This window comes from Taudactylus pleione, unplaced genomic scaffold, assembly GCF_031769625.1.
Source record: "Taudactylus pleione unplaced genomic scaffold, aTauple2 ptg000465l, whole genome shotgun sequence".
In the NCBI taxonomy this organism is placed as follows: domain Eukaryota; kingdom Metazoa; phylum Chordata; class Amphibia; order Anura; family Myobatrachidae; genus Taudactylus; species Taudactylus pleione.
The window spans coordinates 1,893,488-1,965,576 of NW_028284867.1; the positions used below are offsets into that span (position 1 = coordinate 1,893,488).

At 45.8% G+C, this 72,089-nt stretch overlaps 2 protein-coding genes across 22 annotated transcripts; both read left to right on the forward strand.

Moving 5' to 3' along the window:
- Positions 1 to 11,085: 11,085 nt before the first annotated feature.
- Positions 11,086 to 36,930, forward strand: LOC148504612 (E3 ubiquitin/ISG15 ligase TRIM25-like). Of its 3 annotated transcripts, XM_088448824.1 has the most exons (3): positions 11,086 to 12,637; positions 35,263 to 35,272; positions 36,873 to 36,930. In XM_088448824.1, the coding sequence occupies exons 1-3, from the start codon at positions 11,086 to 11,088 to the stop codon at positions 36,928 to 36,930; spliced, it is 1,620 nt and encodes a 539-aa protein (XP_088304950.1). The 3 variants fall into 3 exon arrangements, with proteins under 3 accessions (XP_088304950.1, XP_088304949.1, XP_088304951.1); XM_088448823.1 differs by lacking the exons at positions 35,263 to 35,272; positions 36,873 to 36,930 and adding an exon at positions 14,497 to 14,576 and having other exon boundaries at positions 11,086 to 12,655; XM_088448825.1 differs by lacking the exons at positions 35,263 to 35,272; positions 36,873 to 36,930 and adding an exon at positions 14,488 to 14,538 and having other exon boundaries at positions 11,086 to 12,645.
- A 12,936-nt stretch (positions 36,931 to 49,866) lies between these two features.
- LOC148504613 (E3 ubiquitin/ISG15 ligase TRIM25-like) lies at positions 49,867 to 51,855 on the forward strand. 19 transcript variants are annotated; one of them, XM_088448820.1, is made up of 3 exons: positions 49,888 to 50,559; positions 50,638 to 50,896; positions 51,305 to 51,855. In XM_088448820.1, the coding sequence occupies exons 1-3, from the start codon at positions 49,888 to 49,890 to the stop codon at positions 51,853 to 51,855; spliced, it is 1,482 nt and encodes a 493-aa protein (XP_088304946.1). The 19 variants fall into 19 exon arrangements, with proteins under 19 accessions (XP_088304947.1, XP_088304948.1, XP_088304946.1 ...); XM_088448818.1 differs by having other exon boundaries at positions 49,888 to 50,185; positions 50,303 to 50,983; positions 51,293 to 51,855; XM_088448819.1 differs by having other exon boundaries at positions 49,888 to 50,120; positions 50,250 to 50,983; positions 51,293 to 51,855.
- Positions 51,856 to 72,089: the final 20,234 nt, after the last annotated feature.

A 72,089-nucleotide genomic window follows, 5' to 3' on the forward strand; every position in this document is an offset into this window, starting at 1 on the left:
AGCATCTCCTGGCCTCTCCTATCTCTTCCCTGGCCCTTCCCCATGAGGCCATTTCCCTTTTTTCGGTGCATTATGTCCCTTTGAAAAATGAGGGGGGCGCCAATGCTCTTTCTGGCACAGGGCACCAAAAAGTCTAGTTACTGCTCTGCACTGGGGTACGGCCTGCACTGTCACAGTGCTTATATGGATACACTGGGGTACCACCTGCAGCATCACAGTGGTTATATGAATACACTGGGGTACAGCCTGCAGCGTCACAGTGCTTATATGTATACACTGGGGACGGCCTGCAGGGTCACAGTGCTTATAAGTATATACTGTGTTACGGCCTGCAGCGTCACAGCACTTATATGGATACACTGGTGTATGGCCTGCAGCGTCACAGTGCTTATATGGATACACTGGAGTACGGCCTGCAGCGTCACAGTGCTTATATGGATACACTGGGGTACAGCCTGCAGCGTCACAGTGCTTATATGGATACACTGGGGTACAGCCTGCAGCGTCACAGTGCTTATATGGATACTCTGGGGTAGGGCCTGCAGCGTCACAGTGCTTATATGGATACACTGGGGTAGGGCCTGCAGCATCACAGTGCTTATATGTATACTCTGGGGTACGGCCTGCAGCGTCACAGTGCTTATATGGATACACTGAGGTAGGGCCTACAGCGTCACAGTACTTGTATGGATACACTGGGGTATGGCCTGCAGCATCACAGTGCTTATATGGATACACTGGGGTATGGAAGTATACACTGGGATACCACCTTCAGCATCATAGTGCTTATATGGATACACTGGGGTATGGAAGTATACACTGGGGTACCACCTGCAGCATCACAGTGCTTATATGGATACACAGGGGTACGGCCTACAGCATCATAATGCTTATATGGATACACTGGGGTACGTCCTGCAGCATCACAGTGCTTATATGGATACACTGGGGTACGGCCTGCAGCGTCACAATGCTTATATGGATACACTGGGGTACGGCCTGAAGCGTCACAGTGCTTATATGGATACACTGGGGTATGGCCTGCAGCGTCACAGTGCTTACATGGATACACTGGGGTACGGCCTGCAGCGTCACAGTGCTTATATGGATAAACTGCGGTACGGCCTGCAGCGTCACAGTGTTTATATGGATACACTGGGGTAGGGCCTGCAGCGTCACAGTGCGTATATGGATACACTGGGGTATGGCCTGTAGCGTCACAGTGCTTATATGGATACACTGGGATACGGCCTACAGCGTCACAGTGCTTATATGGATACACTGGGGTAGGGCCTGCAGCGTCACAGTGCTTATATGGATACACAGGGGTACGACCTACAGCATCATAATGCTTATATGGATGCACTGGGATACGTCCTGCAGCGTCACAGTACTTATATGGATACACTGGGGTATGGCCTGCAGCATCACAGTGCTTATATGGTACACTGGGGTACGGCTTATATGGTACGGCTTATATGGATACACTGTGGTATAATTTGCAGCGTCACAGTGCTTATATGGATACACAGGGGTACGGCCTACAGCATCATAATGCTTACATGGATACACTGGAGTACGTCCTGCAGCGTCACAGTGCTTATTTGGATACACTGGGGTACGGCCTGCAGCGTCACAGTGCTTATATGGATACACTGGGGTAGGGCCTGCAGCGTCACAGTGCTTATATGGATACACTGGGGTAGGGCCTGCAGCGTCACAGTGCTTATATGGATACACTGGGGTAGGGCCTGCAGCGTCACAGTGCTTATATGGATACACTGGGGTAGGGCCTGCAGCGTCACAGTGCTTATATGGATACACAGGGTTACGCAGAGCAGCGTAACAGTGCTTATATGGATACACTGGGGTATGGCCTGCAGGGTCACAGTGCTATTATGTATACACTGGGGTATGGCCTGCAGCGTCACAGTGCTTATATCGATACACAGGGGGTACGGCCTGCAGCGTCACAGTGCTTATATGGATACACTGTGGTATAGCCTGCAGCGTCACAGTGCTTATATGGATACACAGGGGTACGACCTACAGCATCATAATGCTTATATGGATACACTGGGATACATCCTGCAGCGTCACAGTGCTTATATGGATACACTGGGGTACGGCCTACAGCGTCACAGTGCTTATATGGACACACTGGGGTACGGCCTGCAGCGTCACAGTGCTTATATGGACACACTGGGGTACGGCCTGCAGCATCACAGTGTTTATATGGACACACTGGGGTACGGCCTGCAGCGTCACAGTGCTAAATTTCTGTTTATTATCATTCTCACTTGTAGCTTCCTCTTATTTCATCCCCAGCATCTCCTGGCCTCTCCTATCTCTACCCTGGCCATTCCCCATGAGGCCATTTCCCTTTTTTGGGTGCATTATGTCCCTTTGAAAAATGAGGGGGGCGCCAATGCTCTTTCTGGCACAGGGCACCAAAAAGTCTAGTTACGGCTCTGCACTGGGGTACGGCCTGCACTGTCACAGTGCTTATATGGATACACTGGGGTACCACCTGCAGCATCACAGTGGTTATATGAATACACTGGGGTACAGCCTGCAGCGTCACAGTGCTTATATGTATACACTGGGGTACGGCCTGCAGGGTCACAGTGCTTATAAGTATATACTGTGTTAGGGCCTGCAGCATCACAGTGCTTATATGGATACACTGGGGTACGGCCTGCAGTCACAGTGCTTATATGGATACAATGGGGTACGGCCTGCAGCGTCACAGTGCTTATATGGATACACTGGGGTATGGCCTGCAGCGTCACAGTGCTTATATGGATACACTGGGGTACGGCCTGCAGCGTCACAGTGCTTATCTGGATACACTGGGGTATGACCTGCAGCGTCACAGTGCTTATATGGATACACTGGGGTACGGCCTGCAGTGTCACAGTGCTTATCTGGATACACTGGGGTACGGCCTGCAGCGTCACAGTTCTTATATGGATACACGGGGGTACAGCCTGCAGGGTCACAGTGCTTATATGTATACACTGGGGTATGGCCTGCAGCATTACAGTACTTATATGTATACACGGGGGTATGGCCTGCAGCGTTACAGTGCTTATATGGATACACTGCGGTAGGGCCTGCAGCGTCACAGTGCTTATATGGATACACTGATGTAGGGCCTGCAAAGTCACAGTGCTTATATGGATACACTGGGGTATGGCCTGCAGCGTCACAGTGCTTATGTGGATACACTGTGGTATAGCCTGCAGCGTCACAGTGCTTACATGGATACACAAGGGTACGGCCTACTGCATCATAGTGCTTATATGGATACACTGGGGTACGTCCTGCAGCGTCACAGTGCTTATGTGGATACACTGTGGTATAGCCTGCAGCGTCACAGTGCTTACATGGATACACAAGGGTACGGCCTACAGCATCTTAGTGCTTATATGGATACACTGGGGTACGTCCTGCAGCGTCACAGTGCTTATATGGATACACTGGGGTATAGCCTGCAGCGTCACAGTGCTTATATGGATACACAGGGGTACGGCCTACAGCATCATAATGCTTATATGGATACACTGGGGTACGTCCTGCAGCATCACAGTGCTTATATGGATACACTGGGGTACGGCCTGCAGCGTCACAATGCTTATATGGATACACTGGGGTACGGCCTGAAGCGTCACAGTGCTTATATGGATACACTGGGGTATGGCCTGCAGCGTCACAGTGCTTACATGGATACACTGGGGTACGGCCTGCAGCGTCACAGTGCTTATATGGATAAACTGCGGTACGGCCTGCAGCGTCACAGTGTTTATATGGATACACTGGGGTAGGGCCTGCAGCGTCACAGTGCGTATATGGATACACTGGGGTATGGCCTGTAGCGTCACAGTGCTTATATGGATACACTGGGATACGGCCTACAGCGTCACAGTGCTTATATGGATACACTGGGGTAGGGCCTGCAGCGTCACAGTGCTTATATAGATACACAGGGGTACGACCTACAGCATCATAATGCTTATATGGATGCACTGGGATACGTCCTGCAGCGTCACAGTACTTATATGGATACACTGGGGTATGGCCTGCAGCATCACAGTGCTTATATGGTACACTGGGGTACGGCTTATATGGTACGGCTTATATGGATACACTGTGGTATAATTTGCAGCGTCACAGTGCTTATATGGATACACAGGGGTACGGCCTACAGCATCATAATGCTTATATGGATACACTGGAGTACGTCCTGCAGCGTCACAGTGCTTATTTGGATACACTGGGGTACGGCCTGCAGCGTCACAGTGCTTATATGGATACACTGGGGTAGGGCCTGCAGCGTCACAGTGCTTATATGGATACACTGGGGTAGGGCCTGCAGCGTCACAGTGCTTATATGGATACACTGGGGTAGGGCCTGCAGCGTCACAGTGCTTATATGGATACACTGGGGTAGGGCCTGCAGCGTCACAGTGCTTATATGGATACACAGGGTTACGCAGAGCAGCGTAACAGTGCTTATATGGATACACTGGGGTATGGCCTGCAGGGTCACAGTGCTATTATGTATACACTGGGGTATGGCCTGCAGCGTCACAGTGCTTATATCGATACACAGGGGGTACGGCCTGCAGCGTCACAGTGCTTATATGGATACACTGTGGTATAGCCTGCAGCATCATAATGCTTATATGGATACACTGGGATACATCCTGCAGCATCACAGTGCTTATATGGATACACTGGGGTACGGCCTACAGCGTCACAGTGCTTATATGGACACACTGTGGTACGGCCTGCAGCGTCACAGTGTTTATATGGACACACTGGGGTACGGCCTGCAGCATCACAGTGTTTATATGGACACACTGGGGTACGGCCTGCAGCGTCACAGTGCTAAATTTCTGTTTATTATCATTCTCACTTGTAGCTTCCTCTTATTTCATCCCCAGCATCTCCTGGCCTCTCCTATCTCTACCCTGGCCATTCCCCATGAGGCCATTTCCCTTTTTTGGGTGCATTATGTCCCTTTGAAAAATGAGGGGGGCGCCAATGCTCTTTCTGGCACAGGGCACCAAAAAGTCTAGTTACGGCTCTGCACTGGGGTACGGCCTGCACTGTCACAGTGCTTATATGGATACACTGGGGTACCACCTGCAGCATCACAGTGGTTATATGAATACACTGGGGTACAGCCTGCAGCGTCACAGTGCTTATATGTATACACTGGGGTACGGCCTGCAGGGTCACAGTGCTTATAAGTATATACTGTGTTACGGCCTGCAGCGTCACAGCACTTATATGGATACACAGGGGTTTGGCCTCCAGCATCACAGTGCTTATATGGATACACTGGAGTACGGCCTGCAGCGTCACAGTGCTTATGTGGATACACTGGGGTACAGCCAGAAGCGTCACAGTGCTTATATGGATACACTGGGGTACAGCCTGCAGCGTCACAGTGCTTATATGTATACTCTGGGGTAGGGCCTGCAGCGTCACAGTGCTTATATGGATACACTGGGGTAGGGCCTGCAGCGTCACAGTGCTTATATGGATACACTGGGGTACGGCCTGCAGCATCACAGTGCTTATATGGACACACTGGGGTATGGCCTGCAGCGTCACAGTGCTAAATTTCTGTTTATTATCATTCTCACTTGTAGCTTCCTCTTATTTCATCCCCAGCATCTCCTGGCCTCTCCTATCTCTTCCCTGGCCCTTCCCCATGAGGCCATTTCCCTTTTTTCGGTGCATTATGTCCCTTTGAAAAATGAGGGGGGCGCCAATGCTCTTTCTGGCACAGGGCACCAAAAAGTCTAGTTACTACTCTGCACTGGGGTACGGCCTGCACTGTCACAGTGCTTATATGGATACACTGGGGTACCACCTGCAGCATCACAGTGGTTATATGAATACACTGGGGTACAGCCTGCAGCGTCACAGTGCTTATATGTATACACTGGGGACGGCCTGCAGGGTCACAGTGCTTATAAGTATATACTGTGTTACGGCCTGCAGCGTCACAGCACTTATATGGATACACTGGGGTATGGCCTGCAGCGTCACAGTGCTTATATGGATACACTGGAGTACGGCCTGCAGCGTCACAGTGCTTATATGGATACACTGGGGTACAGCCTGCAGCGTCACAGTGCTTATATGGATACACTGGGGTACAGCCTGCAGCGTCACAGTGCTTATATGGATACTCTGGGGTAGGGCCTGCAGCGTCACAGTGCTTATATGGATACACTGGGGTAGGGCCTGCAGCGTCACAGTGCTTATATGTATACTCTGGGGTACGGCCTGCAGCGTCACAGTACTTATATGGATACACTGGGGTATGGCCTGCAGCATCACAGTGCTTATATGGTACACTGGGGTACGGCTTATATGGTACGGCTTATATGGATACACTGTGGTATAATTTGCAGCGTCACAGTGCTTATATGGATACACAGGGGTACGGCCTACAGCATCATAATGCTTATATGGATACACTGGAGTACGTCCTGCAGCGTCACAGTGCTTATTTGGATACACTGGGGTACGGCCTGCAGCGTCACAGTGCTTATATGGATACACTGGGGTAGGGCCTGCAGCGTCACAGTGCTTATATGGATACACTGGGGTAGGGCCTGCAGGTTCACAGTGCTTATATGGATACACTGGGGTAGGGCCTGCAGCGTCACAGTGCTTATATGGATACACTGGGGTAGGGCCTGCAGCGTCACAGTGCTTATATGGATACACAGGGTTACGCAGAGCAGCGTAACAGTGCTTATATGGATACACTGGGGTATGGCCTGCAGGGTCACAGTGCTATTATGTATACACTGGGGTATGGCCTGCAGCGTCACAGTGCTTATATCGATACACAGGGGGTACGGCCTGCAGCGTCACAGTGCTTATATGGATACACTGTGGTATAGCCTGCAGCGTCACAGTGCTTATATGGATACACAGGGGTACGACCTACAGCATCATAATGCTTATATGGATACACTGGGATACATCCTGCAGCGTCACAGTGCTTATATGGATACACTGGGGTACGGCCTACAGCGTCACAGTGCTTATATGGACACACTGGGGTACGGCCTGCAGCGTCACAGTGCTTATATGGACACACTGGGGTACGGCCTGCAGCATCACAGTGTTTATATGGACACACTGGGGTACGGCCTGCAGCGTCACAGTGCTAAATTTCTGTTTATTATCATTCTCACTTGTAGCTTCCTCTTATTTCATCCCCAGCATCTCCTGGCCTCTACTATCTCTACCCTGGCCATTCCCCATGAGGCCATTTCCCTTTTTTGGGTGCATTATGTCCCTTTGAAAAATGAGGGGGGCGCCAATGCTCTTTCTGGCACAGGGCACCAAAAAGTCTAGTTACGGCTCTGCACTGGGGTACGGCCTGCACTGTCACAGTGCTTATATGGATACACTGGGGTACCACCTGCAGCATCACAGTGGTTATATGAATACACTGGGGTACAGCCTGCAGCGTCACAGTGCTTATATGTATACACTGGGGTACGGCCTGCAGGGTCACAGTGCTTATAAGTATATACTGTGTTACGGCCTGCAGCGTCACAGCACTTATATGGATACACAGGGGTTTGGCCTCCAGCGTCACAGTGCTTATATGGATACACTGGAGTACGGCCTGCAGCGTCACAGTGCTTATGTGGATACACTGGGGTACAGCCTGAAGCGTCACAGTGCTTATATGGATACACTGGGGTACAGCCTGCAGCGTCACAGTGCTTATATGTATACTCTGGGGTAGGGCCTGCAGCGTCATAGTGCTTATATGGATACACTGGGGTAGGGCCTGCAGCGTCACAGTGCTTATATGGATACACTGGGGTACGGCCTGCAGCATCACAGTGCTTATATGGACACACTGGGGTATGGCCTGCAGCGTCACAGTGCTAAATTTCTGTTTATTATCATTCTCACTTGTAGCTTCCTCTTATTTCATCCCCAGCATCTCCTGGCCTCTCCTATCTCTTCCCTGGCCCTTCCCCATGAGGCCATTTCCCTTTTTTCGGTGCATTATGTCCCTTTGAAAAATGAGGGGGGCGCCAATGCTCTTTCTGGCACAGGGCACCAAAAAGTCTAGTTACTGCTCTGCACTGGGGTACGGCCTGCACTGTCACAGTGCTTATATGGATACACTGGGGTACCACCTGCAGCATCACAGTGGTTATATGAATACACTGGGGTACAGCCTGCAGCGTCACAGTGCTTATATGTATACACTGGGGACGGCCTGCAGGGTCACAGTGCTTATAAGTATATACTGTGTTACGGCCTGCAGCGTCACAGCACTTATATGGATACACTGGGGTATGGCCTGCAGCGTCACAGTGCTTATATGGATACACTGGAGTACGGCCTGCAGCGTCACAGTGCTTATATGGATACACTGGGGTACAGCCTGCAGCGTCACAGTGCTTATATGGATACACTGGGGTACAGCCTGCAGCGTCACAGTGCTTATATGGATACTCTGGGGTAGGGCCTGCAGCATCACAGTGCTTATATGGATACACTGGGGTAGGGCCTGCAGCGTCACAGTGCTTATATGTATACTCTGGGGTACGGCCTGCAGCGTCACAGTGCTTATATGGATACACTGGGGTAGGGCCTACAGCGTCACAGTACTTGTATGGATACACTGGGGTATGGCCTGCAGCATCACAGTGCTTATATGGATACACTGGGGTATGGAAGTATTCACTGGGATACCACCTGCAGCATCATGGTGCTTATATGGATACACTGGGGTATGGAAGTATACACTGGGGTACCACCTGCAGCGTCACAGTGCTTATATGGATACACAGGGGTACGACCTACAGCATCATAATGCTTATATGGATACACTGGGGTACAGGCTGCAGCATCACAATGCTTATATGGATACACTGGGGTACGGCCTGCAGCATCACAGTGGTAATATGGATACACAGGGGTACGGCCTGCGGCTTCACACTACTCCCATCCTGCTTCCCACTACTACTCCCATCCTGCCCCAACTTCTCACTACTACTACTACTCCCATCCTGCCCCAACTTCTCACTACTATTACTACTCCTATCCTGCCCCCTGCTTCCCACGATTATTACTCCCAACCTGCTTCCCACTACTACTACTCCCACCCTGCCCCCACTTCTCATTACTATTACTACTCCCATCCTGCTTCCCACTACTACTACTCCCACCCTTCCCCCACTTCTCACTTTTACTACTACTCCCATACTGCCCCCTCCATCCCACTACTATTACTACTCCCATCCTGACACCAGCAGAGGCAGAGTTTATGAAGCTCATGCAGCAGGTACTAGCTCCGATGGGGGCGATTGGCTCACCAGCCCTACCCCCTGGCCTCACAGTACAGCACCCACCCTAACTACCATCCCTGCCATTGGAACATACTGTACCTGTAACCCGCCCTACCCCTCTGCCTCCAGAACATACACTTCTCCCTGGCGCCATGGAGATACAGTATCCCCCAGGCCAGGGGACATACACTACTCACACATATACTACCATTGTGTTTTAATTCCCCTGCCGTGATTGAATGTGTTTATTTTTTTTCTGGGGGGGCCAAAGTGTACAGTATGTGTCTGCGTTGAGTTGAATGCGGATTCAGACACATGCATTAAGAAGTGTATTAGAAATGAGTTGGGTGTTCCCAGGTGGTTACAGGGGGTTTGCTACAGAGACGCAGAATTGCTCACATTGGAGCCCATTCTTACATGAATGATCTGCACCTAGCATAGGGCTGGTGAAAGTTCCAATGGTGCGACCGACGACTTAGACACTGTCAGTGGGCATCTCAGTTGTTACATATTGGGATGCATGGCTGTGCACCAGGGAAAGGCATTGTAGCGTCATTAGTCTAAAGTGACAGACACAACTGCAGCAAAAGAGGCAAGAATGGCTGCAACTGTGTCCAACTCAGAATCAGGCATTAAGGGATCCCTCCCCCCTCGACAGACCCCACCTCCTCCAATCCACCCCTGCATCTGGATATCACAAACTCTCTCTATGAGGCCTATTCATCATCAGAGGCCGTATGGCCCCCGATAATGAATAAGTATTGATCTCGCTGCAAGGGATACTTAAATATCCAACTCGCAGCAGGGTATAGATTACACCAGAGCAATAAATCATTCATCCAGTGCCGAGACAGTTGCTCTGAAAAGCAGCTGTCCCCTCGGTTAGTATTGCAACTACAGAAGCAGCTGCGTTACTTACCTCCTCCCCATCGACCCGAGGTCACGCACGTGCACAGCCGCCGGGGAGGTAGTGAGAAGGCGGCGGAGGGATCCACTTGGATCCCTCTTCGCATCACTAGAACCCCTTCCCATAGGAAGGAGCAGGGATCCGAGAACAAGCGTCGTTTGAAGAAAGCAAAGCAAAGTTTGCTGAATATCAGGTGGTCCTACCAGACCCCTAATGATGAATGGCCCGGTAACCTAAATATGCGGAAATTAGCATTTCTGCATGGTTACCGGGCCATTTCCCTATGTGATTTTTTTCTTTGATGAAGGAGATTTAGGAAAGTATTTATCCTGTATATAACAGGATTATTATTCTGGTATGGGACTATATCTGTATTATAGTATTTATAGAAAGAGTTGTGCTATAATCAGACTTGCTAAATACACACACAGACCAGATACATGAGGGAACCAAAAAAACAATGAATAAATACAATAACAGAATCAAATGGATGATGGAATCCACTAATAATCACATGACACATCCGAGCAGCATCGTACAATAATAACAGACGCTAAATCATTTATTATAAATGTTCCTAGATATTTATTGGTGGGAATGCAGCTGAGCCAGGTAATGATCTCATCTGGATATTTATGCAATTAGCCCCCACTCACACTAATTGCTCCCTGTTAGCACCAAACATCAATGTGCAAACATACAGTATGCAACACACCAGTGGGAACCTGAGTGTCAGCTCAGCCGCGCCCTGGGTGCAGAATGTGACCCCACTGGTATCTGAGTGTCAGAGACTGTCACTTTCATTTCTCTCTCCTGCTGCCAGCGATGGCGTCTGCTGATCTGAGACAGGAGCTGGACTGTTCCATCTGCCTGAGCATTTATACAGATCCTGTAACCCTGAGATGTGGCCACAACTTCTGCCGGGTCTGTATTGATCGTGTGCTGGATACACAGGAGGGGTCTGGAGTTTATAGCTGTCCTGAATGCAGAGCAGAGTGTCAGGAGCGTTCTGCACTGATTCGGAACATAACTCTGTGTAACATAGTGGGGAGTTTACTGTCTACTCAGCCAGATCAGGAGGAGACTGGGATCTTCTGCACTTACTGCATTCACTCTCCTGTACCTGCTGCTAAATCCTGTCTGCAGTGTGATGCTTCTCTGTGTGATAATCACCTGAGAGTACACAGCAAGTCAGCAGAACACGTCTTATCTGATCCCATCACTTCCCTGGGGAACAGGAAATGCTCCGTCCATAAGAAGATCCTGGAGTATTATTGCACTGAGGATGCTGCCTGTATCTGTGTGTCCTGCTGCCTGATTGGGGAACACAGAGGACATCAGATAGAGTCACTGGATGAGGCCTCTGAGAAGAATAAGGAGAAGCTGAGAAATGCTCTGCAGAAACTGACCATAAAGAGAGAGGAGGCTGAGAAAAGAGTCCAGAGTCTGCAGGAGCGCAGGAGAGAAGATCAGAGAAAAGCAGCGGATGTAACAGAGAGAGTCACTGCCCTGTTTAGATACATCAGGAGACAGCTGAGAGACCTGGAAAAGAGAGTCCTGAGTGACATCTCCAGGCAGAAACAGCGCGTTTCACTCTCAGTCACTGATCTGATCCAGCAGCTGGAAATAAAGAAGGACGAGCTGTCCAGGAAGATGCGTCACATTGAGGAGCTGTGTAACATGTGTGACCCAGTGACTGTCTTACAGGAACCAGAGACAGGTGACTTGTGTGATACTGAGGACACAGAGAGACATGATAACCAGGTCCATGGTGCAGGAGATCTGGGTGTGGGTCTCATCTCAGGGACATTACACACATTATCTGATATAATAACAGGTATAAATACAGGGATCTATGTGCAGAAAGCTACAGACCTATTACTGGATGTAACCATAGCTGGTAATAATATATATACATCAGGTGACAGGAAAACTGCATCATGGTCAGGTATAAACCAGAAACGCCCAGTAACACCAGAGAGATTCAAGTGTAATCAGGTAATAAGCACCAGGAGATTCTCCTCAGGGCGACATTACTGGGAAGTGGATGTCAGTAAATCAGTGAGCTGGAGGGTGGGGATGTGTTATCCCAGTATAGACAGGGAAGGAGTTCAGTCATACATTGGATATAATAACAAGTCCTGGTGTGTGTGTAGGTATAATAATAATCAGTACTCAGTGATACATAACAGTACAGAGATCCGGTTACCTGGCAACATCCCCTGTGACAGAGTGAGGATATACCTGGATTATGAGGCAGGACAGCTGTCCTTTTATTCTCTGTGTGACCCCATCAGACACTTACACACAGTCACTGCTGCCCTCACTGAGCCCCTTCATGCTGCATTAATGGTGCGGGAAGGTTCTATGAAGTTATGCGAAAGAGTCAGGACATGTCAACCTACCTAATCTAAAATTGTATATCCACGCTGGAGTTTTGAGATACATGTGGGGCTGGATGCATAGGATGGACTTCTATACTAATTCGAGGTTGGTTCAGTCCTCTATATCTGATCAACACTTGTTGATGTTTCTTCATTCCAACAAATAAGAACTATCTGAGGATATTATTAGGAACCCCTTGTTGATGGTAGCATGGCGAGTTTGGTACTTTACAAGAAAGCAAAAGAATTTAAATTATCACCATTCTCTTTACCTCACTAGTTTTAAATCCCAAATTTAAAATGTGGAGGGTTTTGCACTTTTCTTATCATGGCCTGACAGGGGGATTCATTATGTCCGAGCATTGGTTGACATTGAGAGCCGTCAGCCCTATTGATTGGTGGAATTAGTGGATAAGTATGGATTGCCCCAATCCAATCTCTGGTGTTACATCAGGGACAACACTAAGGGCCTGATTCAGACCCGCTTGCAAGCACTATGTGCTCGCAAGCAGGTCGATGGCCGGGCAGTGCGCAGATGCGGCGTGCGCGAGCCCCTGAGCGAGCGAGAAATCACTCGCTCCGGCGCTCACATCCAAAAGGGGCGGCTGTCGATGTTGATCGACAGCTCGCCCTGTTTGGTAGGCGAGTCGGTGGGGGTGGCTGGCCAAACGGAGGCGTTCCCGAATAGCCGGAAGCTCACTGGGGCTTGCGACAGACGAGATCCTACCACAAGGGTCTCGTCGCAAGCCCCGTTGGTTGCAACCATTGCGACCATCACCTGGCCGCTCGCTAAAGCTGTGGGTGGTCACCCACAGCTTAGTGAGCGGCCAGAAGGCCGGTCAAAAAAAAAAAAAAAACGCCCTTCAGACCTGCGAGCTGCCTGAATCAGGGCCTAAGTGAGTTCTATGATATGAGTTCTTTCATCAGAGGATTGGTCCAACTCCTTTGAGCCATTATTAGTTAGACCTATGGCATACCTCCCAACATTTTAAGTTGGGAAGAGGGACAGGTTGCGCGCCGAAGGCGCGCAAGGTCAAAAAGGGGGTGTGGCTTAAGAAAAAGGGGCATGGTCTGAAAACGGGGTGGAGCCTCGTGGCTTCTCCCGTTTTCGTTACTTTGGGGGCGGGCCCAGCACTCTCCGAGACGCTGGGCAGTCCCCAGGCTCTCCTTACACAAGAGAACAGATGCCGTGCGCATGCGCACGGCATCTTTTCTCTTCCTGCACACCCGCTGGTTTGTGATCTCCCAACTTCCCCCCCACCGCGGGACACTGCGGCCCGCGGGCGGGACAGCGGGACAGTCCCAGAAAAACGGGACTGTCCCGCTGGAAGCGGGACAGTTGGGAGGTATGTTATGGGAGAAGAGCGGCAGACTTCCTTAGATCATTCAAAGATATCTATAGGGCTATCTTCTTGGTGTACTGTACTCCCCCATATCACCATGGAAACCCTCTTATGCTCATTCCTCAATCAGTGCTCTCATCCAGCATGTATAGAGAAATGTTCTATAACATCTATCAGAATGGGTATCTTTCCCCCACCGCAGGTTCCTGACTGATGTGGACTCTATTATCAGGTCCTTTGTTGTTACCATTTTGGGATTTTTTCATTTTGTTTGAGGGGGTGTGCCTACCATGCTTAGGTTAATCTGGATGTAAAGTGCTGATTTCTGGTTTTTATGTTTGGTAGAAATGTGTTAATGGCACTGCACTGTACTATATTTTGTGCACCCACCTATAGCAGGCTTCTAATTTACATGTTGTTTATTTTATCTCGGTGCATTATATGTTGTAATGTATTATTGCTCTGATGAATAAAATTAATGTTTTTTAAAAAAATTAAAGAGTCAAAAGATGGCAGAAATTATCATTATAAATCTGCCCAGAGACTGGTGAGATCACAGGGAGGGGAATCTGATTGGTGGAGCATTTAGCCTATGGAATGAAGCAGTAGGTGGGGCTACAGCTGAGCTCCTGCTGCTTCACTTTAGGCGTTGGGTTTAGGGATGGGCAGAGTGACACATGGCTCAGCTCAGTGGAGTGTCTCGAGCCAGTGGGGTCTATTTACTAAGCCTTGGAGAGAGATGAAGTGGGTGGATATAAAGTACCAACCAACCAGCTCCTAACTGTCATTTTTCAATGACATAGCAGTTAGGAGCTGATTGGCTGTTACCTTATCTCAGTTTACTTTATCTACATCCAAGGCTTAGTAAATAGACTCCAGTGTCTCGGGACACTTTAGATTCTGCAGACTGCACTGCAGATCTGTAGCAAGCAGGGGTGCCGGCAACTCCGAGTGAGCCACTGACAGCTCAACCCCCTGCACTGCTGATCATACTTTTGCACTGACTCGGGAGAGCCAGTGCACACACACCCCGGCCTCGGTGGTAGCGGCTCCCGCCTCCCACTGTCAGAGAGACTAGAGAGGAGGTGAGTGCCTCCAATCATTCGAACATCTGAAGGATTCCAGTCATTGTGTTGAGACGCTCACTCAGTAGCCATCTCTAGTTGGGTTACCAGGTGCCCAGGTCCCCAGCACCTGGCCTCTGGCTGTGTTACATGCATGCTTGCCGACTATCTGGCTGCCCCTTCCGGGAGGGAGCAGCCAGATCGGCTTGACTGGGGGGCGTGGCCAGCAAATGGGGGCGGGGCCGGCCAGACTAGAAGAGTTTGTGGGTGGAGCGGGGGCAGAGACACGCAATCGTGTCTTTTTGGCCCCGCCCCCGCTACACGCTGCCGATATTACAGGCAGCGTGAAGCAGGGGGCGGGGCCAAAATGACGCTATTCGACGTGAATCGCGTCACAGGCCCCCCGCTGCCGAGGATTTTCCTGTCATTGCGGTGGGGGGCAGGAGGGGTCGGCAGCTGCCGGAAGACTTGCCTGCCTTCCCGGGAGGTCGGGAGCGTCACCCGATTTTCGGGAGGCTCCCGACCAAATCAGGAGGGTAGGCAAGTATGGTTACATGTGTGCCCAGCAGGTTCACATCAATTATCTGAGAGACTTCCAGCTTCCCTATTTCTGTGAACAGCTGTAATAACTGTCAGCCAGTGTCTGACCAGCCTATTATATGGCATTATACGTGTTGTAGCTCTCTGTCACCAGTGCGCCCGGTTCCACTATCTCCCCTTTTACAAACTGGTGACTCTGATCCTGTCTGCTCACACACTCTGTGGGTACAGGCTCATTAAGCTCTGTTTTGTGTCTCATTCCACCCCCCTACCCCTGGCTGCCTCATCATTGCTGCGTCTGCTAGTAGCCTTTGTGTGTCCCCCTATCCTCTACTTTCCCCTAACTCCTCATCTTGTATCATTGTATTATATTATCCTATTAATGTATTCTGTTTACCATCAATGTCCGTGCTTATGGCATATTATAAATAAAAGATGATAATAATAAAAACAATAATAATAATAATAATAATAATAATAATAATAATAAAAAATGGACCTTCGGGTCTAAGCTACAAATTAATAAATATGGAGACCATTTATGGATCACAAAACAGCCGCTCCGCAGCGCAAATACAGCTTTGAACTCGCCGTGCTCTGAGATATAGTTTTGTGGAATAATGTGGCAGAGACCCAGCAGCTCGTACAGACAGAGGGGAGGAGTTGGGCAGATTTTCCTAGCAAACGGAATTATCCTATTGTTTATTATTACAGCACCAGCATATTCCGTTTGCACTTTACAATTGAAACATTTCACTCTCCAGCACAAGATTGTATTAATGAGGTAATAAACCTGTGTAGAGATGCACGCTAACTGCACGCAATGGTCACGTAGTTCAGCGGTTATTAGCTACTGCGAGATATTCTTGAATCTTAACAAACCCTGTCCTAAGTGTAAGCACAAATGCGCCATTGCGTATGCGACCGATGGTACCAGAGATGGCCGAGGGAATACCATAGTCGCTCCTGGGTGGTGACTGTGAGGTGGGCTGAAGTGTATACAAAAAAAATCCATGGCATGTGCGTATTATTGGTGTACTGGGCGTGTCAGCGAAAGTAGCTGCATTCTCAGCTGCAGTCACAGAGGCCAGAGTCAGACAGAGAAACTGCACTCGCCATGGGGCTGATGTAAGTGTCATTGGTGCACACGATGATGGTATAAAAACAGCGTGCAGAGATGCAGAAAGTGGGTGTTTTAGTCCTTTCATACATTCAGGTACACGAGTAGAAGGCTAAAACTAGCATTTGTAAAAATAGTCACCAGCAGATGTATTTGCGTGAACCTCTGAATCAGGTCAATGTGTTGCAGGTTGCACATTTTTGCTGCCATTCTTCCCATTCCTGAGAAACCTGTACATACTGTAGTGAAAGGTGCGTTGGCTACAGATGCCGGCTGTGTCTTTTTATGTGTTGTATTTAAACAACGTTATAATTACCAATGTGTGAGAACGACGGAAGGTTTAGCACAGTTAGAACACGGGGTCTCCTGTGAGCCGTAGCTTATACCTTTTTCACACTGCCATCAAATAACCCGGGTTACTGCGCAGTGTGAAAGGGGCCAGTTGAAATAACCTGGGTTGAGTGACCCGGCATTTGAACTCAACCTGGCTCGCGGTGCAGTGTGAACGGGTAACCTGGGTCGAGGCGACCCAGGTCCCGTCCACTGCTTAGGGAGAGCCGGCACTTGGAGATAAAGATCTCCAAGCACCGGCTCACCATGTGATGGCGGTGATGTCATCGACCCGACATTAGTGCCGGGTCGGGCCACCAGTCTGAAAAGGATCTCAGGTGGGTTACACCAGGCATCATCGACGCGTGCACAAATCCTGGGTGTGACCCGCCATTAGCGATCTGAAAGGGGTATTGGTGAGGTGTGGCTGCTGTTATGCACGAATGATTTCATTTGAACCTCCTGCAAATGGTGATTCACAACATATATATAGGCTCACTTCTTAATATGTATGCCTCTTAGGGGCAAACACAGGATTTTTATGGGGGGATTTCTACACATGCATATATACACACACATACATAAGTCACACATACATTGCACACACACACTTACCTTGCACCATGTAATTAGGCTCCTCCCCCTAGCAAAATGCTGCAATTCATGGGTCATTCAGGAGGTGGGCGGAGCTAAACGACATGATTCTAATGGAATCACGTCATATTGGCTCCACCTCTCGATTAGCCCACGAATCGCGGCATGTTGCCGTGAAGTGAGCGGGGCTTAAAAACATGGTGCCTGCTCTCGAGCCTGTTGGGGGGTGGGTTTTCTGGGTACTCAGAAACCCCCCTGCGTGCGCTGCTGCCTCTAATCATAAATCTGTTATGACATAAAATTGCAACATAAGATACACAACTAATCTTTCTGGGTTACAAACTTATGCTGGGTTCACACTGAAACGACAGATCAGCCAACAGACCGATCCGCCATCCGAGTGGCCGATTTCTAAGCTATACACACTTACCAACCGGCCATTCCATATGACTGGCCTGACATTACAACTGGGCAAGAATTTCAATTTGCCCACCCAGTAGTGAGGTCAGTGTCGGCGGGTCCTGTGGCCAGTGCACGGGTTGGCCGTACACACAGATACACCGATATATCTTTCAGATATATATTGACATTGACTATGCTGCAGGACTGACCAGGGGCATAGCTATAGCAGGTGCAGGGGGTATGGCAGCCGGCCCTCCTCCTGCACCCATTTACACTGCCAGTGGGAGGGCGCTCACCTCCTGAGCCCCACAGACAGCTTTTAATTTCTTAGCTGCTGTGTCCTGTCCGGGCTGACTCGGTGTTTCCTCACTGAATCTGGGAGTAGGCGCATCGTCCCAACATCAGTGAGAAGAGTCGGAGCCAACCGTTGTTGCAGATGTGCTGCCCTGCATCAGCATACTGCTGAGCCCCCACCCTGCTCTTTTGCTATGGGGCCCCCATCAGTTTAGCTACAGTAAGCCAAGAATGTCATTCACAGACATATATGTGTACAGAGCCACCGATGCACTCACAATTTATTGTTTATCGATCGATCGAACAATATATCGACAAGTGAGTACCCAGCTTACCTATGCTTCACCCCTCAAAGAGGTAATCTCATTAACGATTGCAAGTGCCTTTGTCAGAAGAATTTTCCCTATAATGTAAATAGAATTACAACTTGTATACTGTGGGCACTACTAATGCTGTAGTAAAGAAAAAGATGTATTCCATGTGTCCCTTCTGCTTTCTCTTCTCTTTCCTGTATCATTTGTCTGTCACTCTCCTCATGTGCCAATATCTTCATCCTAAGTAACCCTCTTACTCCCCACATGCTCTCCTTTGTGTCTGCATCTCTCTCTCTCTCTCTCCTTTACTTACCTCCTGCACCTCTCACTCCCTGCTATGCTTTCAGCCCCTGCTTCCATCTCACCCCTTGCACCTCTCACTGCCTGCTTCCCTCTCTCACACCCAAACTTCTCGCTACCTGCTTCCCTCTCTCATTCCATGCACCTCTCACTGCCTGCTCCCCTCTCTCACTTCTCGCTACCTGCTTCCCTCTCTCACACCCAAACTTCTCGCTACCTGCTTCCCTCTCTCATTCCATGCACCTCTCACTGCCTGCTCCCCTCTCTCACTTCTCGCTACCTGCTTCCCTCTCTCATTCCATGCACTTCTCACTGCCTGCTCCCCTCTCTCACTTCTCGCTACCTGCTTCCCTCTCTTGTTCCCTGCACCTCTCACTGCCTGCTCCCCTCTCTCACTTCTCGCTACCTGCTTCACTCTCTCATTCCCTGCACCTCTCACTGTCTGCTGCCTTCTCTCACTTCTCGCTGCCTGCTTCCCTCTCTCATTCCCTGCACCTCTCACTGCCTGCGTCCCTCTCTCACACCCAAACTTCTCGCTACCTGCTTCCCTCTCTCATTCCCTGCACCTCTCACTGTCTGCTCCCCTCTCTCACTTCTCGCTACCTGCTTCCCTCTCTCATTCCCTGCACCTCTCACTGTCTGCTCCCCTCTCTCACTTCTTGCTACCTGCTTCACTCTCTCATTCCCTGCACCTCTCACTGTCTGCTCCCCTCTCTCACTTCTCGCTACCTGCTTCACTCTCTCATTCCCTGCACCTCTCACTGCCTGCTCCCCTCTCTCACTTCTAGCTACCTGCTTCCCTCTCTCATTCCCTGCACCTCTCACTGTCTGCTCCCCTCTCTCACTTCTCGCTACCTGCTTCCCTCTCTCATTCCCTGCACCTCCCCTCTCACACTTCTCGCTACCTGCTTCACTCTCTCATTCCCTGCACCTCTCACTGCCTACTCCCCTCTCTTACTTCTTGCTACCTGCTTCCCTCTCTCATTCCCTGCACCTCTCACTGTCTGCTCCCCTCTCTCACTTCTCGCTACCTGCTTCCCTCTCTCATTCCCTGCACCTCTCACTGTCTGCTCCCCTCTCTCACTTCTCGCTACCTGCTTCCCTCTCTCATTCCCTGCACCTCTCACTGTCTGCTCCCCTCTCTCACTTCTCGCTACCTGCTTCCCTCTCTCATTCCCTGCACCTCTCACTGTCTGCTCCCCTCTCTCACTTCTCGCTACCTGCTTCCCTCTCTCATTCCCTGCACCTCCCCTCTCACACCTCGCTACCTGCTTCACTCTCTCATTCCCTGCACCTCTCACTGCCTGCTCCCCTCTCTTACTTCTCGCTACCTGCTTCCCTCTCTCATTCCCTGCACCTCTCCCTGTCTGCTCCCCTCTCTCACTTCTCGCTACCTGCTTCCCTCTCTCATTCCCTGCACCTCTCACTGTCTGCTCCCCTCTCTCACTTCTCGCTACCTGCTTCTGTCTCTCATTCCCTGCACCTCTCACTGCCTGCTCCCCTCTCTCACTTCTCGCTACCTGCTTCCCTCTCTCATTCCCTGCACCTCTCACTGCCTGCTCCCCTCTCACACTTCTCACTACCTGCTTCACTCTCTCATTCCCTGCACCTCTCACTGCCTGCTCCCCTCTCTTACTTCTCGCTACCTGCTTCCCTCTCTCATTCCCTGCACCTCTCACTGTCTGCTCCCCTCTCTCACTTCTCGCTACCTGCTTCCCTCTCTCATTCCCTGCACCTCTCACTGCCTGCTCCCCTCTCTCACTTCTCGCTACCTGCTTCCCTCTCTCATTCCCTGCACCTCTCACTGCCTGCTCCCCTCTCACTTCTCGCTACCTGCTTCACTCTCTCATTCCCTGCACCTCTCACTGCCTGCTCCCCTCTCTCACTTCTCGCTACCTGCTTCCCTCTCTCATTCCCTGCACCTCTCACTGTCTGCTCCCCTCTCTCACTTCTTGCTACCTGCTTCCCTCTCTCATTCCCTGCACCTCTCACTGCCTGCTCCCCTCTCATACTTCTCACTACCTGCTTCACTCTCTCATTCCCTGCACCTCTCACTGCCTGCTCCCCTCTCTTACTTCTCGCTACCTGCTTCCCTCTCTCATTCCCTGCACCTCTCACTGTCTGCTCCCCTCTCTCACTTCTCGCTACCTGCTTCCCTCTCTCATTCCCTGCACCTCTCACTGTCTGCTCCCCTCTCTCACTTCTCGCTACCTGCTTCCCTCTCTCATTCCCTGCACCTCTCACTGTCTGCTCCCCTCTCTCACTTCTCGCTACCTGCTTCCCTCTCTCATTCCCTGCACCTTTCACTGTCTGCTCCCCTCTCTCACTTCTCGCTACCTGCTTCCCTCTCTCATTCCCTGCACCTCTCACTGTCTGCTCCCCTCTCTCACTTCTCGCTACCTGCTTCCCTCTCTCATTCCCTGCACCTCTCACTGCCTGCTCCCCTCTCACACTTCTCACTACCTGCTTCACTCTCTCATTCCCTGCACCTCTCACTGCCTGCTCCCCTCTCTTACTTCTCGCTACCTGCTTCCCTCTCTCATTCCCTGCACCTCTCACTGTCTGCTCCCCTCTCACTTCTCGCTACCTGCTTCCCTCTCTCATTCCCTGCACCTCTCACTGCCTGCTCCCCTCTCTCACTTCTCGCTACCTGCTTCCCTCTCTCATTCCCTGCACCTCTCACTGTCTGCTCCCCTCTCTCACTTCTCGCTACCTGCTTCCCTCTCTCATTCCCTGCACCTCTCACTGTCTGCTCCCCTCTCTCACTTCTCGCTACCTGCTTCCCTCTCTCATTCCCTGCACCTCTCACTGTCTGCTCCCCTCTCTCACTTCTCACTACCTGCTTCACTCTCTCATTCCCTGCACCTCTCACTGTCTGCTCCCCTCTCTTACTTCTCGCTACCTGCTTCCCTCTCTCATTCCCTGCACCTCTCACTGTCTGCTCCCCTCTCTCACTTCTCGCTACCTGCTTCCCTCTCTCATTCCCTGCACCTCTCACTGTCTGCTCCCCTCTCTCACTTCTCGCTACCTGCTTCCCTCTCTCATTCCCTGCACCTCTCACTGTCTGCTCCCCTCTCTCACTTCTCGCTACCTGCTTCCCTCTCTCATTCCCTGCACCTCTCACTGCCTGCTCCCCTCTCACACTTCTCACTACCTGCTTCACTCTCTCATTCCCTGCACCTCTCACTGCCTGCTCCCCTCTCTTACTTCTTGCTACCTGCTTCCCTCTCTCATTCCCTGCACCTCTCACTGTCTGCTCCCCTCTCTCACTTCTCGCTACCTGCTTCCCTCTCTCATTCCCTGCACCTTTCACTGTCTGCTCCCCTCTCTCACTTCTCGCTACCTGCTTCCCTCTCTCATTCCCTGCACCTCTCACTGTCTGCTCCCCTCTCTCACTTCTCGCTACCTGCTTCCCTCTCTCATTCCCTGCACCTCTCACTGTCTGCTCCCCTCTCTCACTTCTCGCTACCTGCTTCCCTCTCTCATTCCCTGCACCTCTCACTGCCTGCTCCCCTCTCACACTTCTCACTACCTGCTTCACTCTCTCATTCCCTGCACCTCTCACTGCCTGCTCCCCTCTCTTACTTCTCGCTACCTGCTTCCCTCTCTCATTCCCTGCACCTCTCACTGTCTGCTCCCCTCTCTTACTTCTCGCTACCTGCTTCCCTCTCTCATTCCCTGCACCCACAGGAGAAACTAGAGATCTGGCAATGGGTGGTCCCAGTTTTAGCATATTATGTATATATAATCTAGAGTTGCAGGGGGCAGGGTGACTCTTAGAGAAAAGGTAACTTTTGCGCGTGCCTAGGTTGCACTCCCCCAAAAGGGGTGTGGTCACTCAAATAGGGGGCATAGTTTTAAGACACACACTCTTCATATTCCACAGTGCTTTACAGGGAATATTTGGCCACTCACATCAGTCCTAGGGCTCAAGATGGGCACAGCTTGGCATTGCAGGGGTGATGGAAGCATCATGTTGAAACTCCTGCCCTTCCTAGAGGGGGGCACAGCTGGTACACGGTATCAGTCACCTGGGTATTGGTTCCTCCCGAGCACTGTCCTCCTGCTCAATCCCGGATGCCATGATCACATCTCTGCCGGAAGTGTCGCAGTGGCGGATACCATGATCACATCTCTGCCGGAAGTGTCGCAGCGGCGGATGCCATGATCACATCTCTGCCGGAAGTGACGCAGCGGCCCCTGGGCCAGCAAGCTGAGGTTACTGGCTGCCGCTGCACAGGGTAGGTGGTCACATGAACACACAGCCCGTGACGTTCCCGCCTCTGATTGGCTGCTCTGTTTGCGAGTGATTCAATTCAAGACCTGCCAGGGATAGGGGGGGACCGTGGAGCTCGGGTCCCAGCACTGGCAGCTCCCTCCCCTTTCTCACCTTAGCAGGCTGCAGCAGGTTCTCATTCTCCGGCATCGCCCAGCTCCCCGGCTTGCACTCTGGCACACTCCCTGCTCTCCTCTTCCCCGGCACTGCATTCTCTTTCTGCTGCTGTCAGCCTGGGGACAAGGGCCGCACCTCGGCCGACCGCTTGGTGGCATCCCCTGAAGAGAAGAGCGCCACCTTGGCTTCGCTCCAGCTCAGCCGCAGGACCTCTGAGGGGAATAGCCGGGGGGCAGCGCGGACATGACAGCGGCTGAGGATTACTGCTCCTCCCAAGGGTAACCAGCCTCCGCTCGTCAACCCCGCCCATCAGCAATAGGTGGTACTGTTGACTTCATGCAATATAGAGGAACTGGGCTAATGGGTGGTCATGTGCTACCCCGGACCACCCCCCAGTTTCGCCTATGCTTGCACCTCTCACTGCCTGCTCCTCTCTCTCACTTCTCACTGCCTGCTTTCCATTCTCACCCCCTACATCTCTCACTGCCTGTCTTCCTCTCTCACTTCTCACTACCTGCTTCCCTCTCTCATTCCCTGCACCGCTCACTGCCTGCTCCTCTCTCACTTCTCACTGCCTGCTTCTCACTCTCACACCCTACATCTCTCACTGCCTGCTCCCCTCTCTCACACCCACACTTCTCGCTACCTGCTTCCCTTTCTCATTTCCTGCACCTCTCACTGCCTGCTTCCCTCTCTTACTTCTCACTGCCTGCTTTCCACTCTCAGCCCCTACATCTCTCACTGCCTGCTTCCCGCTATCACCCCCGACACCTCCCACTGCCTGCTTCACTCTTTCATCCCATGCATCTCTCACTGGTTTTGGTTCGGTTTTTTCAAAACCACCCTCACGTGTTTTGGTTTTGGATCTGTATTTCTTTAAAAAAAACAGCTAAAATCACATCATTTGGAATTTATTTTTGTTCCTGCAGTATTATTAACCTTAATAACATTAATTTCCACTAATTTCCAGTCCAAGTCAATTTTTACCACCTCACAGCTCACAATATTGTTTTCTTCCAGTTTAAGCCAAAAGGTTGCACCAAGCTACCAGGCTAACTAAGCTAAGTGACAGCAGTGGGCGGCACAAACACGTGGCAGTTCAACTTCCAACATGGCACATCAGGAAACAAATGTTTTCATTAATCAAGAGGCCTGATGGAGATGGAGTATGTACTGTATGTATGTAGCTGAAGGCAGGGAAAGGAAGGGTTGATTTGTAGTAAATTTAATTCAAGTCTTGGATTCCGAAGCAAATTTATGAGGGAGGAGGGGAGGCATTCACAAAGAAAATTTACTCATTCACAACAGTCCTTGCCCCGGTTGAGCTCGGTGGTTCCTATTTTTTTTTTTTTTTTTAATCAAAGGAGCATGCAGGAGATGCTGTCTGTGGCCATAAAAAAATCTGGACATTTTTGGCATTCAGCAACTGCATGTAGAAGATTTCAGTGGCTGTGGCAGTTCAACTACCAACATGGCACATCTAGGAAAGAGAATGGCACTGCAATGGCAGACAGTATGGCAGCTTAATAATCTATAACAATAATGTTTGTCGTCTATACAAAAAGACAATCAGCAATGCCCCAATCAGTGCATAATGCAAAGAAAAGAGGTGCAAGATGGAATTGTTCTTGGGCCCTCTCACCGGTGTCGCACCTGCCCATTTCAACGGGTGGATGAACTATTAATGTGGCAGCACACAAAACGGAAGCTGTGAACAGGAAGGGGACAGAGGGATTATTAAAGTATGGTACTAAACATCTCTCATTATCTTGCTTCTGGGATTATGTATGGGAAGGTAGGTGGGAGAACACCTCCAGGTACCATCACAAAATATCCTCTCCATTGGGTGCTTGAGTTGCATCTGACCAAACATGGCTGTTATGATCAAGGAAAGCCAAGCCCATCTCTTGTTACACATTGAAATGAAAGTTTAGGAAAAAATGCAACCAGGTTGGTATCTACAAATCAAGGTTGAAAAAGGCATAAGAGTATTTTGTAAGTAAGTGGCAGAGCAGCGGCACAAACACATGGCAGTTAAAAAAAATATAGGACATCTATGAAACATTGCCACACAGCAGTGGCAGACAGGATGGCAGTTTAATAAACTATAAAAATGTCAGTCAGCAATGCCTCAAACAGCGAATAATGCAAAGAAATTAGGTGCAAGATGGAATTGTCCTTGGGCCCTTCCATCCATCCTTCTGTTGTATATATTAAACAGGACATGCACAGTTTAACCAATCATTTCAGTGACAGGGACTGCCACTTGTGGCTACAGTGATTGGTTTGTTTGGGCCCCCACTAAACAAGATACCAATGGGCTTAAGGCAGCTAACAGTATTGTTAATCCTCTCTACAGTTGGGACTGGAAGAGGTCATTCTCCTCATCTGATTCCTTACCCTCATCAGTGTGTACATCATATTCACACAATATAATTCATCCCCTCTGGAATCCACCATTATAGGTACCTCTGTATTTTTTTTATGTAATTGGTGGTAAAGGTCTTCCTCCTGGAATTTCCAGTTCATTTTGATGAACATCATCTTTTCCACATTTTGAGGAAGTCGCCTCCTACGCCGATCACTGATAAGGTTCCTAGCTGTGCTGAAAACGCTTTGGAGAGTGGGCAGTATAGGTAATGCAAAGCGAGTATGTACAAGGGCCTCCAAATTGCCTTTTTTCTCTTTCCAATAATCAAAGGGACTCTGTGACATGCCTATGTGTACAGTGTCATGAAAATAATCCTCCAACATTCTTTGGATGGTGACCCTAATAGATAGAGTTGCGGTAGCGGTGTAACTAATTTTCTGCAATTATTTTAAACCCGGCCAGATGTCACAAATTGACTCCTCTGCATTACCACTGGGTCTTTTGGTCTTTTGGGAAAGCTCTAGAAGTAATGCAAATAACACCACAACGCACTTACCACACACGGTCAAAATACACACCCCACACAACATCCAAACTCATATCCTCATGCACAACCTCAATCTTTCCAATCTTTTCAACCTGCCAATGGATCTGTTCTAATGTAAAATGTGGATGATTTATTGTTGTATTTAGGTCATGTTTAAATGATATTAAACTGTTGTGCTTTATCTCCCACTCATAGGACACAAGGTTGCTAAGGACAAATGGCAGCCATGCCAGGCTAAGGTCAAATACTTGGACTACTGTCCAAACCAGGGGCCCAGGCAATATTTAGAGCAGTAGCTACTGATAACAGGATTTAATTGCAGGAATTTGTATGCAGATTCGATATCCCTAGACTTATTAAAAGTGATAGGGGTACTCATTTCACAGGTGATGTCTTCCAGAACATGTGTAAGGTGATGGGTATTAATATCAAGATCATCCCAGACTGTCTTTTTATCTGTCCCCCTTTGAGATACTGTTTAACAGGCAGCCTCATGTGTAAATATGATAATGAGGTCACTGTGCAGGGTCTCACGAAGATGAGTAAGAATAACAGAAATTGAAAGTGTTATTAACTAACATGTCTGAAGCAAACTGTCATGATGTTAAATCTGGAGAATTTGTTATGATCCAAATTTTTTTACGCTCAGGTTGTCTGATAGATCGGTAGGAAGGTCCGTATCAGGTGTTGACGAGTACCACATCCTTGAAGTTGGCCGAGAGAGATACCCGGGTCCACTCCACTCACTGTACAAAGGTCAACCAACTGGTGGAGATATGGGGTGGAGTCGAGGCAGATAACGTGAACCTGACGATTGCGAGCCTGTTCCGGGAGGGTTAAAAGAGTTTCTGTCGTGATGATCTGTTTGGGGATATCCCGTTTCTGTGATGGAGGACAGAGGACGTAGAGGGGAGCTGATAGTGATATCAATGAAGTGGAGTCGAGAAGAGGAGTACTATGCCAAATCAGGGGAGTGTCTGACCAATCCTAGTACCATAATTATTATGTTATTTGGGAAGAATACTTCCAGAAATTATGACCCTTACACATGGTGAAATGCTTGGTATTCATAAAAACACACCATCACCATATCTTCACACGCAGTATGAACACAGAGGCAAACGAAATATGATACCTGGTGATGTGCATAAAGCCACTCAGTTAATTAGTGAGACAACTGGCTTTCAAGTTTTAGTAGCACTGGATCCCACCAGGATCGCTCGGGGAACATTAAATTTTAGATATGTTCAGGATCTTGCTAAATTAATAGATAATATCACCGAGATGTATGATGACACCTTCAGGTATACAAGTAGGGAATTGCAAGCGTACAAGAAAGAACTGGTGCAACACAGGCTAGTGTTAAATTATTTAACCGCTGTCACTGGAGGATACTGCGTAACTTTGGCCACCCAATTTGGAGTGAAGTGTTGCACCTATGTCACCAATGATACCAGCGACCCAAAGGAGGTAATAGACCACAAGATGGATGAAATTCTGCAGTTAAAATGGGAATTTCGAAAGAACCATAACGCTTCAGTGGCTGAAGTAGAGGAGAAGGTAGAGGAATGGGTTTCATGGTTGAACCCCATGAAATGGTTCTCAGGCCTAGGGAAATGGGTCCAGGAAATGATCGCAAGCATAGGTAAACTCCTGATCCTTATACTGGTCGTCATCATAGTAATCGGCATATGTGTCCGGTGTGTTCCTACTGTGTTGAAGTGTGGGAAATGTAAAGATAAGGTAAAATGAAAGAATGAAATTCTGATGGTGATCAGTAATGACAATATGAATACTGAGGTAAATATAGAACTGCATTACAACCCTGAACTAGGAAATACCATCATATAATGTATTACATTTAGAAATGCGTAAAATGTATTATTAAAAGCTTATTTTTCTCATTTAAACATCTTATATGATGTAAGTCTCTATTCCCCTTCAAAAATTCCTTTATAGGACTGGTGCATCCCCACATCTTTCCCATGATCTCCCAAGATCCGCGGTGTGCGTATAATGGTAGTTTTATGTTCCCCCCTAGAGACCCATCATAGATGGATTGAAACCTTGTGCCATCCCATAAAAATAACGTTAAATACTATCCCATATGCAAGCCTAAAATTAATTCTAAAATCAGAGTATCATAGCATGTTGTTTGCTATCAAAGGGTGGACTGTCGAAGCTGGTTTAGTGGCTGAGACAGAATAAGTGTAAAATTAGCTTGGAGCGACGCCATTTTGCGAATAGCAACCAGACTCCATCTTAAAAATCAGAATCTGCACGATGCCATTTTGCGAATGGCCGTCCAGTGCCATTCTAAGTTACAACTCACGAGCTAAGTACAGATGGCAATGTTTTTGATAAACCTTTTAGAAGCCATAACAGGCCCATTCTGGGGACAACCTTGCATAAGAAATATACCAAAACAAACACAGTATCAGTTACCAACTAGAAAAACAGCTTCCTGAGAAAAGGAATTAGAAAAAGACAATACACCAGGAACTGTGGGTGTTTTTGCATGTAAAGGGAGAGACCCCACATGTGGACAGGTGTAGCTGTGGCAATTGTAATATGGCCCAGACACTTGAATTTGACTGAATGAACAATGGTAAGAAATCTGCTTGAAAAGAACTGACACAGGTGTCCTAATTAGGCAGAAGAAAGCTTTTTAACTCACTGTCAGACAGTTTGGCACCAGCACAGCTGGGGGTCTCCACCCTGTTTGAGAGTGAATCTCATTACTAATAACACATTGCATTGCAGTTTAAAAATGGTAGTAAGGAATGATATATATATGTGTGTATATATATATATATATATATATAAAATCCATCATAAATAGAATCACATGCATAAACACCGCACATTATGCACAGTTGCGCTGTTAACATGACGCACATTAGCGAATGCACAATATCCTGCATGCAAACCCTGTTTATTAGCTGCATGCGTGCACATCTGCCCCAAATCAGATAAATCTAACTAGCGTCTTTACCCAAACCCCTAATACTTACACAATGCACACCCACATAAAAGGTTCCATAGCTTTAAAGTATAAGATTCAAGTTTTATTCATTTATTACAAATGCTGTGAAATAAAGGCTATTTGGTATCTAAGGTTTAATACATGATAAGTAAGCCGTGTTTGGTGTTATACTGATCTGCACTTTCTCAACAGCTTTCCGGTATCATCGGTGTGAAGATCGCAACATGCATTCTCAACTTATGGACCGTAGAGATATAAAGCACCAAAATGTATTTTGTGAAACCAACAGCCTAGATTTGCATGCAGGGGGAATAGAGGAGACAATAGGCTGTCAGAGGCTGACCTGTGTCCATTTGAATCAACCTGTTAAATATCCTGTAACAGATGCACCCGCACTGGGAACCAATGAAACCATGCCAAACTTTTCTATTGTATAGTCTATTTCTGTAAGGGTATATATGTGGGTTCTGACCCCAATCTGGAGTCTTCATGCTGATGCTGTTGATGGAGGTTTCTTATGGATACCTTGGGTCTGTACAATTTCTTTGTGCTAAGTTGTACTTAGATCACAGCGTGTAACTATCTGTACTTTACTTGAATAATACTTTGTGCTTTAGAAACACATGTTCAAGGTCTGAAGGCTTTTATTTACTGTATGACTGCGTACGCAAATAGCGTAAATTTTAGAGGTTTATAGGCAGGTTTTAGAAGGTATAGGTAGGAGCATATAGAGGTTAGAATTCAGTATCCTTAGGTGACGACTATCAACTTCTTTCTATTGCGTGGGAATCACACGACGCTAAATAATAGCATCGCCGTATGTACTTATAATGGGCGAGATTCACTAAAATGGCGCTGGGCGGCCAGTCGCAAAATGGCGCCTCATTGCCATTCGCAAAATGGCGTTGCACAGATTTAATTTTAAACCGATTCTGTCTCAGCCAATTATCCGGCTTCGACAATGATGTTTTTCCTCAAAGTGGAATCCGAGTAAGAAGGGAAGACCCGAGCTGCGGATCAGATTGACTCGGATTCCCAATGTTTGGGTTCGGATTCAAAGGAATCTAAACCACTCATCTCTAGTAACAATCTCTACATGGTATAAAATAAAGTCCATCGTTGTGATATATCTTTAACAGTTTAGGCAGTGTAAGCCAAGAAAATGCTTGGACCTCCATTAATTCACTGACTTGCTTCCCTAAAATTGTCACTGCTCAGCTCGCTTTTATCATACATTAATGTGCCATACACCTAAACCTTCCTCAACAAATGCTCTATACAATATTGAAAACGGCATCAATATTCGTCCTGTAGTTCTCGATATTAGCCCGAACAAACAGACAGACTCCTACTAGGGACTTCTGTGTTGGTCACATAGAAAGGAGACACCGATCACTGATTCCTGGGTGCAAGAAAGTTTTATTTTATTTTTTTTCTATTTTAACTATTTATTTTATTTGTGATCAGCCTGTGGACTATCAGACACACAGGCTGATCACAGAACCTACTCCAAGCTCTGCTTTTCCTGTCAGCAGACAAGGAAGGCTGAGCAGGAGTAGGTGAAATAGGGGGGGGGAACCCTACATAACGCCATCTCCAGATAGCGTTATCATCGCAGGGCTCCATCCAGGTATTTTTTTACAATTTATTTTAGTAAACCTGAAACAGATCTCATTTCCCATTACAAGTATGGGAAATGCGATCTGCTTATAAAATAATGTGAATTTAAGGGTTTGGGGGCATATTTACTAAAGTGAGAGTTTTTAGAAGTGGAGATGTTGCCCATAGCAACCAATCACATTCTACTTAACATGCATCTAGCACCTTCTAGAAGATAATAGCTAGAATCTGATTGGTTGCTATGGGCAACATCTCTACTTCTAAAAACTCTCAGTTTAGTAAATTTACCCCCTGGAGTTGTTTTTTTCTTCATTTATGAAAACTTCTCCAAAAGCCCTTTTACACATTTAAGTGATACTAAAATAATGTGAAAAGACTGTGAAAACAGCTGTTTTCACATTATTTTAGTAAAATTAATATTGATAAATATATGACCCTATGTGATTCACTTCATGTTAAGGGGTCTATTCATAAAACAGTGAAAAGTCCTGTTTAGGTGAAAACAGGGCTTTTCACTGCTTACGGTGATCCATTAAGGGGGTTACTGTGGAGAAGGTTATTCCTTCCCCAGCGGCACCCCCGCTTTGTGTATGAATCGCATCACCATACTTTTGTAGGGTTGCGTATGATATCCCAATGGCTGAGTAGCCGCCGGGTGAAATACCAATGCCAGAACCCCGATGATGAGAAATCCCGACAGGAGCAGGTAAGTAAACTTACCCTACCCCTCTCCCAACCCTAACCCTCCATTAGTGGTACCTAACCCTAACCTCCCTGTAACTTCCTCCAGGAGGTGCCTAACCCTAACCTCCCCTACCCACAGCCTAACCCTCCCTGGTGGGTGCCCAACCCTGTCCCCCTGGTGGTAACTAAACCTAACCTCCCCCCGTCGCTAAAAGCTAAAGACAGGCCGGCTTACCTTCATTCGGGAAGCCATCTGTCGAGATTTTAAAATTGCCAAGGCACATCATCCGGCAATATGGCGAGCGCGAATAATACAAAAGCATACATATTGGCTCCCGCATAAAAAAAACACATACATTGGCCCCCACATTAATAAAACACACTACATTGGCCCCCACAGGAATAAAACACACTACATTGGTCTCCACAGGAATAAAACATACTACATTGGTCTCCACAGGAATAAAACATACAACATTGGCCTCCACAGGAATAAAACACACTACATTGGTCTCCACAGGAATAAAACACACAACATTGGCACCCACAGGAATAAAACACACATTGGCCTCCACAGGTATAAAACACACTACATTGGCCTCCACAGGAATTAAACACACTACATTGGTCTCCACAGGAATAAAATGCACTACATTGGCCTCCACAGGAATAAAACACACTACATTGGTCTCCACAGGAATAAAACACACTACATTGGTCTCCACAGGAATAAAACGTACTACATTGGCCCCACAGGAATAAAACGCACTACATTGGTCTCCACAGGAATAAAACACACTACATTAGTCTCCACAGGTATAAAACACACTACATTGGTCTCCACAGGAATAAAATGCACATCTATTGGCCCAAGAGAAATACAATGCATGTACATTGGCCCCAGGGGTGTATCTAGGGGTCAGAGCACCCCTGAAAAATGAAGGGACTGTCATGCCCCCCAATATTTTCAGAATTACACTCTGTGAAGGGGAAGGGCAGGGGTGTATCTAGGGGTCCGATCACCCCTGGCAAACTAAGGGAGTGGCGCCCCCCTCCTATGATTCAATGGTTACTCCCACAGGAAATAAAATAACACACACTTATTCATTGCCCCCACAGCCAGAAAATAAATAAAAACAAACATTAATTCCCCCCAGCCCCCTACAGAAGACTGAGTGACCTCACCTGCTGGGCTGTCACAGATCGCTGTAGAGCTAATTGCAGGAGACCAGCCTCCAGTCACTTCAGAAAGTGAGTGTCTCTCTCCAGGCCAGTGGGTTGGGACTTGTTCCCACTCCCTCCCTTAGCACCTCATCACCGTCCTCAGCCTCAGCCCCTCATCACTGTCTTCAGCCCCTCATCAATGTCCTCAGCCCCTCATCACTGTCCTCAGACCCTCATTGCCTCCCTTAGCCCCTCATCACTGTCCTCAGCCCCTCATCACCATCCTCAGACCCTCATTGCCTCCCTCAGCCACTCATCAGCCTCTCATCACCATTCTCAGTCCCCATCACCACTCTCGGCCAGCCCCCATCACCACCCTCGGCCAGCCCCCATCGCAGACAGATCCCAACTTTCCCGGCCCAAGACCTCACACTGCTGTACACTCCTGCTGTCTTCCTGTTCATTCTCACCCCTGCAGGTCCTGGCCGCCAGAGTCAGCATAGCAGCATGCACAGCCGTAACTAGACTTTTTGGTGCCCTGTGCCAGAAAGAGCATTGGAGCCCCCCTCATTTTTCAAAGGGACATAATGCACCCAAAATAGGGCCATGGCCTCATGGGGAAGGGCCAGGGAAGAGATAGGAGAGGCTAGGAGATGTTGGGGATGAAATAAGAGGAAGCTACAAGTGAGAATGATAATAAACAGAAATTTGACAGGCCCAAACAGCGCCCCCTGACCTGTGGTGCCCTGTGCGATGGCACCGGCCGCACTACCCTAGCTACGGTCCTGGCAGCATGTGCCCTGATCACTCCCTGATGCCTGCTATAAAGAAAGGTCATCTAGATGCTGCCATTAGGTGTCTGTCCTCTCTATCGAAGCATGCACAGTGTTTGACATCACACATCACTAAGGGGTGTGTGACATCGCACGTCACGTTTAGGGTTAGGCACCAGGAGGGAGGGTTTGGGTTAGGCACCAAAGGGAGGGTTAGGGTGAAGATTAGGACTAGAAAACAACAAAAAACATATGTTGACCATTTATGTGTCGACCTTTTGATCATGTCGACCATTTGTACCCGTTGACCTTCTTACATGTTGACATATAGGGCTCTATTTATTATCATTATTTTTACTAAAATAAAGTGAAAAAGGGTGTTTTCACACCCTTTTCACATTATTTTAGTATCACCTAAAGTTACTAAAGGGCAATTGGAGTAGAATTCGTAAAATTCTACTCCAAGCCCTAAGTATCGCATATTTTTAGTAATCAGATCGCATTTCCCATAATTGTAATGGGAAATGCGATCTGCCTGGGATTTACTAAAAATAAATTGTGAAGAAATACCGGGGGAAGCCCCGTGATAATAACGCCACCTGGAGGTCGCGTTATCCAGGGTCTCTCCCGCTTACCGGACTCCTGCTCCGCTCTAACAGGCAGGGCAGAGCTCGGTGCCGGTCCCAGTGATCAGCTGTGTGGTCTAAACAGACCACACGCTGATACACTGCTAAAAAAACAAACAAACAAAAAAACTTACCTGAGTCCAGGGACCGGAGATCGGGGCTTCAGTGATGTCCTCCCTCTGGTCATCTGGTCTCCCATCCTGCACTGGGACCCGACCCGGTCATCAGCTGACTGGGCCCCAGTGTAGGATGGGAGATCAGCTGACCATAGCCACGGAGGAAGTCACCAGAGCCCCGATCACAGGAGGTAAGTGTAATTAAGGGAGGGAGGGTCAAGGGGGGGAGGGTGGTTACAATCACGGAGGTCAGGGCTTAGGGGTGGAGCTTAGCGGCGGCCGGTCGGCGCATGAGCGGGCACTTGTCACAGTATTTTTTTGTGAAAATACCGTGATAAGTGTGCGGAGGGGATTCGCAGGGACGGGGCTTTATCGCAAGCTCTGTCCGTGCAAGGGATTTTTAGTAAATCCCTGTGATATTGCCTGAATTCGCAATGCGGATTGTAGTAAATTAGAGCCCTTAGTGTGTCGACCTTATGTCCCTGTCGACCTTTTGCCTCTGTCGATCTATTGTTTGTCTAACATCTATTATCTACCTAAACATTGTCGACCTTTTTACTGTAGATCTATTAATCCATAACCACCATGACGGTGCTAAATTTGAATCCTAGGCATGACTGTATTTTATATTAATACGAATGTGAAGTTGCTTGATATAGTTAGAATTCACAGTCTTCCCTTGTAACAGCAGATGGCTCCATTGGTAAGCTGTCTGACTGCAAAGTGTGAAGGTGCTAAGTTTGAATCCTAGGCATGACTGTATTTTCGATTAATGAGAATGTGAAGTAGCTTCATATAGTTAGAAATCACAGTGTCCCCTTTAAATAGCAGATGGCTCATTGGTAAGCTGTCTGACTGCAAAGCATAAAGTGACAGGATTGATTCCCATCTATGGCCCGTTTTCAATTACACGCGAAAAGTTGGAAGAGTTTCGCCTACATCGCGTGTTTTTGACTAATTTACTTTTCGTGCCCTCCCCTACTTTTCTCCCTATTCAATTTCAAAGGACGCGAAAACGGAACCTGCCGAAACTCTAGCAGGTGGAAAGTGCTGTCAAAAACGGGAAAACCAATCTGACACCCCCCAAAAGATGCACTAACATTGGGGATCAATATAGATAACCCCGGATAGCCCTACTGAAGATATTTGGGGTACTTAAGGTGCGACAATAGCTTCTAATTAGCATCTTTACAAAAGTGGTGAAGAATAGCTGCACGCAGTATTTTTTGGGGAAAATAAGTAGTCCTGTCAAATTTGGGGTACATGAAAATGGGTGCTAGCATAGTTTTGAAGTCCCTAAAGTGAAGTCTTAAAATACGTGAAAAATGCACCTGTTGCAAAGTCCTGCAATCAAAAAAACTTCTGCCCCATACTTGGGGACCCCCCAGAAGCCTATTTCGCTACTTTTTATGTTTGTACCCCAAATTTGGACTTTTTCGCCCCGATTTTCAAAATCATTTTTTGGGGTGTTCCTCACTGTTTGGGGGGAATTCTTTGGTGCATTTATGCTTTGGGGGGCTCTCCCAAGGGTGCAGGATGGTTTTCCGATGTTTGCACCCCAAAACCCCAATTCTGCACTTTTTTTCCGCCTGCTATTCATAGGCAAATCTATTCCGCCTATTACATTGCATTGACTTTTCGCGTAAGGCAAAAGCCTTTGGAATTGAACACAGAGATAAGTTTCCGCCTGGCAAAATGACGTAACCTGCGATACTTTTCCGTGGATTCTGACTTATTGCGCTTAATTGAATACGGCTCTATGACATGTGAAATGTGCATATGACTGAAGGGGAGGAAATGTGATCAGACGCAGAGTGAAGATGCCGGCGCCGGGCGCTACCTTGCCCAGGGACGTTTCTTGAATAACTGAAACTTCCGGATATGCTGGCACGTGCCCTAGTTATGCCACTGCATCTGGTTACATCAACTCTGAAAATACAGTTTTGGGAGGTTTGACCACATTTCCCATATGCACCAAGTTCTGGGAAGATAAACTTTCCAGAGCTTGGACCCAATAAGCAATGTCATCTACAGATGGTGTTACCTAAGCCATACCTGCCCACTTTCTGGCTGCTCCTTCTGAGAGGGAGCAGCCAGATCGGCAGGATGGGGGGGGGGGGGGGCGTGGCCAGGACAAGGGGAGTGGCTGGGCAAGTGACAGGCACTTGTAGGCATGGCGGGGGTGGGGCCACGCGATTGCATCATTTTGGCCCCGCCCCCGCTACACAATGCTGATAAAATTGGCATTGTGAAGCAGGGGGCGGGGCCTTAATGACGCAAATCACGTTAGGGCGACATTACTGGGAAGTAGATGTCAGTAAATCAGTGGGATGGAAGGTGGGGATGTGTTATCCCAGTATAGACAGGAGAGGAGTTCAGTCAGTCATTGGTAATAATAACAAGTCCTGGTGTTTGAGGCGGTATAATAATCAGTACTCAATGATACATGACAGTACAGAGATATGGTTAGCCGCCAATATTCCCTGTGACAGAGTGAGGATATACCTGGATTATGAGGCAGGACAGCTGTCCTTTTATTCTCTGTGTGACCCCATCAGACACTTACACACAGTCACTACCGCCCTCACTGAGCCCCTTCATGCTGCAGTATGGGTAGGGACAGGTCGTATGATGATATCTGGGGGAGTCAAGAGCTGGGAAAAATCTGCTCAGAGACTGGTGACATCACAGGGAGAGGAATCTGATTGGTGGAATGTTTAGCCTATGGAATGAAGCAGTGGCTCTTCCTGCTTCGCTCTAGGTGTTAGTGATGGGAAATGTAGTTCATTATGATCTAGTTCACTCAAAAGATTAGTTCAAAAGAACAGTTCATGTAGTTCATTTAGGTGATTACATCACTGGCTCTGAAACACTGCTGAGAGAAGTGATTGGAAACAGAACTAGTATATTATACATACAGTAGGCATTTCTAGTACTAGCTCATTGTATGCATAGTCTTGTTCAAATTATCAGTATATGTCTAAAATTTTAATATTTCAAAACAGAAATCACTTATACAAAAATTAGTAGTAGCTCTGAAATGTTAATTATTTTTGAGAAAGACCCAAATTCAGAGTATTGTGAAGTGTAATTTTTTTGCTTTTAAAACATAGTAATTGGAAATAAAACCCATATCTTTACCCCAATCTTATTTTTTTTTATTGCACCCACTAATGTCACTGAATGCACACCAGGGCTAGATTAAAAATAGGGTTGAGTAGTGGCAAACGCAGGATTTCTAGAGGGGGGTTTCCAAATGCCTGATTTTAGAGTGAGTGTGGCCAGTCCATGAATAGGGCATAATTACCACTTATCCAGCTTTAATATGTGTCATACAAAGTGTATTGTGTTATAATTCCAGCATATACAGGACCAGAGATCACAGTATGCCATTAAATGTGGCAGTAGGGCCATCCTGCCTGAGCTGAATGGTTTTATTTTAGATGTGGGCACCATTCCAGGGCATGGGAGCAAGTCCGGGAGTCTGGGGGAGCAGCAGAAGGACCTAGCACTGCCCTGGACATATATGTACATATTGGGCTCTATAGCAGTGCATCCCTAACAGTGCATGTTTTCCAAATCCCCTAATTGGTGCACAGGTTATTTATTACTGGATGATACATGTTAAAAGATCCACAGGTGGTGCTATTTATTTCATTTATGATACTGAGAAGAACATGCAGCGCTAGTAAAATTCCATTATATTACTATTTCTATTGTGGTCATGGTGTGGGCTGGGATGAGGGGTTTCCAGGCAGATGGAAACCCCCCCTGCGTTTGCCTATGTTGAGGGGACTACAGCTCCAGGCCTCCACATAAACATAAGCCCATCATTACAGCATTATGATACCCAGCTGCCTAGCTGGCATACAGTCTGCCATAAATCACAAGAATTATAACTGCATTTCTGTTTTCCTCTCAAAAATATGCAATTTTTCTATTTTTCAGTATTTAGGGAGATAATGGGGCTGATAGTGTAGGGGTTGTACATGCCAGCTTCTATCATTTATCTAGCACACTCCATAAAATGACAGAAGCTGATTGGTTGCTATGGGCAACTTTTCTACTTGATCTATCTTGAAGGTTTGATACATATCACCATATGTCTTGTGGAATATGTTTGATACATATCACTATATGTCTTGTGGTACTGTGCCTTGATCTGATAGGGAATGTAGCATGTGACTGGTGATCTACATGATCCACTGGCCTAAATGAACTACTGAACTATATGCTAAGAGAATGACTCATGAGTCATCATGACAATCTAGTTCAATCAGCTCCACAGAATCCTCACAATGTCTAAGCACAGCAGTGCCACCTTTGGTCGTTTAGCAGAACTGACTCATGTCTAATAGAGCTGCTGTACTCGCTCTCTCACTGTGTCTAACTCCTCCCACTTGTTTTAGTTCCTGATGAACTAATCTTTGCCAGAGCTGGGAACTATGGCCCTCATTCAGAGCCGTACGCTCTGAGCAGAGCGCACGCTCTGAATGAGGGCCGCCCTCAATAATTCTGGAGCGTCCTCCTGGACGCTCGTATAGCTGTGGGTCACCACCCACAGCCTATACGAGCGTGCAGTTTGATGGCCGCGATGGTCGTGACCATCGCGACCATCGAAACTGCGAGCCGGAGCCTGCGGTTGAGGTTTTCAACCGCAAGGCCCGGAGTGATTTTGGCTCTATCAGAGCCAAAATCACTCCCACTGACATCACTAGTGATGTCAGTGGGCCGGCTTCTGATGGTAGGCGTTCCCGTGGGAACGCCCCCGTCAGGGAGGCATGCCCCCGGCATGCCCACCAAAGGGGGCGTGCTGTCAATCAACATCGACAGCACGCCCCCTTTGATCAGACACAACGAGCGAAGGACTTTCCTTCGCTCGTCGTGTCTGGCGCATGCGCACGACGGAGCTCCCGCCGTCGTGCGCATGCGCAGTGCACAACATCGACCCACTTGCGAGCGGACAGCCGCTTGCGAGTGGGTCTGAATCAGGCCCTATATCAATTAGTTCACTTTGAAGCTTAGTTCCCCAGCATTTGGCCTCTGGCTGTGTTACATGTGTGTCCAGCAGGCTCACATCAATTATCTGAGAGTTTTCCAGCTTCCCCATATATGTGACCAGCTGTAATAACTCTTAGCCAGTGTGTGACCAGCCTATTATATGGCATTATACATGTTGTAGCTCTCAGAATCACATTGAATACAAATACAAATACTATTAGTGTTTCTGTATAATAACAGTGTAATGTCTGATTGTACCAGTCAGTGACTATAATGTACATTGCTGTGTAACCAGCCTATTATATGGCATTATACATGTTGTAGCTCTCAGAGTCACATTGTATACTAATATAAATACTATTAGTGTCTGTATAATAACAGTGTAACCTCTGATTGTACCAGTCAGTGACTATAATGTACATTGCTGTGTAACCAGCCTATTATATGGCATTATACATGTTGTAGTTCTCAGAATCACATTGTATACTAATATAAATACTATTAGTGTTTCTGTATAATAACAGTGTGACTTCTGATTATACCAGTCAGTGACTATAATGTACATTGCTGTGTAACCATTATACTGACTTGCACAAATGAATAAATACATATACTGAGGTTATACACATAGTGCCAGGAGCTTGGTGTGCTGGGATTTCTTGTGCACTTGGGGTAATGACAAAGGTGAGAGCGATCCCTGTATACTTCCCCCGCACAGGTTCCCTACATTATCCCCATGCGGGGGGACATAATATCAGTGACCATCCAGAACTCATCCTATAGGGATTGTTATGGTCATTACTAGACATGTCGGTAACTGTGGTCAGAAGATGGTCACTACCAGCCTCTGTGTGTCGGTATCCTGTGACCTGTCTCAATCTGCTCTCCCACATGTGTGACACAACTGGGCAGTGATTGGCTCATGGGTGTGTCCATCTTGTATAGCAGCCGTTAGATATAATCTACTATATAGTGTGTCCAACTACTATCCGGCTATCGGGATGTCGCTAGGCAGAATATTGACAGTGGCATCCTGATAGCCAGAATCCTGACACCCATAGAACTCAATGGTGAGTAGTTTTCTAACCCTAACTTACCCTTCCCGGTGCCTAATCCTAACCCTCCCCCCATAGTGCCTAAACCTAATCTCTCCCTCCCCGCACCATAATCCTAACCCTCCCTCCCCGGTGCCTAACCCTCCCCCTAGTGCCTAACCCTAACCCCAATAGCTAATGCTACCCTCCCCCGGCACCCCGATACTTAACTTCCATGATGATGACGGTCGGGATACTGGTGCTGGGATCCTGACTTGTCGGGATTTCGGCACCAGTATTAAGACGGTCAGCATCCCACACGCTGGGATGTCGACTACATCCCCAACCAATAGTTAAAAAATTAATTGAATATAAGGGTGACATACATAGTATGGGATGCAGTCAACTATCCCGCCCGCCGATATCCCGACAATTACATCCCGACATGGGACTAAAGATAGGCGTTGAAATCTCGACGCCTATCATTAGCCCCACTACGGCATACCGAATGAAGGCATGCCAGGTGTCTTAGTGTTTAGCCATGGGATGGGGGAGGGTTAGGTTTAGGGACCCCCGGGGGGGTTAGGCACCCCTCGGTAGGTTTAGGGTTACATTAGGGAAGGGGGGGCTTGGGTTAGGCACCACTAGGGGGGCTTAGGGTTAGGCATCCCCCCCGGGAGGGTTAGGTTTAGGGGGCGAGGAGGGGGATTAGGTTTAGGCACTAATGGGGGGAGGTTAGAATTATGCACTAGGGGGGAGGTTAGGGTTAGGCACCCCTAAGGGAGCATTAGGGGGAGGGAGAGGGGAGGGTTAGAGGGTAGTTACCTGAAACTGTCAGGATTTCAACCCACTGGGATGCCGCTGTTGGTATTTGATCCGGTGACTAAACAGCCGCTGCCATTACATACCGATTCCCACAGTATGAACAATGGAGGGTACAATTAGATGATATTCTTCATAAAAAACATATAAACCATAATATTTTACAAAACAAATAAAATTAAAATCTTATAAACCATTGATAGTAATGTTTCATATTCTAATGGCTTTTATTTTATTTGTTTAGTAAAATATTATGGTTTATATGATTTTTATGAAGAATATCATCTAATCATACCTTCCATTGTTCATACTATGTATGTCACCCTTATAGTCAAGATAATACCCCTGAAGAAGTCCCTTTGGGATGAAACGCGTGTGTTTCTGGTGCTGTGTGTTTCCGCCATTTTGTGATGACATTATCATTTGAGTTCACACCCGATAGGGTGGTGATAGAAAAGGCGTCTATCTCTCCTTAAGTGACAGTAAACAGTGTGACACCTTTTTAATGCAATGTAAGCGATTTTTACTTGTATACATTTTTATCAAGAATAAAAATATTCAGATATTTACTAACAAGTAGCCAGTGGGCCTTTTTTTTGGGTGATTTTACTTTGTGAGAGGGTATATTTCCAGATAATATTGGACACTGAACTCATCACATTGATTAATCTTGGTAACATAAAAAGAAGGAATCAACAACAGTAAAACAATTCCACCCCTTGCTGTACAATTGTTGAAATTTATTTATCACTTTAATTATGGACTCATTAAATATGTACAGTGATTAATATAATCGAAATGACAATTTTCAAGGTTCATATCGTCCTCTGTTTTTGTTTGTTGTGTTTTTGTGTGTGTGTATGTATGTATGTGTGTGTGTGTGCGTATGTATATATATATATATATATATATATATAATTATTTTATTTTTCAGCAGGAACTCGGACTGATTCACTACGGATCGCTATTCTGCTTATACGCACGCAACATAGTTGCTAACATCAGCGGTGACCTATAAATATGTGCATTCGCATTGCGATCGCTGCCTGATCCACATCCATATTCTAGGGCAACATAGCAAAACAATCGGTAACATCGGACCCATACGCACAGCTAAGGAAGCCCAGACCGTATTCAGGAATTGATTACTTCTGCGCATGCTATGAGACCTCAGGCGGCATCTGGTATCGCAGTGGCTAATTTATGCACGCCCATGCGTTGAAACGCACTGGCATGCCTGCATTTGCCCGACCCCCCCCCCTCCCATTACCACGGCACTTTCTGTCAATCACTCTGTCCTGGGTCTGCATATCCTCTGCGATTGCAGTACCAATCACAGCGTCTGGCTCGTGCACTGCAGTGCGTACGCATGTGCAGTGCAAATTAATAGGCCAATTGCGTGCGTATAAGCAACTGCATTCCTTGCTGAATCAGGCCCTCGGTTCCTGAACCTCTCATTAACTATGACGTAATATCCTGAGTCAAAATTTATTTTCCATAAGATAAGTTTTAATTTAAGGTCCCTTTTGAGTGTCTTCTTTTATAAATACTAAATATATGTATATATAATATATATATATATATATATACATGTTTTTCTATAGCTCCACCCCCACTTTCTGAACGTATTTTTCCCGAAGTCCAACCCAGTGAGCTGGGTCTAAGTGACGAAACGCGTTGAGGTGTTGTGCGGTTATCCTATGCCTAGTGTCTCTATAAGAGACCCACCTACTTTGAATGTAAGAACTTCATTTGTTTTTCTGTTTGTTTATCTTATTTTGTTGCAATAAAATCTCAAAAAATATGGCATTTTGAGAGCGCAAATCCTTCTATTTACCTGCATGTTCCACCATTGAATGTACGGGGAGGAGCGGAACCAAAGTGATTGTTTCAGAATTCCGAGGGCACACTTGATAAAGTTATCTGTCGATTCTGGGATTCTTTTTGAGAACGAGTACACGCTGGCTCCATACTAAGACCCCTGATGTGCCTGTTTTATAATTGATGAAGGTACTTGAAATACTTATCTTGAAAATTCAAATATTTCTAAAATACTACCCTAGAGAGCGCCTTTTCTCACCTCCTTTTTTAGATACTCTACTACTATTTGAGACGATACAACAATAGTCTCTCAGGAGAAAATTGGCGGCCACCTGTCACACGGGGAGTGTATTTTTTGAAGAATTAATTTTAAAGGACTTAAACACAGATAATTCTTGGTGTAGCGCTATTAACAGTACCCTTGTTCTATATATATATATATATATATATATATATATATATACAGTCAGGTGCATAAATATTGGGACATTGACAGAATTTTCATATTTTGGCCTCTATTCACCACCACAATGGCTTTGAAATGAAACAAACAAGATGTGCTTTAACTGTAGACTTTCAGATTTAATTTGAGGGTAATTACATCCAAATCAGGTGAACAGTGTAGGAATTACAACGGTTTCTATTTGTGCCTCCCACTTTTTAAGGGGCCAAAAGTAATGGGACAAACTAAACAATCCTAAATCTAACTTTCACTTTTTAATACTTTGTTGCAAATCGTTTGCAGGCAATTACAGCCTGAAGTCTGGAATGCATAGACATCACCAGACGCTGGGTTTCATCCCTGGTGATGCTCTGCCAGGCCTCTACTGCAAATGTCTTCAGTTCCTGCTTGCTCTTGGGGCATTTTCCCTTCAGTTTTGTCTTCATCAAGTGAAATGCATGCTCAATCGGATTCAGGTCAGGGGATTGACTTGGCCATTGCATAACATTCCACTTTTTAGCCTTAAAAAACTCTTTGGTTGCTTTTGCAGTATGCTTCGGGTCATTGTCCATCTGCACTGTGAAGCGCCGTCCAATGAGTTCTGAAGCATTTGACTGAATATGAGCATATAATATTGCCCGAAACACTTCAGAATTCATTCTGCTGCTTTTGTCAGCAGTCACATCATCAATAAATACAAGGGAACCAGTTCCATTGGCAGCCATACATGCCCACGCCATGACACTACCAACACCATGCTTCACTGATGAGGTGGCATGTTTTGAATCATGAGCAGTTCCTTTCCTTCTCCATACTCTTCTCTTCCCATCACTCTGGTACAAGTTGATCTTTGTCTCATCTGTCCATAGGATGTTGTTCCAGAACTGTAATGGCTTTTTTAGATGTTGTTTGGCAAACTCTAATCTGGTCTTCCTGTTTTTGTGGCTCACCAATGGTTTACATCTTGTGGTGAACCCTCTATATTCACTCTTGTGAAGTCTTCTCTTGATTGTTGACTTTGACACATATACACCTACCTCCTGGAGAGTGTTCTTGATTTGGCCAACTGTTGTGAAGGGGTTTTTCTTCACCAGGGAAATAATTCTTCTGTCATCCACCACAGTAGTTTTCCGTGGTCTTCCGGGTCTTTTGGTGTTGCTGAGCTCTCCGGTGCGTTCTTTCTTTTTAAGAATGTTCCAAACAGTTGATTTGGCCACACCTAATGCTTTTGCTATCTCTCTGATGGGTTTGTTTTGATTTTTCAGCCTAATGATGGCTTGCTTTACCGATAGTGACAGCTCTTTGGATCTCATATTGAGAGTCGACAGCAACTGATTCCAAATGCAAATGTCACACCTAGAATCAACTCCAGACCTTTTACCTGCTAAATTGATAATGAAATAACGAGGGAATAGCCCACACCTGTCCATGAAATAGCTTTTGAGTTGATAGTCCCATTACTTTTGGCCCCTTAAAATTTCGGAGGCACATATAGAAACCGTTGTAATTCCTACACCGTTCACCTGATTTGGATGTATTTACCATCAAATTAAATCTGAAAGTCTGCAGTTAAAGCACATCTTGTTTGTTTCATTTCAAAGCCATTGTGGTGGTGAATAGAGGCCAAAATATGAAAATTCTGTCAATGTCCCAATATTTATGGACCTGACTGTATATATATAAACATGTGGTGCAGAAATAAATGAAATACTCGTGACAGGCACTTGGTAAAGCAGTGTCTTTAATGGTAGCAGACACTGCACTTTAGCATGCATAGGCAGGGCCGTAACTAGGGTAGTGCAACCTGTGCCATGGCACAGGGGCACCGCAGGGCAGGGGGCGCTGTTCGGGCCTGTCAATTTTCTGTTTATTATCATTCTCACTTGTAGCTTCCTCTTCTTTTATCCCCAGCATCTCCTGGCCTCCCCTATCTCTTCCCTGGCCCTTCCCCATGAGGCCATGGCCCTTTTTCGAGCCTTCTGTCCCTATTTGAAATATATGGGGGGGTGCCAATGCTCTTTCTGGCACAGGGCACCAAAAAGTCTAGTTACGGAACTGTGCATAGGCTTAGGCCTGGACACACAGGCACATAACATAAATAAACAACTGAAAGTAAATATCCTAGGGGTCTATTTACTAAGCTGTGTTAGGAGATAAAGTGAACGGTGATGAGGTACCAGCCAATCAGCTCCTAACTGCCATCTCACAAGCTGTGTTTGAAAAATGACAGTTAGGAGGTGATTGGCTGGTACCTTATCACTTTTCACTTTATCTCCTAACACAGCTTAGTAAATAGACCCCCTAGTACTTAATGGTCAGTCTGCTAAAAATGGCCTGCAGCCATGGACACGCCGAGAGGGGGGAGAGCGGGTACAGTTTACCCGGGCCCGGGCTTGCTAGAGGGGCCCGGCGGGGCCCCCCCTCCCTCTCAGCATGTCAGCACACAGCTTGTGCTGGGCTGCAGTGTGAGACTACTCACACTGATTGGGCCCCCCCCCGCTTAGCGCCAGGCTGGGGGGCTTACAGTGCAACCCTCCCCAGCACGCAGCGCCACTGCATAAGTGATTTTTTTTTTGTCAAGGGGGTGTGGCATTACTCCCGCAGTTAGACCACGCCCCCTCCTTTACTCACGCCCCGCCGTGCTCTCTATGGCCCTGCCTGCAGCCACAGCCTGCATTGCTCTTCTAGCATAGCCAATCTCAACAGTCCCTGGCTGCAGGTAGTGAGGTAACCCTGACCTAATAGGAGAATATTATAGCAAGTCTACTGCGCTCAGCCCCTATTTGTGGCATGTGTGAGTGTAGTCAAAAATCTGATGAGAAATGGAATAGCTGAATAGTATCTTTATTGGGTAATGTTATACAACTTGTATATATGTGTTCACTGACAAGCAGTGTATACAATGTTGCGACTTTGTTTTATAGCAACATAACAGGATGTGAGGATCAATGGGGGTAAAAAAAGTTTCCACAGTGGATACAGAACTGAACAATGGTAGATGGTAGAACACACAGCAGATAAGCAGGATGCCACTTACTGCACACTATTAAGGTACTGTTTAAACTTTACTCTACCCTCTGGGTAGGGACCACCATTCGTCCACCTGGAGACTATACATACCTTGACACATACACAGAAACTTTAAGGCACACGTCATTTAGACCAGCCCCCTATTTAAATTTGTACCAATCATGGCAATATACAGTGAAGGGGGTGTGGCTTAATGACACGAATAGTCAGGCCCTACCCCCGTCACAACCCACCTGCTTCTTCTCCCTAGGCATCTCCCGGGGAGGAGAAAATAAATGTAGGCAAGTATGCTCTTGGTACAGGATTACATTAGATCCGGTGTCAGCATTATTGAATGCACCACTCAATGGTGTTTCCAAAACCCAAGATAAACTGATTGCTCATATTTGCAATGCCGCTAAAACCCTTATAGCCAAACACTAGAAAGACCACCACCCACCTTCAAAGGCTGCTCTTGTGGCTAAAATTAATTATATTGCATCAATGGAATATATTTCCAGCTTACAAAATAACTCGAAGACGAAATATCACTTGATTTGGTCTCCATGGTTCCATCCTTAGGCCCGCTCTACTCCTGGACTCCACTGATTACCCTACCCTAAATCCCCCTCATTCCTCTCCGTTTGAATTTCCCTCTTTTTTTCTTTCTCTTCATAGTTGTTTTGCTTTTTCTTTATTATTTAATTTTATTTTTTATTTTTCTATTAATATTACCTTATTGGGGTGACCCGGATTATAATATTTAGTCATTTTTTTTGTTTTGTTTTTCTAGTTGATTTCTGCCAGAATACTTATATTGTTCGTGTATACTCACTTCTGTAAAATTATACACTTCGAATATGTTTCAACTTATTTTATGTTTTATATAATGTACTGGTTTTTTTGTACTCTTTTTGATGTCCTCCAATAAAATATTTTGTTTAAAAAAAAATGGGGTTTGTGCACAGGGATGATGATCCTGACGATGAAGTAGTCGCCCAGGTTACAGGCCCGGGGGTGACGTGTTAGGGATCCTGGACCTGTGAGTCCACTAAAAGAACTGTATTACTGTATTATGTATTACCAGCCTGTAACATCTTGCCTGTGAACACTGCACTGTCCTGTGTTCCTGCCTGTGGTGAGAAAATAAACATCTGTTGGATGATTCTTGTCACACCATTCATAATGCAACCTCCTTGAAAGAGACTACAGATAGACATATAGAAGCTTGTCATAAATCCATATACTCTCTTACAGGAGCTATTACTCGTCCTGCTAGGGCTATGACCTGGGTGGCAAAAGCCATTCAGAGTTGGGTAGATGCCCTAGAAGAGACATTTCCTCCAGCTGTCCTACATATCTGACATTAGAGATGCAGCCTGCTACTTATGTGAAGCAGCTATGGATACGGCTCTTCTGGCCTCCAGGATATCTACCACTTTGGTAGTGACCCGCCGTATTGTTTGGCTATGTTTCTGGAAATCAGATTCAAACTCAAAATGGGCTCTGGAGTATTTGCCTTATTCTGGTGATATCCTATTTGGTCCAGAATTGGATAAAATTGTGACTACCTTGGCAGCTTCCAAGATGGCGTTCCTACCATCTACATATAATATAAAGCCATGGACGTCATCATTTCACCCTCAAGAAAAAGCCGTGTCAGTCCTTTCTGTGATAGCAGACATCAACCAAGGTCTCCAAGCCTAGGGCCAAACAGACCTGGGCTGCTAGATGTCCACCTGCCAAGTCTGAGGACAAGCCTATAACCTTAAATTCACCCTGGTTTGGCATCAAACTACATTGGATGCCTGAGTAAGGGAAGTGGTCTCCCACATATACGCCCTCTCATTCCTGAGGCGACCCTCCCCCAACAGTTCTTTTGCACAGACCTCCAACGGACCCAACCAGGGCCCTGCTGCTCCAAAAAGCCATTCAGTCTTTATTAAATTCAGGAGTAATAATTTTGGGTCCCCTCCTCACAACGGGGCAAGGGCTATTCTACCATTTTCTTAGTTCAGAAGCCCAATGGGTCTCATTGGCCTATCATCAACCTCAAATCTCTGAACAAGTTTATCAGGGTGCCAAGGTTTCATATATGGAAACCCTCCATTCCATTAGCTGTGGAGCCTGGGGATTTCATGGTATCTCTAGACATTCAGAACCTTACCTACATGTACTTATAGCACCTTCTCTTCAGTAATATCTCTGGTATGCTATACTACAGCAACATTATAAATTTCAGGCTCTACCGTTCGGCCTTTCAATGGCCCCCGGGTCTTTACCAAGATCATGGCAGTTATGGCTGCCTCTCTTTGTGGTCAAGGGATCAGACTGCTCCCATACCTGGATGACCTCTTGCTGTTGGCCAGCTCCCCAAAAACTCTTCACCACCATCTGCAGGTAAACATTGCCTTTCTGCAAATGCACGGTTGGCTGATCAATTGGAAAAAAATCTTCCCTAACACCCTCTCAAAGGATGGTAAATTTGGGAGCCATCTTGGACTCTCGAGTTCAGAGAATCTTCCTAATGGCAGACAAGATTTCAGCAATTTAGCTCAAACTGTGCAGACTGCTCCACAATCACCGAGTGTCAATTCACTCTGCAATGCAGGCCTCAGGATCAATGGTGTCCACCTTTGACATGGTGGAGTTTTCCCAGTTTCACTCCAGGCCCCTACAACACCTGATCCACTCCAGGTGAAACGGGCTACCCCATCTGCTCAAATCCCAGACGATGGGCCTACCCCCAGGGATTCACCTGTCCCTAGCCTGGTGGCTACAGACTTGCCAATTGAACAAGGGTCATCCCTTATGGATCCCGAACTGGGCTCTCCACACCACGAACACAAGCCTCTGAGGGTGGGGCGCAGTAACTGGCCAACATTCCTTCCAAGTCCGATGGGCAGTGTTACCAATCAACATTCTGGAACTTTGAGCCATCTACAAAGCTCTCACTCTGGCTCAGAATATTCTGAAAAATAGGCCAGTACAAGTACAGTCCGGCAACGCCACAGCTGTGACCTACCTCACTCACCAAGGAGGGACTCAAATCAGTCAGCTATGCCAGAAGTGTCCCGCATTCTCTCATGGGCCAAACACAATCTTCCAGCCATCTCCGCTGTGTACATCCCGGGGTTTCTCAATTGGGAAGCGGATGTCCTCAGCCGTCACAACATGCATGCAGGAGAATGGTCTCTACATCCAGAAGTCTTTCAGCTTCTAGTGGACAAATAGGGTCATCCGGAAGTGGTTAGGAAACCCAGAAATAGATCATGAAATCCAGAAATTACCACAAGACACATCCGAGCAGCATTGCACAATAACAGTTGCTAACTAATTTATTAAAATTGTTCTTAGATATTGATTGGTGGAAAAGCAGCTAAGCCAGGTAATGATCTCATCTGGATGGTTATGCAATCAGCCTCCTCCCACACTAATTGTTCCCTGTCATCACAAAGCATCACTGTATAAATATATGACACTGGTATCTGAGTGTCAGAGGTCACTTTCATTTCTCTCTCCTGCTGCCAGCGATGGCGTCTGCTGATCTGAGACAGGAGCTGGACTGTTCCATCTGTTTGAGCATTTATACAGATCCTGTAACCCTGAGATGTGGGCACAACTTCTGCCGGGTCTGTATTGATCATATGTTGGATACACAGGAGGAGTCTGGAGTTTATACGTGTCCTGAATGCAGAGCAGAGTGTCAGAAGCGTCCTGCACTGCAGAGGAACATAACTTTGTGTAACATAGTGGAGAGATTACTGTCTACTCGGCCAGATCAGGAGGAGACTGGGATCTTCTGCACTTACTGCATTCATTCTCCTGTACCTGCTGCTAAATCCTGTCTGCATTGTGAGACTTCTCTGTGTGATAATCACCTGAGAGTACACAGCAAGTCAGCAGAACATGTCTTATCTGATCCCACCACTTCCCTGGAGAACAGGAAATGCTCCGTCCATAATGAGCTCTTCAGATATTACTGCACTGAGGATGCTGCCTGTATCTGTGTGTCCTGCTGTCTGATTGGGGAACACAGAGGACATCAGATGGAGTCACTGGATGAGGCTTCTGAGAAGAAGAAGGAGAAGCTGAGAAATGTTCTGCAGAAACTGAGCACAAAGAGAGAGGACACTGATAAAAGAGTCCAGAGTCTGCAGGAGCGCAGGAGAGATCAGGGAATAGCAGCCGGTGTAACAGAGAGAGTCTCTGTCCTGTTTAGAGACATGAGGAGACAGCTGGAGGACCTGGAGAAGAGAGTGCTAAGTGAGATCTCCAGACAGGAACAGCGTGTTTCACTCTCAGTCTCTGATCTGATCCAGCAGCTGGAAATAAAGAAGGACGAGCTGTCCAGGAAGATGCGTCACATTGAGGAGCTGTGTAACATGTCTGATCCAGTGACTGTATTACAGGATCCAGACACAGGTGACTTGTGTGATACTGAAGACACAGAGAGACATAATAACCAGGTCCATGGTGCAGGATATCTGGGTGTGAGTCTCATCTCCGGGACATTACACACATTATCTGATATAATAACACGTATAAATACAGGGATCTATGTGCAGGAAGCTACAGACCTATTACTGGATGTATCCACAGCTGGTAATACAGAATCTGATATAATGGGCATAAATACAGGGATCTATGTGCAGGAAGCTACAGACCTATTACTGGATGCAACCACAGCTAGTAATATAGAATCTGATATAATAGGTATAAATACAGGGATCTATGTGCAGGAAGCTACATCTGATATAATAGGTATAAATACAGGGATCTATGTGCAGGAAGCTACAGACCCATTACTGGATGTAACCACTGCTGGTAATATAGAATCTGATATAATAGGTATAAATACAGGGATCTATGTGCAGGAAGCTACAGACCCATTACTGGATGTAACCACTGCTGGCAATATAGAATCTGATATAATAGGTATAAATACAGGGATCTATGTGCAGGAAGCTACAGACCTATTACTGGATGTTACCACCGCTGATAATAATATACAGATATCAGATGACATGAAAACCGCATCCTGGTCACCAAACCAGAGATATCCAGTAACACCAGAGAGATTTGAGTATAATCAGGTAATAAGCACCAGGGGATTCTCCTCAGGGCGACATTACTGGGAAGTGGATGTCAGTAAATCAGTGATGTGGAGGGTGGGGATGTGTTATCCCAGTATAGACAGGAGAGGAAATAAGTCAGTCATTGGACATAAGTTCTGGGGTTTGTATAGGTGTAATAATCAGTACTCAATGATACATGACAGTACAGTGATCCGGTTACCTGACAATACCCCCTATGACAGAGTGAGGATATATCTGGATTATGAGGCAGGACAGCTGTCCTTTTATTCTCTGTGTGACCCCATCAGACACTTACACACCTACACTGCCGCCCTCACTGAGCCCCTTCATGCTGCATTAGGTGTATGGGAAAATTGTATAACTATATCTGGGGGAGTCAGGACATGGAAGAAATCATCATAAGAAATCTGGGCCTGATTCAGAGCCACTCGCTAGATGCGATCGCTCGCACGATGTGTATACAGATTGCGTAGGCAGTGCTATCGCACAGCATTGCATTAGCACGCCCAGTATTTCTTAGCGAGCTATCACATAGTGTATGCAGACACCCAACAGCCTGTTTTAAGACGCCCACTTGTGCACGTCATGTCCAGGAAGTGTATGCAAACATCGGTACATCAAATGCTATCGCATCGCTTGAGGTTGACTATACCCTGCCGCAAGCACTGCGAGCACTTTAGTGTAAAAACAAGTGATGTGACGTGTACTATGATGCTGCCGTTTAATTATGCACACCTCTAAAACGCTGTTGAGATGCTCAGGCACGCCTGTGTTTGCACCTCCACTCACCCGTTTTTAATGGGCAGCCCCTGTTACCACCTACAAACGGCTTCCCCTGTCACACACTCTGCTGGGCTGTCTATGCGCAGCGAGCGAGTGCATTGTGAACTTTCGCTAAGGTAAGCGCACAATGCATACACACTGCAAACCATCGGCAGCAGTGAGAGTATGCATCTTAGCGAGCGGGTCTGAATGAGCTCCTCTGCTTAGAAATTGGTGACATCACAGGGAGGGGAATCTGATTGGTGGAGCATTTAGCCTATGGAATGATGCAGTGGGTGGGGCAACAGCTGAGCTCCTCTTTGCTTCGCTCTAGGTGTTGGGTTACCAGGTGCCCAGTTCCCCAGCATTTGGCCTCTGGCTATGTTACATGTGTGTCCAGCAGGTTCACATCAGTTGTCAGAGTTTTCCAACTTCCCTGTATGTGTGACCAGCTGTAATAACTGTCAGCCTATTATATGGCATTATACTTGTAGCTCTCAGAACATAATATAAATACTATTAGTGTGTCTGTATAATAACTGTTTAACTTCTGATTATACCAGTTTGTGACTATAATGTATATTGCTGTGTGACCAGCCTATTATATGGCATTATACATGTTGTAGCTCTCAGAGTCACATTGTATACTAATATATATACTATTAGTGTGTCTGTATAATAACAGTGTAACATCTGATTATACCAGTCAGTGACTATAATGTACATTGCTGTGTGACCAGCCTATTATATGGCATTATACATGTTGTAGCTCTCAGAGTCACATTGTATACTAATATAAATACTATTAGTGTTTCTGTATAATAACAGTGTAACGTCTGATTATACCAGTCAGTGACTATAATGTACATTGCTGTGTGACCAGCCTATTATATGGCATTATACATGTTGTAGCTCTCAGAGTCACATTGTATACTAATATAAATACTATTAGTGTGTCTGTATAATAACAGTGTAACCTCTGATTATACCAGTCAGTGACTATAATGTACATTGCTGTGTGGCCAGCCTATTATATGGCATTATACCTGTTGTAGCTCTAAGAATCACATTGTATACTAATATAAATACTATTAGTGTCTGTATAATAACAATGTAACATCTGATTATACCAGTCAGTGACTATAATGTACATTGCTGTGTGACCAGCCTATTATATGGCATTATACATGTTGTAGCTCTCAGAATCACATTGTATACTAATATAAATACTATTAGTGTGTCTGTATAATAACAATGTAACATCTGATTATACCAGTCAGTGACTATAATGTACATTGCTGTGTGACCAGCCTATTATATAGCATTATACATGTTGTAGCTCTCAGAATCACATTGTATACTAATATAAATACTATTAGTGTCTGTATAATAACAGTGTAACCTCTGATTATACCAGTCAGTGACTATAATGTACATTGCTGTGTAACCATTATACTGACTTGCAGAAATGTATAAATACATATACGGAAGTTATACACACAATGCCGGGAGCTTGGTGTGCTGGATGCTGGGATTTCCTGTTCGCTTGTGATAATGGGGGATTTGTATCAACATTTTTTTGCATTAAAAAAAGTTATAAAAATGATTTTCGAGTATTTTTCGCTAGAGATACTGTAAGTTTCGAGGAAATGTATCAATGTTTTTCGCATATTTGTTAGATTTTATTTTTTCGGCAAAGTTTGGTTTTCGTTTTTTATTATATCGCTATTTTTGTTGTAATTGAAATCAATGAAAGCCTTATGTATCATAATTTTGTTTTTTTAAATGAAAATTATCGTGTTTTTTTTCGACATACTTTGGCTGGCGATAATTGTATTCCAGCATCACTGATGTTGAAATAAGCTATGTTAGTTACTGCTATTTAGATGAAACTTATGATGAAATGTAAATAATCAGTACTACTTGTAATATATATATATATATATATATATATATATATATATAGAATTATTATTATTTTTTTCAATTTAAAAAAAAACATTAATTGTAACTCTTATAAATAAATAGTTCTCTTTTTTATCATTAAAATTACCATTTGCTATAAATGGGTCCACAAATAAGGTTCAAACAATCTAACAAGTAGTACACATACCTATCCTATAGAAGAATGGAGTTTATTTTATTATGGTAAGCTATGTGAGTTATATACACACACAAAAATGTATCACACACATATATATGTGTGTATGTATGTGTGTGTGTGTGTGTGTATATATATATATATATGTGTGAGTGTATGTGTGTGTGTGTATATATATATATATATATATATATATATACACACTAGCTGTAGTACCCGGTGTTGCCCGGGAATTTAAGAATGTTTGTTTACACATCATCCTCCAACAAACCTCATGAAAAGTGTGACAAATTTCCCCATCAACAGTCCTAAGGTCTTCGAAGGAAGTAGGACCTGTAACGGTGTAAAGCAAACTTCGGAGATAGAAGCATTCAAAATGTGTCGGATGTACAGTGTAAACACAGCCAAGAGCTTCTGTTGCTCTGATACCAGGATAACCATCTACAGCGGCTCCCTGTTTTCTGCGCAGAAAACTTTTGGAGAAGCATTCCATGTGTAATATTTTGGCAGCTCACAGTACAGCAGGGTTCTTGCAAAGTCATCCTTTTTACACAGTTCAAAGAAGTCAATATTGTTGAGTAATTTGGTATAGTCAGACAGCTGGGAATGCTGGGAAAGCCTGCTAAAGCTCTCTTCGATAATAAACATTAAGATCATGACAACACAAAATGCTCGCTGTGAGGCCCTACCCATATGCCGTGAGGCCCCACAATGAGCGTACAGCAAAAATTAACAGTAATTAATTTCAATTTCAAATTTTTTTAGTTGCCTCGGCCGTGTTTTAATACACTCGTATTTTGACTTTCATGATCTTGGCATGTAAACTGTGGATTTGTATAGAAAGACAGAAGGACGGAAATAGTATAAATAGCTGGAGTACCCAGCGTTGCCCGGGATTTTAAGAATGTTTTTTTACACATCATCCTCCAACCAACCTCTCCTTAGGCAGGCCTCACGAACAGTGTGACAAGCTTCCCCATCAACAGTACTAAGGTCTTCGAAGGAAGTAGGACCTGTAATGGTGTAAAGCAAACTTTGGAGATAGAAGCATTCAAAATGTGTAGGATGTACAGTGTAAACACGGCCAAGAGCTTCTGTTGCTCTGATACCAGGATGACCATCTACAGCAGGGATGAGGAACCTCAGGCCCAGGGGCCGTATAAGGCCCCCGGAGTCATTTGGTCTGGCCCTCTGAGCTTTTTTCTGCTAGCCTCACCTGGATAGCAGGGTACCTATAATGGCACCCTGCTGCCAGAATCTATGCAGTAGTGCTGCCTGGAGCATCATTAGGATGCTTCAGACTGTCACATCACTGCCCTTACAGCTCCCCGAAGCATCCTCAGGATGCTCCAGGCATTGCTGTAATCACTGGCGATTGTTGCCCCGTCCCCATGTGACCTCACATGAAGGGGGCATGGCCTGCACCAGGCCCACAAATAATGTTATATATATCAAAATGGCCCTCTGCAGAAAAAAGGTTCCCCACCCCTGATCTACAGTGACTCCCTGTTTTCTGTGTAGAAAAACTTTTTGAGAAGCATTCCATGTGTAATATTTTGGCAGCTCACAGTACAGCAGGGTCCTTGCAAAGTCACCCTTTTGACACAGTTGGAAGAAAGAAGTGAATGTTGTTGCATAATTTGGTATAGTCAGAGAGCTGAGAATGCTGGCAAAACCTGCTAAAGCTCTCTTCGATAATAAACATTAAGATCATGACAAAACATGACAACACAAAACGCTTGCTCTGAGGCCCTACCCATATGCCGTGAGGCCCCACAATGAGCGTCAAGCTAAAATTATGTTTTTTAATTAATTAAAAATTAACAGTAATTAATTTCCATTTAAAAAATGTTTAGTTGCCTCCACCGTGTTTTAATATGCTCGTATGTAAAATGTCACAATCTTCATTTGTACACTGTGGATTTGTATAGAAAGACAAAAGTACAAAAGGACAAGGCTTTTATATAGTAGAGAAAATAGAAAAGAAAAAATAGTAATTAAGCTAAATCCTTTTCTAATTCCGTACTTGACCTGTAGAGGGCAGATGCTATGCAAAAATTTAGTTTTTTAATTAATTAAAAATTAACAGTAATTCATTTTGATGTAGTAGAGAAGATAGAAAATAAAAAATAGTAGATAAGATAAATCCTTTTGTAATTCCGTGCCTGATCTGTAGAGGGCGAATACTGTGCAAAAATTGTGTTTTGTCATTAATTAAAAATTAACAGTAATACATTTTGATTTAAAAAAATTTTAGTTGCCTCTGCCGTGTTTTAATACGCTCGTATGTAAAATTTCACGATCATGGCTTGTAAACTGTGGATTTGTATAGAAAGACAGAAGGACAAATTTTTGCTTTTATATAGTAGATTATATATATATATATATATATATATATATATATATATATATATATATATATGTATATATATATATATATGACCCATAGAAGATATGTAGAAGTTTTTGTTGGGAAAATCAGGAGAAACTAAAGGGGAGGGGGAATCTAGGGATTCCTTTATTTTGATGAACCACTAGAATTCCGCTCGTCACTCACACAGAGTGCCACCTACCGTTCACTGTGCATGTCCAAAACTGAAACAGAGCATGCGCAGTTGTTATTTTTTTTATCGGAACATGAAATAAATCATTTATGCAGTTGTTTTCCCATTATCTAATTCGAAAACTAAAATGCGAAAATTATCGCCATTCAGGGGGTTTATCACTTTTCAATATTTGGTGAAAATACATAATAAATACGACGATAAAAAAAGTGAAAAGATACACGATGTCTGGCGAAAAGAAACATGATCTTTTTGCATTTTTTGATACATATCCCTAAATGAACCAAGTGAGAGCGGCCCCTGTATACTTCCCCCGCACAGGTTCCCCATAGTATCCCCATGCGGGGAGACGTAATATCAGTGACCGGCCAGGACTCATCCTATAGGGATTGTTAAGGTCATTATTAGGCATGTCAGTGACTGTGGTCAGAAGATGGTCACTACCAGCCTGTGTGTGTGTGTGTGTATCCTGTGACATGTCCCAATCTGCTCTCCCACATGTGTGACACAACTGGGCAGTGATTGGCTCATGGGTGTGTCCAGCATCAGAGCAGCATTAGATATAATCTTCCAGAGACTGTATTTAACCAATGATTAATTCCAAGTAGGACATGTTTATGATGTAAATCACTGTAAGCCCTTACAGACAGGGCCCTTCTCCTCCTAGCACTATCCATGTCACCAGTGTGCCCTGTTCCCTTTAGGGTGGCCAATCCCGGGATTTTGAAATTAGTCAGCACGTGCTTTGTTATTTTAATGGCCGGGCAGCGCTGAGCACCTGCAGTAGACGGCTGAGACGATACCCAGCTGCCCCTGACCTTGTCTGTGTGGCTGTGCGCAGCGTAATGTCAGAGGTCAAACTGCTCAGACCGACGCCAGCCCACCCACCCGCACCAGAGGAGGACTGTCTGGACTGGCAGGAGTATCATCATAGAGGGAGCCAGCCAAGGCAGCCATGGAGCAAGGAGCACCCAAGCAGAGGCTGGTAGGGGAATGGGGAAGGGGACAAGAGAGATATCAGGACTAGGGGGGTATAAGGACTGAGGGAGGGGGAGAAAGAGATAAGTACAGAGGAGGGGAGTGAGATAAGGACTGAGGGATGGGATAGAGTGCAGTCACTAAGGGACCTAATCATCATCAATAAATGTCCCAGTAACCATGCGGAAATGCTAGTTTCCTCATATTTAGGTTACCGGGCCATTCATCATCAGGGATCCCAAATGGACCACCTGATATTCAGCAAACTCCAAAAATGGAAAGTTTTTGGAGTTTGCGTGTGAGAACCGCTCCTTCCTATGGGAAGCCCCGCTGCCTTCTCACTGCCTCCCCGGCGACTTGTGCATGCGTGACCATGGGTTCATTCATGGGGAGGAGGTTAGTAATGCAACTATTTTTGTAGCTGTGATACTAACCAAGGGGACAGCTGCTTTTCAGAGCAGCTGTCCCCGCACAGGAGCAATGATTAATTGCTCCATTGTAATGTTTCCCCCACTGCGAGTTGGATACTTAAGTATCCTTGCAGCAAGACCGTTACTTAACCATACGGTCCCCGATGATGAATAGACCCCCTGAGTCCTCCTGCCAGTGACACCACCAACTCAAACCCGGGATTGGCCTCACTAGTTCCACTGTGTTCCCTTTACCAAACTGGTGAGTTTAATCCTGTCTTTTTACAGGTACAGCCTCAATAAGCTCTGTACTGGCCATAGTAAAACCTCCATCCTCTACTTCCCCCTACCTCCTCATCTTGTATCATTGTATTATATTATCCTATTCATGTATTCTATTTGCCTATCAATGTACAGTGCTGTGTGCACCTTATGGCACTCTAATAGGAGTATTCGCTCCACATCGGAGATTTTCCTGGGATAAAGTATCGGGCGCGCGCCCGCTTTATCCCCGTATTAAATATAAAACCTACGAAAACGGGAAGGTGCGAAGTGGGATCTGCATAAAAAAACAAAATTTTCCTGGAATAAATTGTAGGACCCCCCCTAAAGTTGTAAAAACATGGGGGATCACTATGGGCACCCCCGTTTTAGCCTGCAAATGAAAGTCGGGGATTTAAATAACTGCAGCAGGTGTTTTTTCCCGACATTGAAGAAGTGTTGCAGAAGAGCACTTAGGTTATTTTTTTCATATTTTTAAGTGGTCCCATCAAATTTGGGGTACATGAAAATGGGTACTAGCATATTTTTATATCCCTAAAGTAAGTTTTTAAAAATTCTGCAACTATGCACCTGCCGCTAATAGCCTATTCTAGAATACACCTGCCGCATACTTGCAGAATAGCCCTGAACCTATTTCCCTATTTTTAAACACTTTTTTTCCCTTTTTTTTACCCCAATTTTTAAATAAATTTTTTGGGGTGTCCCTATTTTTTTTAAAAAACTTTTTTTGACACAGTTATTTTTAAAATGTCATTCCCAGGGGTGTAGACTATTTTTTTTAAGCCTGCACCTCTAAACCCCAATTCTGCACTTTTTTTCGCCACCTATTCAGTGGTGAAAAGTTATCCCCGTTTTTTTTCAAAGACTTTTCGAACCTGCGAAAAGGCTTTGAAATTGAATACGGTGTAAAACCAAAACCTCCGAAAATGACGTCATCGGTGCAAAAACATCGCAAAAACGAAGTTTTCACTCCATATTGAATACCCCTGTATTAGTAAAATATGATGATAATAATAATAATAAAAACAATAATAAAAACAATAATAATAAAAAAAAACATACAATAATAATAATAGAATAATAATAAAAATAATAATAATAAAAACAATAAAAATAATAATAATAATAAAAACAATAATATAATAATAATGAATAATAACAATAATAATAATATGGACCTTTGGGTCTAAGCTACAAATTAATAAATATTCAGATCAATTGTGGAACATAAAACAGCTGCTCTGCAGTGCAAACACAGCTTTGAACTCGCCATGCTCCTTCATTACCACTGCAATATAGTTTTGTGGAACAATGTGGCAGAGACACAGCAGCTCATACAGACAGAGGGGAGGAGTTGGGCAGACGTTCCTTGCAAACGGAATTAGCCTACTGGTTATTATTACAGTGCCAGCATATTCCGTTTGCACTTTACAATTGAAACATTTCACTCTCCAGACTGTATTAATGAGGTAATAAGCCTGTCTAGAGACGCACGCTAACTGCACGCATTGGTCACATAGTTCAGCTGTTATTAGCTACTGCAAGATATTCTTAAAAAAACCCTGTCCTGAGTGTAAGCACAAATGCGCCATTACGTATGCGACCGATGGTACCAGAGAAAGTGAGGGAATACCATGGGCACTTCTGGGTGGTGACTGAGAGGTGGGCTGAAGTGTACACAAAAAATACATTGCATTTGCATATTATCAAAGTGTCGTGGGCGTGTCAGCAAAGCCAGCTGCATTCTCAGCTGCACAACTGCAGTCACAGAGGCCAGAGTCATACAGAGGTACTGCACCCGCCATAGGGCTGGTGTAAGTGTCGTTGGTGCACATGATGGAGCCCCGATGGTGGAGTCAAAAATCACTGGCGGTGTTAAAGCCTCTAGAGACACTGAAAGTGGGCATTTCTGTCTGTGGGGCTGAAATAAGCGGCCGATTTGTAAGCTATACACACTTACCAATTGGCCACTCAATGGGGTAAATTTACTAAGATTTGTTTTGGTCCTGATTTATCCTGTTTTTAAGCTCGGATAGGATCGATCAAGTACGGACGTTTTTTTCACTTAAAAAATCAGGAATTTACCAAGCTCCCGGCCCCCCCCCCAAAAAAGCATAACCAGCACCGCACTGGTCGGCCAGTCCTGGTTCTTAAAATTATGGGGAACAAAACAAGTAGGGTTCCATCGTAATTTAGGAACCAGCACTTGGCTGCAGGGCTAGTCCTGGTTTTAAATATAGGGGGAAAAGAAATGCGTAGGGGTCCCCCTATATTTAAAACCAGCACCAGACACAAACCGACCGGGTTTAATGGCCAAAGCATTCGCACCCCAAGCTGGTCAGGCCAAGCCAGGGATCTCAGGGGAGGTGAGGACCCCCATAAGAAGGGGTCCTCCCTCTTCTGCGCACCCCAGGCTTGGTCTAAAGTGCGGGGCTCTTCACTGCACCCCTGTAGCTGTGGGTATGGGGGTAATAAAGTGTTAAATAGTGGGCATATGGGTGCCGGCCACCTGCTGGCACTTGTAGTTCCACAAGTGCAAAAGGGCAGGTATGCTGGCACCTGTAGCTCCACTGTAAAATACAATAGTTTAGAACTATTTAACACTTTAATACCCCTGTACCCACCACTACAGGGGCGCCCTTCTTGTGGGGGTCCCCACCTCCCATGAGATCCCCGACTTAGCCTGACCAGCTTGGGGTGTGAAAGCTTTGGCCCTGGAGACTCAGTAATAGGTCCTCCTGGCTGTGGCATTACACTCCGGTCGGTTTGGGTCAGGTGCTGGATTTAAATATAGGGGGACCACTATGCATTTTTTCCCCCCTATATTTAAAACCAGGACTGGCCCTGCAGCCAGGTGCTGGTTCATAAATTACGGGGAACCTACTCATTTCGTTCCCCATAATTTTAGGAACCAGGAGTGGCTGACCAGTCTGGGGCTGGTAATGGTTTTGGGAGGCTGACTCCTCGTAAATGTATTTTTTTAAATGAACCCTTAAAAAACACTTTTCAGTAATAAACATATACAAATCACACTGATTTGTGTATGTTTGCTGGAATCTCGTAGCTCAGGAGATGGTGCATTTGAAACTTCTATTGACTCCCCAATTTGGCAGTAAAAATGGCCGAATTTAGCAAAACGAATAATGGTAAATTCCCGATTTAATGAAATTAATGAAAAGTATTTAGGATTAAGAATAATGATGAGATTGTAATTCGGGTGGCAGATAAAGGCAGTGGTGGTTTTGGACTGGGAGCATTATGATGCAGATATTAGACGGCAATTGGCAGATACAGTTACTTATCAGGGATTACAACACAATCCAATGTATGAAATAAAATCAAAGGTCGAAATGTTGTTAATTAGAGGATTAATCCAAGGTTGGATAGATGGGAATCTAGTTAAATTGTTAACAGTTGAACATCCAGTATGCCCAATATTCTATAGTATCCCCATGATACATAACCGCACCACCAGGTCAGCCGATTGTGTCAGCCCGCAAGTCTGTATTACAACCCCTGGCACAATTTCTTGACTTGATATTACAACCGGTGGTTATTGAAAGTGAGAGCTACATAAAGGACACCCCTGATTTGTTGGCTAAATTAAGCACAATTGGGGAGCTACCTGATGATGTTCTTTTGGCCACAATGGATGTCGTGTCATTGTACAAGACAATCCCACATTTAGAGGGAGTCCAGGCTGTGAGAGAATTTATATCCATAACTGATATTGTTGGTCCACCTGTTGATTTAGCTTACGAGATAATAGATTGTGTTTTGGAAAATAACCATTTCCAATATTGTGACTCGTATTATGTGCAGAATGCTGGGACCGCGATGGGTTTGAATTTGGCGACAATTTATTTATGACGAAGTATGAATGTACGTACTTCTATCCCAGATATGGTCCCAACATTCTGCACTATTTTAAATTTATAGACAATGTTCTTGTGTTGTGGCGTGACTAGTTTGAGACTATGGTGGAGGAGTTAAACTGGCTTGATACCCCCATCAGATTTACTAGTAGGGTTGAGGTAGATAGCATTGAGTTTTTGGATGTGTCTATTTTTAAACGTGATCATTCTCTCAGTATGACACTTTTCCATAAGGCAACCGATCGCAATAGACTACTATATGCGACAAGTCACCACCCCAAGGCTTTAAAGGAAGGGTTGCCAATCTCTCAATTTGTCCGTTTAATAAGAATTAACACGTTGGAGGAGAGGGCATAGGTTCAACTCAAACAGATGGCAACATGGTTTTTGGATAGAGGGTACTCGCGAAGAGTGGTCAACAGAGGCTTGAAAAGAGCTAGAAATATCTCTATGAGGACCCACACATTTTAGAGAGTAGAAGAACGAAGGCAGCCTTGTTGTCACCACCCAGTTCAATACTAAAGCATCTATTTTTGCCAAAACTGTCAAAAAAACACTGGAAGATAGTGGGAAGTGATCCCAACTTGAGAAATTTAGCGAGACCACCTCTGGCAGCCTTCAAAAGAGGGCCGAACTTGAAGCAGCTATTGATTAAACCAACCAAAAACTTAAAGAAGGAGGATTGGACTTCTTGGCTGAGCCATAAAAAGAAGGGATGCTTCTGTTGCCTAGGCTGCACCACTTGTGGGGACATAATACCTGGCAAGGACTTTGCCCACACACATACAGGTGTGAAAATTGGCATTAAACACTGGCTCACATGACCATCATCTTATGTTATCTATATGTTGATGTGCCCCTGTGGACTGTATTACGGACCTCCAGGAGTTTTCGCGAACGTATGGCTAACCACAGGAGTTTGATCAGGCAAGCCATACTACATGGAAGCAGTGATAAACCTGTGGCCCGCCATTTTTTGCAGAAGGGTCATCAGGTAGCGATGTTGAGGTCTATTCTGATAGACCATGTTCCTAAGCTTGATAAGGGGTGGTGACAGGGACAAATTGTTGTTGCAAAAAGAAGCACATTGGATTTTTAAGCTAGATACAATCTCACCAAGAGGTCTCAGTTAAAATATCAATTATAGATGCTTTTTATGAAACATCTTAGTAGGAACTCATTTGTGGTGTTTGGTATGTGTATTTTTCAATCTTTTTTTTATTTATTTTCTATATACTTTTGGTATGTATATATAGTCTTTCATTAATGTATTTTTTGGTTACTTATTGTAATTTTTTGCATTATTATAGAGGGATTAGGAAGGTTTTGAGGTGTATAGGAGTGAAGTGGGAAATTCATTGCACTTTATCAGTTATTCACTCTCCAAGGCAGCTCTATAGCGTGACCTAAAATAAAGTATTCTGAGAAGATAAGTAGTGACCAGCATTGTGGTGATTGCAGCCCAGTAAGCGCAGCGCTCTATTGATGTTGAAGTTTATTTAGCAGGCAGTGACTGTGTAGCAGACCATTGGCGCATGCGCTTCTTGTTATACTGCTGGTGTACTGTGAGAAACCGGAAGTGCATCAGCGTATACAGGCTTGGAGCGCACAGATGTAACGCAGGGGGTGCCGGGTCAGAAACCGGAAGTGCTGAGGTGCATGCCCGGCGGCCTGGAACGCACGCTGAGAGCGAGCACACCCAGCTGTGATCTGGCTGATTATCATTGGGACTGCATATAGGGAGCCTTGGAGGTGAGTAATTTAGTAACATAGAAACATAGAATTTGACGGCAGATAAGAACCACTTGGCCCATCTAGTCTGCCCCTTTTCATTTATCCTTTTGGCAGCTTCAACCCTATTTGCTCCTTACGTCTCTCTTAAGGATATTATTATACCTATCCCAGGCATGTTTAAATTGTTCTTAGCCTCAAACGCCTCTGATGGGAGGCTATTCCACTTATCCACTACCCTTTCTGTGAAGTCATTTTTCCTCAATTTTCCTCCCTCCAGTATCAGTGCATGTCCTTGTGTTCTTGTACATCTCTTCCTTTGAAGAATGCTTCCCTCCTGTCCCTTGTTAAAACTAGGGCTGTGCGCCGGATCATTTTTGCTGGATTTGGATTTGGCTCCGATTCGTCGTCCGGCTTTGGATTTGCCAAACCTGCCGTGACTGGCTTTGGATTTGGATTTTTTTTACAAAAATTGACAAAAACTAAAATAACATTATTATTATAAACCTCAATAACATTAATTTACAGTAATTTACAGTCAATTTAGACCACCTCACAGCTCACAATATTGTTTTCACCATTATAGGTCAAAGGCTGCAGTGAACTGGCTGGTTACTAAGCGACAGAGCAGCGGCACAGACACCGCAGTTTAAAGCACATCTATGAAACATTGACACTCACTACTGAGTCACAGTACTTGTGTGTTATGGACAAACAGAGGGCTAAGGCCCAAGGAGTCACAGTGCTTTTATTTTATACACAGAGGGCTAAGGCCCACAAAACCATGGTGCTTGTATACACAAAGGGCTAAGGCCCACAGAGTCACGGTGCTTTTATTTTATACACAGAGGGCTAAGGCCCACAAAGTCACGGTGCTTGTTTACACAGAGGACTAAGGCCCACAAAGTCACAGTACTTGTATACACAGGGTGCTAAGGCCCATGGAGTAATGGTGCTTGTATACATAGAGGGCTAAGGCCCATGGAGTCATGGTGTTTTTATTTTATGCACAGAAGGCTAAGGCCCATGGAGTCACGTGCTTTTATTTTACACACAGAGGGCTAAGGCCCACAAAATCATCGTGCTTGTATACACAAAGGGCTAAGGCCCTCAGAGTCACGGTGCTTTTATTTTATACACAGATGGCTAAGGCCACAAAGTCACAGTGCTTGTATACACAAAGGGCTAAGGTCCACAGAGTCACGGTGCTTGTATACACAGAGGGCTAAGGTCCACAGAGTCACGGTGCTTGTATACACAGAGGGCTAAGGTCCACAGAGTCACGGTGCTTGTACACACAGAGGGCTAAGGCCCACGGAGTCATGGTGCTTATATACACAGAGGGCTAAGGCCCCCAGAGTCACGATGCTTGTATACACAGAGGGCTAAGGCCCACAGAGTCACGGTGCTTGTATACACAGAGATCTAAGGCCCATGGAGTCACGGTGCTTGTATACACAGGGGGCTAAGGCCCATGGAGTCACGGTGCTTTCATTTTATACACAGGGGGCTAAGGTCCACAGAGTCACGGTGCTTGTACACACAGAGGGCTAAGGCCCACGGAGTCATGGTGCTTGTACACAAAGAGGGCTAAGGCCCACGGAGTCAGGGTGCTTGTATACACAGAGGGTTAAGGCCCATGGAGTCATGGTGCTTGTATGCACAGAGGGCTCACTCCGTGTAAGCTCTGTGCTGTAGGCCATGCACCATTTTAATTGCCCTTTTTTGTACCGTCTCTAATGTATCTATATCCTTCTTAAGATATGGCCTCCAAACAGGGCCGAAACTAGGATATCTGTCACCGGGGCAAGGCAGTAATTTTGTGCCCCCTCCCTTCCCGTTGCTGGATTTTGTCCTTGATCCTCCATAAGGCAGTGCACTATTCAGACATCTCTGGTATAGTGACTTACATTATTCCACACACCATAATGCCCATTACACATTATGCCACACACTGTAATGCCTATTACCAAAGTGCCACTTACTTATTTGCCCCTGACACCATTTTATGCCCCACAGTAAGGCCAAGGCCGGATTAACAATGGGGCTGATGGAGCTACAGCTCCAGGCCCTCTATTGAAATAGGCCCCAGAAGATGTGTAGGGCTGCTGGTGACAAGAAAAAATATTTACAGTATGGCTGCCCCCGGGCCGCTCAATACTTGCCCAGTGAAAGTGCAACTCCCCGCCTGCTCGTACCACAGGCAGGTTTAATACAATATAAGACAGTGCTTCCCAAACTTTCTTGATTCACAGCGCCCTAGACCAGTGTTGGCTAACCTTGACACTCCAGCTGTTATGGAACTACATAACCCAGCATGCACTGCTACAGTTTTGCTATTAGGACATACTAAAACTGTGGCAGGGAATGCTGGGATATATAGTTCCACAACAGCTGGAGTGTCAAGGTTAGCCAACACTGCCCTAGACTATCAGCATTGCTTTCACGTCACCCCTAGGTTTTTTTTTATTGAAAAATTCAGCAAAAATGATTTATTTAAATAAATATTGGTTATCTGTCATTCTTAGGTTCAATTATGTGGTGGTGGACAGGATTGCACTTGTTTGTCCACAGCTTTTATGTTTGGCAGCCACCAGTACTGGTATTGCCTATCACACAGGTTCTCAAACTCGGTCCTCAGGACCCCAAACAGTGCATGTTTTCCAGGTCTCCTCATGAAATCAAAAGTGAAATAATTAGCTCCACCTGTGGATCATTTAAAATGTGTTAGTGAGTAATGAATACACCCATGCACCTGCTGGGTGACCTGGAAAATGTGATCTGTGCGGGGTCCTGAGGACCGAGTTTGAGAACCTCGGGCCTATCACAATGACCATAAATAATTTGATTCGGTGTTGGACCACCAACCATGACACAGCTGCAGTTGCGCTGTAGCACTCCAGGGTGCCACGGCACCCAGTTTGGGAACCATTGATATAAGATCGTACTTACCGTCTCTGTGTAAATCCTTTCCGGGAGCAAGCATGGAGACCTGCTGCTGCAGGCCGGTTTGGGGGCAGAGCTGGATGTTGGCGTAATTAGGCCCAGTCCATGATTCAGAAAGTCCACTAGGAGGGGGTGGGGCTAAATTATGCAAATTTCACTGTTTAGCCCCGCCCCTCCCTGCGGACCTGTGAATTCCCTATAAAATCTCTACATCTGCCCACTTCGCTGTGTGAAATAAATATTTTTGCATCATATCCGAGGAATTTTTGAGGTTTTTACAAAAAGATACCTTGATGAGCTTCATCTATCACCAGAGAGTGTGAGTATGGGTACGCATTTACCATACATACCATACATACATTTGACAGATTAGACTGTCTTTAATTGAACCACTGTCTGTTTGAAAGAAACCTTTACATGCTTCATAACACGCCTTACACGTGTAGGTCAGGTGTGTGATTTGCTATCTATGGCTATTGAATATTCATTTACAAGATATCTGTATATGCCTGGGAAGACACCTTATAATTATAATTATCAGTTGTATGTACTAACTAGATTGTCCAACTAAAACGAAGGTGTACACATTTTCTACACTTTTGGAGTTGGTTTTTCACTTGTATACTTGGAATAAAAGGTAACATGATGCATTACCTGGCCCATTTTACTCAGTTAGGAGTGGTTTTCTAGTATATTCTGGAGCCCGTTTCACAACTCTCATTGAGATAATATTTAGTCACTCCTATAAGGTAAAGTTACGAAATCCTTTTTGGTCCAGTTTATTATTAGTATAATAGACTATTTAATAGAAGAATCTACACATTCCGTTTTTTCATATCATTTTTTTCATATACACGAAATTATTCCGACGGACGACCTCCAAGGAAGACTACTTATTACTATTACGGTTGTGGAAAAAGAAAGGAAACCATCCCATGGTGTCTAGATAAGTATTTTTCCTCTGTTACCCCTTGACTTCACACACAGTCAGCGCCCCCACTCTATTCCACATCCTCCTCTCAAATCTTATCATTGGACCTATTGGGATAGGTCTGCTGGAGTTGACTGGCAGAGGTCTGTGTGCAGCGCCATCCCTATCACCTAATTCTTGCAGGACCACTTTTCTGCTGTTCTATATGGGGTATTTTTGGGAAGGATAACTCAGGGTAGGGAGTGAATTTAGATGGGGTTTGTTTTATTAGGTAGCTATTGTTCCAGGGTAGGTGCTTTTGGGGTTCAGGTAAATTAGAAAGTTACAGTTTTTAAACTATTACCTCATGAATCCACCATTATAGAGATAGGAAGCTTCAGCTTGTTGTGCAGCCTCAGTTGGTGCCTTCAGCAGATGTACTCACTGTGGCTTCACTTGGGTGCACCAAGATGGCTGGGCAGTGCAGGTGGTAGCGGCGGTGGGCTCGGGGGAAGAAAGTGTGCGTAAGATGTGGCCCGGACCCAGGGGGGTAATGGGTGTTAGATGTGGCAGTACGGATGGCAGCAGAAGAGCGGGTAGGGAGGTGCGGGCTTCAGGACCCGGGGGGAGGTAGCAGCAGACTGATGCAGGTCCAGATCTGGAAGAGCCATGATACCTGCATCTGTGTATAAATAAACAAATAGAAAAAGGGACAGGATCAGTGAGACCCTTCTGTGCTTCTGTATTTAAAAAAAAAAAGAAAACTTGTGTAAAAAAAAACAATCAGCACCGGCCTTTGGAAACCCAGTACTGGCTGTGCTAAATACAGAGGACAAACGACGTAGGGGTCCCCCATATGAAGCACAACCAGCACCAGCCTTTTTAGAACCAGTCCTGGTTGCCAAAATATGGGGGACAAATGACGTAAGGGTTCCCCGTATTCAGCGCAAACAGCACTGGGCTCTGAGCCTGTCCTGGTTCTAGAAATACAGGGGAACTAAATGTGTAGGGTCCCCCTGTATTATCCAGAACCAGCACCGGACCCTTTCTAATGGGAGAATAATGCCACAACCAGGGGAGCCCTATCACCGAGCCCCTCAGCCGGAGCATCACCCCTGACCGCTAATCAGCCCCGGCCGGTGATTCCTGGGGAGCTGGGGACCCCTCCAATAAAAGGGTCCACCTCTCCAGGGCACCCCAGGCTGATAGCCCAGGACTGTCTCCAGTACCCCTGGAGTGGTGGGTGCCGGATTGATTATTATTATGTAAAGTGTGGTCAGAGCCGGCCCTAGGCATAGGCATACAGGCATAGGCATACTAAGCAAATGCCTAGGGCATGAGAATGCCTAGGGGCATTCCATGGCTCTGCAGTTCTCCCCCACCGATACCACGATCGGAACTCAGCTTCGATCGGGTAGCGCAGTAGTCAGACAGAATGAGCTTCTGAACAGAAGCTCATTCTGACTACAGGGGACAAGGAAAATGGCCGCGGCTGTATATATGTGAGTGTATATATATATATATATATATGTATATACATGTGTGTGTGTTTGTATATATATATATATATATATGTATATGTACATATATATATATATATAGATGTGTGTGTGTATATATATATATATATATATATATATATATAGGTGTGTGTATATATATATATATATATATATAATGTACTTTATACATGTGTCTATATGTGTATGTGTGTGTGTATATATATATATATATATATATATATATGTGTGTGTGTCTCTGTGTCTCGAATGCTGAGATGCCGAAAATATCCCGTACACACAATATGTCCGTGAACATATGTCCGTCTGTAACCACCAAGTCAGAGACAGGCGTACTTCCGAAGAAAGCACGATCAATTGTGTCTTTATCCGACGGGGAATCTCGTCCCATCTGGACAGGATCAACATCTGCAGAGGTCTGGAATGGAACTGGGCATATTCCACCATGTTGAACATCGACACCATGGAACCCAGTAACCTCATTGCCAAGTGAAGAGATACTCGGCAGCTTCGTAGACAATTGTGTATCCTGGACTGCAACAGCTTCTGAGAGTCCAACAATGCTCAGAGATGGACCATCCTCTGAGAAGGAACTAGAGAGGATTTCTTCCAGTTCACTAGCCATCCGTGAGCCTACAACAGTGATATTGGCAGATGGTTGCAAAGGACCTGTGGCGACCCCACCAACAACAGAAGGTCGTCCAAATAAGGTAACAGGCAAACCCCCTGCATCCGCAGGTGTGCCGCCATAACTGCCATTACCTTTGTGAACACCCGAGGGGCCATGGAAAGGCCAAACGGTAGAGCCTGAAACTGGTAATGGTGATCCGACACCGCAAATCTGAGGTAATGCTGATGAGTCCTGGCAATGGGGATATGCAGGTAGACATCTTGAATATCCAGGGACACCATAAAATCCCCAGGCTGCAGAGCTAAAACAATAGAATGCAGAGTCTCCATTCGGAACCGAGGGACTCTTAAAAACTTAAAAAATGTATACAGCGCTAGCGTAAAAGATGTTGTGATAAGTGGGGTTCAGGAAATTACCCTGAATATATACTAGTCTATAACAAATGTATAAGTAACTGGCTTGGTTAAAAAAACATCTATTCCATCACATATAAAACACAATATTAATAAACCGCTCCTAATATCGGAGTAGTTATATGGCTGCACAGATATGATATCACAATTAGGTATAAATCTCAGTCAATTGACTCTGATATCTTACTCATACTGGAGGCACTGATGTGGATAATAAGTGTCAGTCTGTAGATTCCGGAAAATATTCAGTGTTAAAAGAGACGTTACCAATCCTGGTTAGCAAGATGTCCTCGCAGTAATATCCTCCTATAGAAGGTGATTCCAGTGGTGTCTCAGAAAGAAATAAGTGCTGGTCCGGATCCTGTTAGAATGTCCACACTGATTTAGAGTCCTCCCAGAGTAGATTCAGCAAAAGATATCAAAGCACGATGTTGGTGGCAAGCTCAACGCGTTTCCGTGTGGAAATACCCACACCTTCATCAGGAGCAAGTGTATCTCTTAAAAACTTGTTCAGGGACTTGAGGTTGAGGATAGGTCGGTATGATCGATTTGATTTCTGAACCAGAAAGAGGTTGGAGTAATATCCCATCCCCCTCAGGGGTAACGGAAAAGGCACTATGACTCCCATATGAGCATAGAGTGCACCACCTCCTGGATTGCTAGAGCCTTCGTTGGATCTGAAAGAAGGTCTGCTGCAAAGTACTGATGAGGATGCCGTTTGCAGAAGGAGAGGGCATATCCCTGAGTAATCACTTCCCATACCCAAGTGTCTGTGGTGTTCTGATATCAGCACTGGGCATATTGCAGAAGTCGGCCTCCCACCTTGGGGACCCCCAACGGGAGGCCCAGCCCATCAGGCTGAGGGTTTGTCGTCCGGCTTAGCAGCCAGACGTCTTGTACTCCAAACCTGTTTCTTGGGCTTGGCTGTCTTCTTGGGACCTGAAGGTCTCGGAAAGGACTGCACCTTAGATTTGCCCTGTGGGCGATAGGGACGAAAGGACAGGTTCTTAGATCCTGATATGCCGATTTGGCTGCTGACAGCGTGTCCACAATTTTGTCCAAAGCGGGCCCGAACAGGACCTGTCCATTAAAAGGTAAGCCTCCCAAAAAAATTTTTTAATTCAGCATCCACCCTCCAAGTACGTAACCATAAGGAGCGGCGAGCGGACACAACCGCCGTGGAAATCCTAGAAGTCAGAAGGCTGAGATCAAAGGCCGCTTTGTTAATGTACGTAGTGGATTCCCTGAGATTACCCACTAACACAACCTGTTCACTGGTAACTTCTGAAGCGAATGATGCTTCCAATGCGTTCGCCCATCTTTCCGTAACCTGAGCCACCCAGCAGACTGCCAAAGCATGCGTCAGAGAAGACATTGACGGCATAGGTAGAGTTGCGCTCTTTACTAAGCGCGTCACATGAGAATCCACCTGAGGCGGAGACTCCCATTTAGTGAAATAATCCTCTGCAAAGGGGTATGCACGTGCCAGACATTTCTGAGGCTGAAACCTCTT

Excerpts from the sequence above, each read along its gene's own strand:
- LOC148504612 (XM_088448823.1), top strand. The coding sequence starts at position 11,086 with ATGGCGTCTGCTGATCTGAGACAGGAGCTGGACTGTTCCATCTGCCTG. Across the intron at positions 12,656-14,496 it reads ATGCGAAAGAGTCAGGACAT|ATGGCAGAAATTATCATTAT; the intron begins GTCAACCTACCT and ends AAGAGTCAAAAG.
- LOC148504613 (XM_088448804.1), top strand. The coding sequence starts at position 49,888 with ATGGCGTCTGCTGATCTGAGACAGGAGCTGGACTGTTCCATCTGTTTG. Across the intron at positions 51,071-51,130 it reads TATAGAATCTGATATAATAG|GGATCTATGTGCAGGAAGCT; the intron begins GTATAAATACAG and ends GTATAAATACAG.